Source organism: Triticum aestivum, chromosome 2B (genome assembly GCF_018294505.1).
Source record: "Triticum aestivum cultivar Chinese Spring chromosome 2B, IWGSC CS RefSeq v2.1, whole genome shotgun sequence".
Lineage (NCBI taxonomy): Eukaryota > Viridiplantae > Streptophyta > Magnoliopsida > Poales > Poaceae > Triticum > Triticum aestivum.
The window spans coordinates 109,134,892-109,206,980 of NC_057798.1; the positions used below are offsets into that span (position 1 = coordinate 109,134,892).

Genomic DNA, 72,089 nt, shown 5'->3' on the forward strand with positions numbered 1-72,089 from the left:
AGTGGGAGCACTATAGAATTTCTGATGAGTATATGTTGTTGACATATTGTTGATCAGAAATGATGTAGAGTTTCTGGAAAGCATATAGGGTTATTTGAAAAATGTTTTTCAATGGAAAACCTGGATTAAGCTACTTGAACATTGAACATCAAGATCTATAAGGATAGATAAAAAACGCTTAATAGTAATTTCAAATGAATACATACCGTGACAAGATTTTGAAGGAGTTCAAAATAGATCGGCAAAGAAGGAGTTCTTGGCTGTGTTATAAGGTGTGAGTATTGGGTAAGACTCAAGACCTGACCACGGCAGAAGAGAGAGAAAGGACGAAGGTCGTCCCCTATGCTTTAGACGTAGGCTCTACAGTATGCTATGCTGTGTACCGCACCTAAACTGTGCCTTGCCATGAGTCAGTCAAGGGGTACAAGCGTGATTCAGGAATGGATCACATGACAGCGGTCAAACTTAAACTTAGTAACTAGTGGACTAAGGAATTTTCTCGATTATGGAGGTAGTAAAAGAGTTCGTCGTAAAGTGTTACGTCGATGCAAACTTTGACACTAATCCGGATGACTCTGAGTAATAAACCGGCTTCATATAGTAGAACAGTCATTTGGAATAGCTCCAAATAGCGCGTGGTAGCTGCATCTACAAGCTGACACAGATATTTGTAACACACACACTGATCTGAAAGGTTCAGACCCGCTGACTAATAACCTCTCTCACAAGCGAGATATGATCAAACCCCATGGGTGTTGAATTCATTACAATCACATAGTGATGTGAACTAGATTATTGACTCTAGTGCAAGTGGGAGACTGTTGGAAATATGCCCTAGAGGCAATAATAAAATGGTTATTATTGTATTTCCTTGTTCATGATAATTGTCTATTGTTCATGCTATAATTGTATTAACTGGAAACCGTAATACATGTGTGAATACATAGACCACAACATGTCCCTAGTGAGCCTCTAGTTGACTAGCTCGTTGATCAATGGATGGTTATGGTTTCCTGACCATGGACATTAGATGTCATTGATAACAGGATCACATCATTAGAAGAATGATGTGATGGACAAGACCCAATCCTAAGCATAACACAAGATTGTGTAGTTCGTTTGCTAAGAGCTTTTCTAATGTCAAGTATCATTTCCTTAGACAATGAGATTGCACAACTCCCGAATACCGTAGGAATGCTTTGGGTGTGCCAAACGTCACAACATAACTGGATGGCTATAAAGACGCACTACAGGTATCTCCAAAAGTGTCTGTTGGGTTGGCACGAATCGAGACTGGGATTTGTCACTCCGTGTGACGGAGAGGTATCTCTGGGCCCACTCGGTAATGCATCATCATAATGAGCTCAATGTGACTAAGTAGTTAGTCACGGGATCATGCATTACGGAACGAGTAAAATGACTTGCCGGTAACGAGATTGAACGAGGTATTGGGATACCAACGATCGAATCTCAGGCAAGTAACATACCGATTGACAAAGGGAATTGCATACGGGATTGCTTGAATCCTTGACATCATGGTTCATCCGATGAGATCATCGTGGAACATGTGGGAGCCAACATGGGTATCCAGATCCCGCTGTTGGTTATTGACCAGAGAACGTCTCGGTCATGTCTGCATGGTTCCCGAACTCGTAGGGTCTACACACTTAAGGTTCGGCGATGCTAGAGTTGTTATGGGAAATAGTATGTGGTTACCGAAGGTTGTTCGGAGTCCCGGATAAGATCCCGGACGTCACGAGGAGTTCTGGAATGGTCCGAAGGTAAAGATTTATATATGGGAAGTCCTATTTTGGCCACCGGAAAATGTTCGGGATTTTTCGGTATTGTACCGGGAAGGTTCTAGAAGGTTCTGGAGTGGGCCTGCATGGGGGACTCACATGAACGTGGGTATTGGGGGCAAGGCCCCACACCCCTGGTCAAGGTGCACCAAGATCCCCCTTAAAAGGAACAAGATCATATCCCCAAGAGATAAGATCAAGATCCCTAAAAAGGGGGGATAACAATCGGTGGGGAAGGAAATGATGGGATTTCTTTCCTCCCACCTTTGCCAACGCCCCAATGGACTTGGAGGGCAAGAAACCAGCCCCCTCCACCCCTATATATAGTGGGGAGGCGCATGGGAGCTTAACCCCTTCCCCTGGCGCAACCCTCTCCCTCCCCAACACCTCCTCCTCCTCAGTACTGCTTGGCGAAGCCCTGCCGGAGAACTGCAAGCTCCACCACCACGCCGTCGTGCTGCCGGAGATCTCCCTCAACTTTTCCTCTCCCCTTGCTGGATCAAGGAGGAGACGTCCCCGGGCTGTACGTGTGTTGAACGCGGAGGCGCCGTCCGTTCGGTGTTAGAGCGGATCTTCCGCGATTTGAATCGCCGTGAGTACGACTTCCTCATCCGCGTTCTTGTAATGCTTCCGTATCGTGATTTTGAAGGGTATGAAGATGCACTCCCCTCTCTCTCGTTGCTAGTCTCTCCATAGATTGATCTTGGTGATGCGTAGAAATTTTTAAATTTCTGCTACGTTCCCCAACAAAAACTTTCAACCGAGAGCCATTGTAATTAAAATGAACTTGTTTTTCTTTTGTCTACGGAACTTAAAGAAACTGAGCACACAATAGAGGAGAAGGCATATGCAAGGAATGGCTCTATCTACAAGTGAATCAAGTAGTGAGCTACACGCAGAAATAACAGTGTCATCTAGCATCAATTTTTGGGGCTGGAGTGTATTAACTATGACAGACCACTTCAGAAATAATTCTTCACTCCTATCTATATGACCTACTCAGTTTAAGGAAAAGAGCATTGAGATTGGATCAATATTAGTTCTATGTAAATATAAAAATCTAGCAAAGTCCTTGGTGGTTTGTACATGTTATTAAATGGTACCATGGCATGTGGGTTCAAGGTACACATAATTTATAAATGGTTATAACAAGATTCTAACCTTGACTCTAATTTGTAAATGTTTGTACATGGTAGCACAACAGATTAGGATCAGGCCTCTTATTATTGAAGGTAGGTGTGAGACAGATCTGATTTTCTCCTTATATTACACCATTCCTTGCAGTTTGAGGGAATTGCATGTCTCCAGTAAAGCAAATTAAGCATATACTACTAAGAAACTAAGAGTCCATGGTGGCATTCAGAATAATAAGAAAAATATAATGAAGAACAAAACTTACTAACCCGAAAGCAGCCACATATGGTAAAATTGTTCCATATCGGATGCTCAAAAAAATAAATAATCATCTTATTAGCTATGGAGTTCAACAATTGTAAATATAGTTCATTTTAGTAATGTAATGCCCAAAAAAAAAAGAAACACCAGCACTGTCCAAACCCGTCATTTCATCTTCTCATTTTCAATGTAAAAGCATGGACTGCGCAAACTGTTGTCTAAATCCAGCACTCATTGCATAAGAAAATTAAGAACATGGAGAGATAGGAGAAGATGTAACCAGTGCATGGTCCATCTCAACCCTCAATGAAGAACCATCGAGCATACTTGAACAACCAAGAAACAACCGAAGTCGTGTTCGATGGAAGCTCGAGGTAGGAATCATTTAAGATCTGCACCATATGTCATATTAAATGTGTATATCCACAAGGATATAAGCACCGGCAACAAAAGAGGAATGAATTGAGAGTACCTTGCTTTCAAGATTTTCTGTTTTAACACCATTCGTTGATTGAGCCATGAAACATTGACCAAAACTTGCTCGACTGCGCCTACAAGCACAACACACACATCACACAACACAAGAGGAAACACCAACTTAGCGGTCAACAATCCATCTCACTACAATATACGCATCAAATCCAATCCAATCAGCGCAATGAAAGATTCAAAATCCAGTCACGATGTTATGCCGTCAAACCTCTGAGAACCATTTGTAGAACCTTGTGGTGTTGTGGCTCACCATCCTCACTCCTATAACAGCGGCAACAACACCCATTAACAATTTATAACTATTTTTAGACAAAAGGGGTTGGTAGCCCCAGATTTAGGAGTGTTGGTTTGACTAGCGATCATCTCAAACAAATAAATATTCATGGCTTCCTTACTCAACTTGTGCTAGAGTTCCAAATGGAAGTTGGTGGTCCTTACGTTGCCAGGAAGAACAAGGCGATGATGCTAGCAAGTTAAGTGCAGCTCTAGCACCCTCTGAATGAAAGAACCAACAGAGTGTAGATCACCACAGATTCTGCAGTCAACAACCTTCAGGACAGAGAAAAATTAGTTTCACATATTCTCAGATGGTCATCATCAGACCAACACAGGAGATTATACAGATAAATGCATTACAAAATACTATATAAAGAAGTAAATCGCAATATGCTTGCAAGTAATTTTTCTGTAACAGTCTTGCCCCTATTTGATTTTTATGACTAAAGATATGTAAAATGTACGACAGGAAAAATAGGGAAATCATGTTGATGGATAAATTTATAGAGTATATAACCACAATTACTAAAACCCATCCAAATAGTATTGTGTCAAGTTGATCTGACAAGGTGGTTAAATAGACTAACATGTCTGTGTACCATTTTTCGTTTCTAATTTTAGCACAAGTCAATTCGTCATGATACAATGGACACACACACACACACACACACACACACACACACACTGTATGCTCTACCTAGTTTCAGTCATCCAAAACTGAACCAAAACGTGACGCACACACAGTTTGCTCTAGTTTCAGCCATGGCATCTAAGACAGGAGTTTAACCAAAACGAGATGTGTACAAACTAAAATAGAGTATAACCAAAACGTACAAACTGCACTTGATGTTCAGATCTAGGGGTAAATGGGGGAGAGGAGAAGCTCACCACGTTGGTGTTGGGTGGAAGGTAAAGAGGGATGGTGGCCTGCTCCTCTGGCCACTCTACCTGCAGAGACGAGAGAGACGGGGTCAGTGAGAGAAGAGATGGCAGATGAGAGGAGACAAGATCATTTCAACGAACAGATCAAATACACGAGTGGTCACCTGGATCCAGATCCGCCCTCTTCCTCTGTCCACCGTCTCATCCCCACACCATCTCTCCTTCCTCGATCCAAATCCTAATCCAACACACACACACAAAGAGAAAATGGATTTCATTGTGGGATGCTCCTCCCATGGCCACCCCTCGGCCTGCTGGACATCATCTCAGACCCCGGCCTGGAGCGACTCTGGTTCCGTCGCGATCAGCTCGTCCACGTTGTGCACGCTCAGCGTCGACTGGAGGGGAGGGGTAGTGGCGATGGAGGGGACGCCGCGCCCGAAACCCTAGCAATGGCTGAGGGTCGGCAGCGAGCACGGGAGGCCGGATCTGGAGGGATGGGAGGAAGGAGCAGAGAAAGGGGAGGTCGTCAGTCTGCCACCTGCCGTCGGGACTCGCCGGAATCGGCCGGCGTGAGTGGCGGCGGCGGCGAGGAGTCGCGGGTCAAGAGAGGGCTCACGGGAGAGGAGGCTTGCCTGCGGAGAGAGGAGGCTCCCAATCTCTTTCTCTGTTTCTTCTCAACAAAACAAACTTTTTTTTGTTTGGTAGCTAGTCCGACGTGGACGTCGCGGGAGGGCGCACATTGCACGACTGTTAATGGGTTTTATTTATCTGTTTCTAGATATCCTCCTCCCTAATCACCTATCTAGTCATATAACCAAAAAAAAAGATGAAACTCATGGGCACTAGCACCTATGGTTTATTGATATAGGAGAAAGCATCCCTTGTGAGAAACCAGAAATTCGTCCCCGACGTGGCTCGAACCCTGGTTGCTGGAGACGCCACTGCGCTCCCTTGCCACTAGGCTACAGCCTAGTTCTCATCTAGTCATATAACAATTTGACAAGATCATGCATTCTTTCTTTTGGACTAGAGATGAGTGCATACTCTGGAGCTCAATACCTAGTCACCTTGGGACAATGTCTATTTCCAAGAGAATCAGGTGGTCCGAGTATTAAAACTTGCACATCTGCCAAAAAATTGTCAATTTTTGCACTTAAATTCCTCTACTCACTAGCCTGCCATGGAAAATATGGTTGCTCCACTCATCAGTTATATATTCCTCCGCAGAATAACCATACTACCTCTCATCGTTCATGTTGAAAGAGCTGCAACAACTTCTCCTCGCGATCGATTGTAGAGTCGACTATCATGCAACACCTTAATATGGCGGGATCATTGGGTGGCTCTTGAACCATTGTTTACCCTACCACATTCTCCCACCATACCAACCAAATTCCTTTCTTTCTACAATTATGCAAGATCAGATGGATATAGGTTAACTGACATGGCTGGCATCGGGTGAAAGAGCATCTAGTGCCCCCTAGTGGGTTTTAATGATTAGTGACAAACAATTAAGGGACTAATGTGTTTATTGGTTATAAATAGGTGCATAGTCCTAGAGGATATTGGTTTAACTAAAGGGTGTCGACCCCTAAAAATATTGAAGACATTGAAGACTTGGTTTGTTGTGACAAGACTTAGTGGAGCTTTTTGTTCCTGGTTCTTCTTTAACTTATTCTTGACTATAGGGAAAATCATCCTATTAAGAGGGATTGTATATCATGGATAGACGGTGAAACTTCTTTAAAATCCTTTGAATTCTCTTCGAGATGAAACATCAACGTTTGGTGACCTCTGTTGAATACGTCCAAGTATTCAGCGTGGTTGAGTACTCCTGATCGTAGTTTTCCAAGTGAAACGTGTGTCACTATTCTTAGATTCTTTATTGTGAGTAAGGGAACTCGGTCCTTGAAGTTTCCATAGGTACTAGGTTCATTAAGAGTGAAATAGTTTTCCATGACAATTATGTTTCAATTTGTTAGCATCCGAATTGTGGATCAGCCACAAACCAATTTATAACGGTTCAGATATCATCACATGATCTACCATGAGTAATTCTTTGAGTTTGGAGCAACTTGCTCAAGAAGAACTAGGTCAAGCCTAAGTGACATTGGTGCATGGTGCTCAACCTCTCCAGACAAAGACGACTTGAACTTAAGAAACCACAACAGATGTCTTCTCTGCAATCCTTTACTTATTCAAGTATCACTTGTTCTTGCTATGTTCATGCTAGTTTATACTTGTTCATGTGAGTTCATACTTGTTCCTCTCTTTTGATTTTGTCTTTACTCTTGTTCTTGTCTAGCTCTGCTTCTGTTTCTTTAGTTATATTCTCCGAACTGGTTCTAGTTCTTCTTATATGTCGTTTACTCTATTTTTTTGCTGGAAATTTTACAATGTCCTATTCACCCCCCTCCTCTATAGTCAATAAATCTTGGTCGTTCACTGAAGTTGTTCCACTTCATTCTTTGTTGCAGGATCTTGATATGTTGGGTGGCCAGGACAAGCTCTTCCTCATCGATGAAGTATGGTTCTCAAATTGAGGTGCACACCGCTACTTCACCTACCAGGTCAATAACACCTCGGTTGCGCCAATGTTGTCCTCTAGCCTGGCTGCGGTTGCATGATCATCTCAACACGAAGCTGAACTTCCTATCATAACTTGTTCTAGACTAACCTGACTCGCTATGGTGCCCCCATCCATTTGGATATTGTTTCCACCTCTTCTTTGGCTGCTGCCACGTCCATGAGGTCCGGGATCAGCTCTGCATCCTTGCGGTTGGGCAACCGATTAACAACCTTATCTTCAAATCATGTTCTTGCAACCTCCCCAAGAGGTTTCGGCGCGTTTGACACCCTTTGATTGTCGCAATCCCGTGAATATTTGTTTGTTATTCTTGGAATGCACAAGTGTTCCATGACATCGACCAACTGACAAATGCAACCCTAATTGTGACGCCCGGGTAATTAAGCTACAGTGATCCTCTGCTAGTGATGCCACGTCACCTCGATTATAGTTGCTAATCTCGAGTTAGCTCGAAACCGATTCAAATTCAAATTCAAAATTTGGTAAATAATAAAAGTTTTCAAACCTTAAAATAAAATTGTTCGGGTTGTACTAGATATTACATAGATGATTATGGTGTAGAAGACACAGTTTTATAAAATGTATAAATATTTTAAATAAGTTAAAACAGAAAAGAAAATAAATAAAAGAAAGAAATACAAAGAGAAACAGAAACAAAAAAAAGAAGAAAAGGGGAAGCCCCCCTGGACCAGGCGGCCCAGCTCAACCCGGCCGCAGCCCCTGCCTCCCTGGACCGCCACCGGCCTGGTCGGCCCAGCCGGCCCATCTCCCCACACCGCACCCTCTCCCTGTTCCTCGGTTCCGCGCCGCTACAGGGCACGGTCGCCACCGGACCCCCCCTCGCCGGCGCCGCGGGGGATAAGATCGCCAGCGCCCCCCCCCCCCCCCCGCCTCCTCGATTCCGCCTCCCGCTCGCCCCACGCTCGCTCCCGCCCCCTGCCAGATCTCCCCTCTCCTCACGCTCGATCCCGACCTCGGTCGCTCGAGCTCGTCGCTGCTGCTCGCCGTCGACGCGGCCACCGACCCTCCCTCACCTCGTCGACATGCTCAACAGCCCCGCCGTCGTCCCCTACGCCTCCTGCCACCTCGTGCTGGAACTCGAAGCCCCTGCAGCGACTGCGGCGACCTCGTCTCCCTCCTCTGCTCCGTCGTCGCCATCGTCGGAATCCGCGCCGCCCCGAGCACATCGAGCCTTCCCCGGGCCCTCTCTGCAACGGCCGTGAGCCCCCTGAACCTCCCCCTCCTCCCCTCCTAGCTCACCGCATCCCGTAGCTCGCTCCCCCATCACGCTCACTCTCCCGCCGCCGCGGTCGAGCTCTCCGCCGCGGCCACCGCAAGCGTGGCTCGCGTCCGACCGCGTCGTCGTTCTCAGCACGTCTCCAGGGCCCCAACGCACCTATCCCTGTCCCCGGCTGTGCCTCTCCTCGCCGTAGCCGCCCACGCCCGAGCTCCGGCATCCGCCTCGGTGCTCGCCGCCGTCAGCTTCGAAGGACTCCGGCGACGCCACCGGTCCTAGTAGACGCGGCATCGACTCCCCGTTCGAACGCAACCCCCCGCGTCGATTTTGGTGGCCTGTAGCCAAATCCCGCAGCCTCCCGTGCGCCGCCGCCGCGTGTTGCCTCGCTGGAGTCGCTCCGGCGCCGACGCCGACGTGGCGCAGTGGCCCCCGCCTCTGTGTCGCTGACCAGGGGGTCCCGAGGGCCCTGTTGACTGGGTTGACCCAGTCAACGTGCTGACGTGGCAGCTACTGCCACTGACATGCGGGCCCCATGCCGTAAAACAAATAAAACAAATATATAAACTGCTAATTAATTTAGTTAATTAACTAAAACTTAATTAGACACTGACAGGTGGGCCCAGTAGGTTTACTAACTAATTTTAGATTAGTTTAAACTCTGTTTAACCCACTCTCTATGACAGGTGGGTCCCCCATGTCAGTTTTGACTGGTCAACCGACCAGTTGACCTGCTGACATCACTCTGATGTCATGCCTACGTCATCACACACTGTTTTGGATAAGGTTGGAATTAAATATATAATTAAATTCAGAAAATGTTTTAAAATCTTTAGAAAATCATATCTTTTAATCCGTAAATCGGATGAAAATACTTTCTACATGAAAGTTGCTCAGAACGACGTGACGAACCCGGATACGCAGTCCGTTCGTCCGCCGCACACCCCTAACCTATCGAAACCGCAACTTTCCCCCTCCGGCTCCTCTGCCCGAAAACACGGAACACCGGGAATACTTTCCCGGATGTCTTCCCCCTTCGTCGGTATCACCTACTACCGCGTTAGGGCACATCGAACACCGCGTATTGCCTTGTTATATTTTGTGATGCTTTGTTTGCTCTGTATTCATTATTTCTTCCCCCTCTTCTCTCCGGTAGACTACGAGACCGACGCTGCTGCTGACCCAGTTCGACTACGGAGTTGACGACCCCTCTCTCTTGCCAGAGCAACCAGGCACGCCCCCCCCCCTTGATCACCAGATATCGCCTATTCTTCTCTATACTGCTTGCATTAGAGTAGTGTAGCATGTTACTGTCCTATTCTGATGCATAGCCTGACATTGTTGCTACACTTGTTGATACCTTACCTGCAATCCTAAATGCTTAGTATAGGATGCTAGTTTATCATCTTTGGCCCTACCTTCTTGTCAGTCTGCCTTGCTATACTATTGGGCCGTGATCACTCGGGAGGTGATCACGGGTATATACTATACATACATACATACTATACAGATGGTGACTAAAGTCGGGTCAGCTCGAAGAGTACCCGCGAGTGATTCACGGATTGGGGGCTGAAAGGACCTTTGTCCCGACGGCCCTCTGTGTGGATCTTTGTGGCGGAGCGACAGGGCAGGTTGAGACCGCCTAGGAGAAAGGTGGGCCTGGCCCTGTTCGGCGTTCGCGGATACTTAACACGCTTAACGAGATCTTGGTATTTGATCTGAGTCTGGCTACGAGCCTATACGCACTAACCATCTACGTGGGAGTAGTTATGGGTATCCCGACGTCGTGGTATCAGCCGAAGCACTTCAGACGTCAGCGACGGAGCGGCGCGCGCCGAATTGGACTGGAACGCCACTAGGCTAGGTCTGCTTTCGGCCGCCCTCGCAACGTGCAGGTGTGGTATGGGCGATGGGCCCAGACCCCTGTGCGCTTAGGTTTAGACCGGCGTGCTGGCCTCTCTGTTTTGCCTAGGTGGGGTTGCGACGTGTTGATCTTCCGAGGCCGGGCATGACCCAGGAAAGTGTGTCCGGCCAAATGGGATCGAGCGTGTTGGGCTATGTGGTGCACCCCTGCAGGGAAGTTAATCTATTCGAATAGCCGTGATCTTCGGTAACAGGACGACTTGGAGTTGTACCTTGACCTTATGACAACTAGAACCGGATACTTAATAAAACACACCCTTCCAAGTGCCAGATACAACCGGTGGTCGCTCTACCTCAGGGATATGAGGAGGGGATCGCCGGGTAGGATTATGCTATGAGATGTTACTTGGAGATGCTACTTGGAGGACTTCAATCTACTCTCTTATACTTGATGCAAGACGGAGGCTGCCAGAAGCGTAGTCTTCGACAGGATTAGTTATCCCCCTCTTATTCTGGCATTCTGCAGTTCAGTCCACTGATATGGCCTCCTTACACATATACCCATGCATATGTAGTGTAGTTCCTTGCTTGCGAGTACTTTGGATGAGTACTCACGGTTGCTTTCTACCCCCCTTTTCCCCTTTCCTTTCTTTCTGGTTGTCGCAACCAGATGCTGGAGTCCAGGAGCCAGACGCCACCGTCGACGACGACCCCTACTTCACTGGAGGCGCCTACTACTACGTGCTGCCCGCTGATGACGGCCTGGAGTAGTTTAGGAGGATCCCAGGCAGGAGGCCTGCGCCTCTTTCGATCTGTATCCCAGTTTGTGCTAGCCTTCTTAAGGCAAACTTGTTTAACTTATGTCTGTACTCAGATATTGTTGCTTCCGCTGACTCGTCTATGATCGAGCGCTTGTATTCGAGCCCTCGAGGCCCCTGGCTTGTATTATGATGCTTGTATGACTTATTTTATTTGTAGAGTGGTGTTGTGATATCTTCCCGTGAGTCCCTGATCTTGATCGTACACATTTGCGTGCATGATTAGTGTACGATTGAATCGGGGGCGTCACAAGTTGGTATCAGAGCCGACTGCCTGTAGGAATCCCCCTTCCAACTCCTTGGCCGAAGTCGAGTCTAAACTTTACAAAACTTTTACTAACATGGCTGTGCGGCCCATGGGCCCACGTCGCCATTGGGTGGTAGTAGGATCTTTTACTCCTCGACCTATACTCTGGGACTCTTATTTCTCTTCTATTCGGGTTAAATGATTTTTGCTAAATCTAACATTAGGATCTCGTTATCACTTTCACCCGGAGAGCCCCTTATTAATGATGATCGTCTGCGGCACGTGAAGACCCTGAAGATACTCTCCGTTGTTAACCCGAGAACTTATGTTCATCGCATTTGCAATTCCCCTTCCACCGTCAACCCTTATGGATAACTACTTGCAGTTGTTATTCTTACATTCATCCCCAGTTGGTCTTGTTATTACCAGATACCTCGAAACACTCGTCGTTGTCTCGATAATCCTTGAGCTTATCACCTTGTTGTTCCTTGTCACCTGAATACCCCTATGGATAATTCTCGCACTTATCGAGTATCCGTTCATCCCCCAATTGTTCATGTGTTTCACAATGGTCTTCGAAATACTATTTGATCCTCCAAAAATCCTTAATAGCTTATTGCTCTGCAATACTTGTCTGCTTGCATTATGGATGCTTTTCATTGGCAATATTCGTTAGTATCCTTAGGCATCGTCATTTTGATCCTATTAATTCAGCATGTGTGCGAATGCACACAAACATCTATCAACCCTTCTAAATTATCCTTCCGGCTCAGACATCATTTTTGAACATGAGCTGGTTCTCGACCAAACTATTTGTCGTCAATTGTGCCTCTGGTATATTCAACTTATCCATCCCTACTCCGAGCATTGCTTCTGATCCTTTGTTTTGGAAATCGAAATTCCTTTATTATCTAAGCATCGAATCATTCCGATGTTCTATAATATGATGCCCGTGCATTCTTCTTCCTCTGGTTGAGTACCGATACTCACATCAGCTCCGTTGTGGATCGCCCGATCCATTGTTGGATTTTACCTGACAACGCCCTTCATATTCAATAACCTTGTGAGCCTTTCCTCGGATACATAATGCCTTTGGTAAATTGTATCCTCTGCTTTGTCAACCATGCTCTACCTCCGAGCTTGAGTTATTTACCCCTGAAGTTGATGGTATACGTGCCTAAGATGCCCCGATGGGTTGAACGTATACCTTCCTTAATTTGTGTGAACCCAAGAGTTTTCATGGGTCATAACGTTCCGGTATTCCGCAAGTTAAACTTTCAAACTCTAAACATTCTTAACTTGGAGTAGTAAATGAGAAGTTGTGTATTGGAGAAGTGGGAGTCGACCTTGAACCTTGCGCTCATGCCCATGGACACGATGCTAATCTTATCATGGGTGTTCCTCTTAAAACCCTCTTTGGTATAAGTTCTTATATCTGGGATTCGGCCTTTTGCAATCGTGGTTCCGGCCATGTTCTCCTTTTTAATACCGTTTCTTGGACAAGTTGAAGTACTTGTCTTCTGCAGATCATTGCACCTGTCCAACCTTTACTTTGCTCTACTGTTGAGTATTAAGCTCTGGTATCTCAAGAATATCATGGAACTGCATAACTTATTATGGGTTCTTCATCAACTATTAATTCTCACTGATTCCAATTTTCTCGGGTTCTAGGTTGTCGTCAATCGAGAACACCGATTCCACATTTCGGTTCGATAACCCTAAGTAATTTTCGTTGCTTATGAGTTTAATATTCCTTCCCATCATTCCTAGCCTGTTTGGCTATATCTTTATCGTGATGATTTTAACTGTGCTACCCGACCCTTCTTCTCGGAGCACAATTTTCGACGATGAACTAACCTTACGTCGATCCTCATCGTCATACCATTTCGCCTTAAACAACAAGCTTGAGTTCGAGTTCGTGTCGTAACTGTGGTTCCAATAACCTCTTGCTTCATCATTCCTTTGACTTGATGTCGTCGCTGATTGACTACATCTGCATGAAATCTCTCGACAATTGTGTCGTGATCATCATAAACCTTATGAGCTCTTCCAGGAATTCAATTGAATTCATGATGGGTAATACCATCCTTGCCCCTCGATGATTCCTGTTCTCATCGACCACTTTATTGCCTTCCGTTCAACACAACTTGTTCGTGTTTTGTGTAAACCTTGAGATCACTGCTACCCAGCAGTTGATCTTCCTTACCTCGGAAGTATTACCATCTCTTTTTGTCAAGAATGTGGTGAGAATTTCACCACCTCTTAATAATTCTTGATATCATAATACTTCTTGCATCTTCGTTCATTCCTTGGTCCCCGTATTGTTTTCAACCGGAATACCGACAATGGAGCTATGACGTGTGAATTCAAAACTTCTAACAACCCTATTGCTTTGAAGTGAATGGGCGATAGTTCATTCTAAGTCCTTCGCTAATTGAATCACCATTCTAACATTGGTCGTGCAACTCAACCCGTACTTCGGGCGCACCCTTCAACCAGTGTTTAATTGTGTATGTTTTCCTCGAGCTTACTTCCTTATATCGTTTGATCTGACAAATGTTATCTCCTTGTTCACTTAATTGTGGAAATCCATCTTTTGGAAATCTCAAAGAATTGTCGTTGAGTTCATCATCCACCTCCTTGTCCTCTCCTGGGGATAATGATGAACTCTTGTTAACGGAAATCACTTCATGGTTCATTTCCCGAGAATCTTACAGTGTTATCCCATCAATTTGTGTTACACCTTTCTTCTCAGGCATCCTGAGCCCGAGGTATCCTGACACCAATCATACCTTAACCTTGGTCAGATGTGATGGTTTGAACTTATTCATTGCTCTTTAACCCGATAAGGTGATGTCATCCTAACACACCTGCCCGAAGGGCCTATTGTTATAGTTCTTCCTTTTAGCAGTGTTAGTCATTCTTCCGTGAGGAAATTGGAAGACTTATTCTATAAGTTGTTCCTGATGGATCCTTTGTGTTTCCAAAGTCTGATCTTCACCTGAAGACCATGTCAATGCTATCTCGAAGCATGTCTGCGATACTCTGATTTTCAACAAGAACATCCGAAGCCCAATGCTAAATGTTTCTTGCTCAATTATCCGAACACCGTTGTATGGGTAATGTCATGAAATTTCTCTCCCTTACCTAAAGGGTTTTCTACATTATATCCTGTCATGGATATCATGCTCTGCTTATCCTTGGGAAGGATATACCCCCGAAATATGTGTTTAAACACATTTTTCCTTTCCATTGTTCTGTTTAACCTAATGATCACATTTTCCTTTCCATGGTTCTGTTTGACCCTTCTTGTGACCTATATGACCTGAGCAGTAATATTCTCCTGCTTATGTAAACACCTCATTGTACAATTCTGTCAGTAAGACCCTGTTACTTTTGTTGATAACATTTCGGTATCCACCGATGGACGAGAACTTCGCCTACTGGTCCGCCTCGTTCAACGAGCAGGAAAATGGTTCTCTTCGTCCCTCGCCCTTGGTATCTATGTTGTTGCCGACATATCTGACAGGCTACCCTTTGACACACCTTACTATCATGACCGTGCAAAATGTCGGCCCCTTCCTACTTTCAACCACATGGTGGGCCCATAACCCACAGTTCCACAGGATCGAAACCTGACTCTCCTGCACCCCTGTTACTAAAGCTAATCCTCACGCTTGGCTTCGTATGAAAGATCACGAGCCACCTTCCTAGTGATCTATTCTGGTATCAGACGCACTGCTTATTCCCGTTGCTCTGAACCCCTTTCACGCCTTGTAACAGGCATCGAACGATTGCCTACCCGCTTGGAACTTCTCGTGGTACTTACTTACTTTGCTCTCGATAATTCGTTAAGTTTCAATTCGAGAGTTACTTTCCGCCACCTTCCCCGATCTTATCGACCAGATAGTTAACCTTGCAGAAGTTCGTTCTCCCTGTATGCCCACCCTTTATTCCTTCGTAAGTACGATGGAGTTCCGGAAGAAAGGACGCCGACTTCATCTTGATGACCTAAAGCAGCGAAATGAAGACATCAATGTATTGGACCGGCCTCTTCGAGAAGAGCAAGCCAGGATGAGAAGACCGGCTAGATTCGTTACCAAACTTCCCCCCCTTACACCCCTCTTAAATCTCGGGACGAGATTTCTTGTAGTGGAGGAGAATTGTGACGCCCGGGTAATTAAGCTACAGTGATCCTCTGCTAGTGATGCCACGTCACCTCGATTATAGTTGCTAATCTCGAGTTAGCTCGAAACCGATTCAAATTCAAATTCAAAATTTGGTAAATAATAAAAGTTTTCAAACCTTAAAATAAAATTGTTCGGGTTGTACTAGATATTACATAGATGATTATGGTGTAGAAGACACAGTTTTATAAAATGTATAAATATTTTAAATAAGTTAAAACAGAAAAGAAAATAAATAAAAGAAAGAAAATACAAAAGAGAAACAGAAACAAAAAAAAGAAGAAAAGGGGAAGCCCCCCTGGACCAGGCGGCCCAGCTCAACCCGGCCGCAGCCCCTGCCTCCCTGGACCGCCACCGGCCTGGTCGGCCCAGTCGGCCCATCTCCCCACACCGCACCCTCTCCCTGTTCCTCGGTTCCGCGCCGCTACAGGGCACGGTCGCCACCGGACCCCCCTCGCCGGCGCCGCGGGGGGATAAGATCGCCAGCGCCCCCCCCCCCCCCCCCCCCCGCCTCCTCGATTCCGCCTCCCGCTCGCCCCCACGCTCGCTCCCGCCCCCTGCCAGATCTCCCCTCTCCTCACGCTCGATCCCCGACCTCGGTCGCTCGAGCTCGTCGCTGCTGCTCGCCGTCGACGCGGCCACCGACCCTCCCTCACCTCGTCGACATGCTCAACAGCCCCGCCGTCGTCCCCTACGCCTCCTGCCACCTCGTGCTGGAACTCGAAGCCCCTGCAGCGACTGCGGCGACCTCGTCTCCCTCCTCTGCTCCGTCGTCGCCATCGTCGGAATCCGCGCCGCCCCGAGCACATCGAGCCTTCCCCGGGCCCTCTCTGGAACGGCCGTGAGCCCCCTGAACCTCCCCCTCCTCCCCTCCTAGCTCACCGCATCCCGTAGCTCGCTCCCCCATCACGCTCACTCTCCCGCCGCCGCGGTCGAGCTCTCCGCCGCGGCCACCGCAAGCGTGGCTCGCGTCCGACCGCGTCGTCGTTCTCAGCACGTCTCCAGGGCCCCAACGCACCTATCCCTGTCCCCGGCTGTGCCTCTCCTCGCCGTAGCCGCCCACGCCCGAGCTCCGGCATCCGCCTCGGTGCTCGCCGCCGTCAGCTTCGAAGGACTCCGGCGACGCCACCGGTCCTAGTAGACGCGGCATCGACTCCCCGTTCGAACGCAACCCCCCGCGTCGATTTTGATGGCCTGTAGCCAAATCCCGCAGCCTCCCGTGCGCCGCCGCCGCGTGTTGACGTGGCGCAGTGGCCCCCGCCTCTGTGTCGCTGACCAGGGGGTCCCGAGGGCCCTGTTGACTGGGTTGACCCAGTCAACGTGCTGACGTGGCAGCTACTGCCACTGACATGCGGGCCCCATGCCGTAAAACAAATAAAACAAATATATAAACTGCTAATTAATTTAGTTAATTAACTAAAACTTAATTAGACACTGACATGTGGGCCCAGTAGGTTTACTAACTAATTTTAGATTAGTTTAAACTCTGTTTAACCCACTCTCTATGACAGGTGGGTCCCCCATGTCAGTTTTGACTGGTCAACCGACCAGTTGACCTGCTGACATCACTCTGATGTCATGCCTACGTCATCACACACTGTTTTGGATAAGGTTGGAATTAAATATATAATTAAATTCAGAAAATGTTTTAAAATCTTTAGAAAATCATATCTTTTAATCCGTAAATCGGATGAAAATACTTTCTACATGAAAGTTGCTCAGAACGACGTGACGAACCCGGATACGCAGTCCGTTCGTCCGCCGCACACCCCTAACCTATCGAAACCGCAACTTTCCCCCTCCGGCTCCTCTGCCCGAAAACACGGAACACCGGGAATACTTTCCCGGATGTCTTCCCCCTTCGTCGGTATCACCTACTACCGCGTTAGGGCACATCGAACACCGCGTATTGCCTTGTTATATTTTGTGATGCTTTGTTTGCTCTGTATTCATTATTTCTTCCCCCTCTTCTCTCCGGTAGACTACGAGACCGACGCTGCTGCTGACCAGTTCGACTACGGAGTTGACGACCCCTCTCTCTTGCCAGAGCAACCAGGCACGCCCCCCCCCCCTTGATCACCAGATATCGCCTATTCTTCTCTATACTGCTTGCATTAGAGTAGTGTAGCATGTTACTGTCCTATTCTGATGCATAGCCTGACATTGTTGCTACACTTGTTGATACCTTACCTGCAATCCTAAATGCTTAGTATAGGATGCTAGTTTATCATCTTTGGCCCTACCTTCTTGTCAGTCTGCCTTGCTATACTATTGGGCCGTGATCACTCGGGAGGTGATCACGGGTATATACTATACATACATACATACTATACAGATGGTGACTAAAGTCGGGTCAGCTCGAAGAGTACCCGCGAGTGATTCACGGATTGGGGGCTGAAAGGACCTTTGTCCCGACGGCCCTCTGTGTGGATCTTTGTGGCGGAGCGACAGGGCAGGTTGAGACCGCCTAGGAGAAAGGTGGGCCTGGCCCTGTTCGGCGTTCGCGGATACTTAACACGCTTAACGAGATCTTGGTATTTGATCTGAGTCTGGCTACGAGCCTATACGCACTAACCATCTACGTGGGAGTAGTTATGGGTATCCCGACGTCGTGGTATCAGCCGAAGCACTTCAGACGTCAGCGACGGAGCGGCGCGCGCCGAATTGGACTGGAACGCCACTAGGCTAGGTCTGCTTTCGGCCGCCCTCGCAACGTGCAGGTGTGGTATGGGCGATGGGCCCAGACCCCTGTGCGCTTAGGTTTAGACCGGCGTGCTGGCCTCTCTGTTTTGCCTAGGTGGGGTTGCGACGTGTTGATCTTCCGAGGCCGGGCATGACCCAGGAAAGTGTGTCCGGCCAAATGGGATCGAGCGTGTTGGGCTATGTGGTGCACCCCTGCAGGGAAGTTAATCTATTCGAATAGCCGTGATCTTCGGTAACAGGACGACTTGGAGTTGTACCTTGACCTTATGACAACTAGAACCGGATACTTAATAAAACACACCCTTCCAAGTGCCAGATACAACCGGTGGTCGCTCTACCTCAGGGATATGAGGAGGGGATCGCCGGGTAGGATTATGCTATGAGATGTTACTTGGAGATGCTACTTGGAGGACTTCAATCTACTCTCTTATACTTGATGCAAGACGGAGGCTGCCAGAAGCGTAGTCTTCGACAGGATTAGTTATCCCCCTCTTATTCTGGCATTCTGCAGTTCAGTCCACTGATATGGCCTCCTTACACATATACCCATGCATATGTAGTGTAGTTCCTTGCTTGCGAGTACTTTGGATGAGTACTCACGGTTGCTTTCTACCCCCCTTTTCCCCTTTCCTTTCTTTCTGGTTGTCGCAACCAGATGCTGGAGTCCAGGAGCCAGACGCCACCGTCGACGACGACCCCTACTTCACTGGAGGCGCCTACTACTACGTGCTGCCCGCTGATGACGGCCTGGAGTAGTTTAGGAGGATCCCAGGCAGGAGGCCTGCGCCTCTTTCGATCTGTATCCCAGTTTGTGCTAGCCTTCTTAAGGCAAACTTGTTTAACTTATGTCTGTACTCAGATATTGTTGCTTCCGCTGACTCGTCTATGATCGAGCGCTTGTATTCGAGCCCTCGAGGCCCCTGGCTTGTATTATGATGCTTGTATGACTTATTTTATTTGTAGAGTGGTGTTGTGATATCTTCCCGTGAGTCCCTGATCTTGATCGTACACATTTGCGTGCATGATTAGTGTACGATTGAATCGGGGGCGTCACAAGTTGGTATCAGAGCCGACTGCCTGTAGGAATCCCCCTTCCAACTCCTTGGCCGAAGTCGAGTCTAAACTTACAAAACTTTTACTAACATGGCTGTGCGGCCCATGGGCCCACGTCGCCATTGGGTGGTAGTAGGATCTTTTACTCCTCGACCTATACTCTGGGACTCTTATTTCTCTTCTATTCGGGTTAAATGATTTTTGCTAAATCTAACATTAGGATCTCGTTATCACTTTCACCCGGAGAGCCCCTTATTAATGATGATCGTCTGCGGCACGTGAAGACCCTGAAGATACTCTCCGTTGTTAACCCGAGAACTTATGTTCATCGCATTTGCAATTCCCCTTCCACCGTCAACCCTTATGGATAACTACTTGCAGTTGTTATTCTTACATTCATCCCCAGTTGGTCTTGTTATTACCAGATACCTCGAAACACTCGTCGTTGTCTCGATAATCCTTGAGCTTATCACCTTGTTGTTCCTTGTCACCTGAATACCCCTATGGATAATTCTCGCACTTATCGAGTATCCGCTCATCCCCCAGTTGTTCATGTGTTTCACAATGGTCTTCGAAATACTATTTGATCCTCCAAAAATCCTTAATAGCTTATTGCTCTGCAATACTTGTCTGCTTGCATTATGGATGCTTTCCATTGGCAATATTCGTTAGTATCCTTAGGCATCGTCATTTTGATCCTATTAATTCAGCATGTGTGCGAATGCACACAAACATCTATCAACCCTTCTAAATTATCCTTCCGGCTCAGACATCATTTTTGAACATGAGCTGGTTCTCGACCAAACTATTTGTCGTCAATTGTGCCTCTGGTATATTCAACTTATCCATCCCTACTCCGAGCATTGCTTCTGATCCTTTGTTTTGGAAATCGAAATTCCTTTATTATCTAAGCATCGAATCATTCCGATGTTCTATAATATGATGCCCGTGCATTCTTCTTCCTCTGGTTGAGTACCGATACTCACATCAGCTCCGTTGTGGATCGCCCGATCCATTGTTGGATTTTACCTGACAACGCCCTTCATATTCAATAACCTTGTGAGCCTTTCCTCGGATACATAATGCCTTTGGTAAATTGTATCCTCTGCTTTGTCAACCATGCTCTACCTCCGAGCTTGAGTTATTTACCCCTGAAGTTGATGGTATACGTGCCTAAGATGCCCCGATGGGTTGAACGTATACCTTCCTTAATTTGTGTGAACCCAAGAGTTTTCATGGGTCATAACGTTCCGGTATTCCGCAAGTTAAACTTTCAAACTCTAAACATTCTTAACTTGGAGTAGTAAATGAGAAGTTGTGTATTGGAGAAGTGGGAGTCGACCTTGAACCTTGCGCTCATGCCCATGGACACGATGCTAATCTTATCATGGGTGTTCCTCTTAAAACCCTCTTTGGTATAAGTTCTTATATCTGGGATTCGGCCTTTTGCAATCGTGGTTCCGGCCATGTTCTCCTTTTTAATACCGTTTCTTGGACAAGTTGAAGTACTTGTCTTCTGCAGATCATTGCACCTGTCCAACCTTTACTTTGCTCTACTGTTGAGTATTAAGCTCTGGTATCTCAAGAATATCATGGAACTGCATAACTTATTATGGGTTCTTCATCAACTATTAATTCTCACTGATTCCAATTTTCTCGGGTTCTGGGTTGTCGTCAATCGAGAACACCGATTCCACATTTCGGTTCGATAACCCTAAGTAATTTTCGTTGCTTATGAGTTTAATATTCCTTCCCATCATTCCTAGCCTGTCAGTCAAGGGGTACAAGCGTGATTCAGGAATGGATCACATGACAGCGGTCAAACTTAAACTTAGTAACTAGTGGACTAAGGAATTTTCTCGATTATGAAGGTGGTAAAAGAGTTCGTCGTAAAGTGTTACGTCGATGCAAACTTTGACACTAATCCGGATGACTCTGAGTAATAAACCGGCTTCATATAGTAGAACAGTCATTTGGAATAGCTCCAAATAGCGCGTGGTAGCTGCATCTACAAGATGACACAGAGATTTGTAAAACACACACGGATCTGAAAGGTTCAGACCCGCTGACTAATAACCTCTCTCACAAGCGAGATATGATCAAACCCCATGGGTGTTGAATTCATTACAATCACATAGTGATGTGAACTAGATTATTGACTCTAGTGCAAGTGGGAGACTGTTGGAAATATGCCCTAGAGGCAATAATAAAATGGTTATTATTGTATTTCCTTGTTCATGATAATTGTCTATTGTTCATGCTATAATTGTATTAACTGGAAACCGTAATACATGTGTGAATACATAGACCACAACATGTCCCTAGTGAGCCTCTAGTTGACTAGCTCGTTGATCAATGGATGGTTATGGTTTCCTGACCATGGACATTAGATGTCATTGATAACAGGATCACATCATTAGAAGAATGATGTGATGGACAAGACCCAATCCTAAGCATAACACAAGATTGTGTAGTTCGTTTGCTAAGAGCTTTTCTAATGTCAAGTATCATTTCCTTAGACAATGAGATTGCGCAACTCCCGAATACCGTAGGAATGCTTTGGGTGTGCCAAACGTCACAACATAACTGGATGGCTATAAAGACGCACTACAGGTATCTCCAAAAGTGTCTGTTGGGTTGGCACGAATCGAGACTGGGATTTGTCACTCCGTGTGACGGAGAGGTATCTCTGGGCCCACTCGGTAATGCATCATCATAATGAGCTCAATGTGACTAAGTAGTTAGTCACGGGATCATGCATTACGGAACGAGTAAAATGACTTGCCGGTAACGAGATTGAACGAGGTATTAGGATACCAACGATCGAATCTCAGGCAAGTAACATACCGATTGACAAAGGGAATTGCATACGGGATTGCTTGAATCCTTGACATCATGGTTCATCCGATGAGATCATCGTGGAACATGTGGGAGCCAACATGGGTATCCAGATCCCGCTGTTGGTTATTGACCAGAGAACGTCTCGGTCATGTCTGCATGGTTCCCGAACTCGTAGGGTCTACACACTTAAGGTTCGGCGATGCTAGAGTTGTTATGGGAAATAGTATGTGGTTACCGAAGGTTGTTCGGAGTCCCGGATAAGATCCCGGACGTCACGAGGAGTTCTGGAATGGTCCGGAGGTAAAGATTTATATATGGGAAGTCCTATTTTGGCCACCGGAAAATGTTCGGGATTTTTCGGTATTGTACCGGGAAGGTTCTAGAAGGTTCTGGAGTGGGCCTGCATGGGGGACTCACATGAACGTGGGTATTGGGGGCAAGGCCCCACACCCCTGGTCAAGGTGCACCAAGATCCCCCTTAAAAGGAACAAGATCATATCCCGAAGAGATAAGATCAAGATCCCTAAAAAGGGGGGATAACAATCGGTGGGGAAGGAAATGATGGGATTTCTTTCCTCCCACCTTTGCCAACGCCCCAATGGACTTGGAGGGCAAGAAACCAGCCCCCTCCACCCCTATATATAGTGGGGAGGCGCATGGGAGCTTAACCCCTTCCCCTGGCGCAACCCTCTCCCTCCCCAACACCTCCTCCTCCTCAGTACTGCTTGGCGAAGCCCTGCCGGAGAACTGCAAGCTCCACCACCACGCCGTCGTGCTGCCGGAGATCTCCCTCAACTTTTCCTCTCCCCTTGCTGGATCAAGGAGGAGACGTCCCCGGCTGTACGTGTGTTGAACGCGGAGGCGCCGTCCGTTCGGTGTTAGAGCGGATCTTCCGCGATTTGAATCGCCGTGAGTACGACTTCCTCATCCGCGTTCTTGTAATGCTTCCGCATCGTGATTTTGAAGGGTATGAAGATGCACTCCCCTCTCTCTCGTTGCTAGTCTCTCCATAGATTGATCTTGGTGATGCGTAGAAATTTTTAAATTTCTGCTACGTTCCCCAACAAAAACTTTCAACCGAGAGCCATTGTAATTAAAATGAACTTGTTTTTCTTTTGTCTACGGAACTTAAAGAAACTGAGCACACAATAGAGGAGAAGGCATATGCAAGGAATGGCTCTATCTACAAGTGAATCAAGTAGTGAGCTACACGCAGAAATAACAGTGTCATCTAGCATCAATTTTTGGGGCTGGAGTGTATTAACTATGACAGACCACTTCAGAAATAATTCTTCACTCCTATCTATATGACCTACTCAGTTTAAGGAAAAGAGCGTTGAGATTGGATCAATATTAGTTCTATGTAAATATAAAAATCTAGCAAAGTCCTTGGTGGTTTGTACATGTTATTAAATGGTACCATGGCATGTGGGTTCAAGGTACACATAATTTATAAATGGTTATAACAAGATTCTAACCTTGACTCTAATTTGTAAATGTTTGTACATGGTAGCACAACAGATTAGGATCAGGCCTCTTATTATTGAAGGTAGGTGTGAGACAGATCTGATTTTCTCCTTATATTACACCATTCCTTGCAGTTTGAGGGAATTGCATGTCTCCAGTAAAGCAAATTAAGCATATACTACTAAGAAACTAAGAGTCCATGGTGGCATTCAGAATAATAAGAAAAATATAATGAAGAACAAAAACTTACTAACCCGAAGCAGCCACATATGGTAAAATTGTTCCATATCGGATGCTCAAAAAAATAAATAATCATCTTATTAGCTATGGAGTTCAACAATTGTAAATATAGTTCATTTTAGTAATGTAATGCCCAAAAAAAAAGAAACACCAGCACTGTCCAAACCCGTCATTTCATCTTCTCATTTTCAATGTAAAAGCATGGACTGCGCAAACTGTTGTCTAAATCCAGCACTCATTGCATAAGAAAATTAAGAACATGGAGAGATAGGAGAAGATGTAACCAGTGCATGGTCCATCTCAACCCTCGATGAAGAACCATCGAGCATACTTGAACAACCAAGAAACAACCGAAGTCGTGTTCGATGGAAGCTCGAGGTAGGAATCATTTAAGATCTGCACCATATGTCATATTAAATGTGTATATCCACAAGGATATAAGCACCGGCAACAAAAGAGGAATGAATTGAGAGTACCTTGCTTTCAAGATTTTCTGTTTTAACACCATTCGTTGATTGAGCCATGAAACATTGACCAAAACTTGCTCGACTGCGCCTACAAGCACAACACACACATCACACAACACAAGAGGAAACACCAACTTAGCGGTCAACAATCCATCTCACTACAATATACGCATCAAATCCAATCCAATCAGCGCAATGAAAGATTCAAAATCCAGTCACGATGTTATGCCGTCAAACCTCTGAGAACCATTTGTAGAACCTTGTGGTGTTGTGGCTCACCATCCTCACTCCTATAACAGCGGCAACAACACCCATTAACAATTTATAACTATTTTTAGACAAAAGGGGTTGGTAGCCCCCAGATTTAGGAGTGTTGGTTTGACTAGCGATCATCTCAAACAAATAAATATTCATGGCTTCCTTACTCAACTTGTGCTAGAGTTCCAAATGGAAGTTGGTGGTCCTTACGTTGCCAGGAAGAACAAGGCGATGATGCTAGCAAGTTAAGTGCAGCTCTAGCACCCTCTGAATGAAAGAACCAACAGAGTGTAGATCACCACAGATTCTGCAGTCAACAACCTTCAGGACAGAGAAAAATTAGTTTCACATATTCTCAGATGGTCATCATCAGACCAACACAGGAGATTATACAGATAAATGCATTACAAAATACTATATAAAGAAGTAAATCGCAATATGCTTGCAAGTAATTTTTCTGTAACAGTCTTGCCCCTATTTGATTTTTATGACTAAAGATATGTAAAATGTACGACAGGAAAAATAGGGAAATCATGTTGATGGATAAATTTATAGAGTATATAACCACAATTACTAAAACCCATCCAAATAGTATTGTGTCAAGTTGATCTGAGAAGGTGGTTAAATAGACTAACATGTCTGTGTACCATTTTTCGTTTCTAATTTTAGCACAAGTCAATTCGTCATGATACAATGGACACACACACACACACACACACACACACACACACACACACACTGTATGCTCTACCTAGTTTCAGTCATCCAAAACTGAACCAAAACGTGACGCACACACAGTTTGCTCTAGTTTCAGCCATGGCATCTAAGACAGGAGTTTAACCAAAACGAGATGTGTACAAACTAAAATAGAGTATAACCAAAACGTACAAACTGCACTTGATGTTCAGATCTAGGGGTAAATGGGGGAGAGGAGAAGCTCACCACGTTGGTGTTGGGTGGAAGGTAAAGAGGGATGGTGGCCTGCTCCTCTGGCCACTCTACCTGCAGAGACGAGAGAGACGGGGTCAGTGAGAGAAGAGATGGCGGATGAGAGGAGATAAGATCATTTCAACGAACAGATCAAATACACGAGTGGTCACCTGGATCCAGATCCGCCCTCTTCCTCTGTCCACCGTCTCATCCCCACACCATCTCTCCTTCCTCGATCCAAATCCTAATCCAACACACACACACAAAGAGAAATGGATTTCATTGTGGGATGCTCCTCCCATGGCCACCCTCGGCCTGCTGGACATCATCTCAGACCCCGGCCTGGAGCGACTCTGGTTCCGTCGCGATCAGCTCGTCCACGTTGTGCACGCTCAGCGTCGACTGGAGGGGAGGGGTAGTGGCGATGGAGGGGACGCCGCGCCCGAAACCCTAGCAATGGCTGAGGGTCGGCAGCGAGCACGGGAGGCCGGATCTGGAGGGATGGGAGGAAGGAGCAGAGAAAGGGGAGGTCGTCAGTCTGCCACCTGCCGTCGGGACTCGCCGGAATCGGCCGGCGTGAGTGGCGGCGGCGGCGAGGAGTCGCGGGTCAAGAGAGGGCTCACGGGAGAGGAGGCTTGCCTGCGGAGAGAGGAGGCTCCCAATCTCTTTCTCTGTTTCTTCTCAACAAAACAAACTTTTTTTGTTCGGTAGCTAGTCCGACGTGGACGTCGCGGGAGTGCGCACATTGCACGACTGTTAATGGGTTTTATTTATCTGTTTCTAGATATCCTCCTCCCTAATCACCTATCTAGTCATATAACAATTTGACAAGATCATGCATTCTTTCTTTTGGACTAGAGATGAGTGCATACTCTGGAGCTCAATACCTAGTCACCTTGGGACAATGTCTATTTCCAAGAGAATCAGGTGGTCCGAGTATTAAAACTTGCACATCTGCCAAAAAATTGTCAATCTTTGCACTTAAATTCCTCTACTCACTAGCCTGCCATGGAAAATATGGTTGCTCCACTCATCAGTTATCTATTCCTCCGCAGAATGACCATACTACCTCTCATCATTCATGTTTAAAGAGCTGCAACAACTTCTCCTCGCGATCGATTGTAGAGTCGACTATCATGCAACACCTTAATATGGCGGGATCATTGGGTGGCTCTTGAACCATTGTTTACCCTACCACATTCTCCCACCATACCAACCAAATTCCTTTCTTTCTACAATTATGCAAGATCAGATGGATATAGGTTAACTGACATGGCTGGCATCGGGTGAAAGAGCATCTAGTGCCCCCTAGTGGGTTTTAATGATTAGTGACAAACAATTAAGGGACTAATGTGTTTATTGCTTATAAATAGGTGCATAGTCCTAGAGGATATTGGTTTAACTAAAGGGTGTCGACCCCTAAAAATATTGAAGACATTGAAGACTTGGTTTGTTGTGACAAGACTTAGTGGAGCTTTTTGTTCCTGGTTCTTCTTTAACTTATTCTTGACTATAGGGAAAATCATCCTATTAAGAGGGATTGTATATCATGGATAGACGGTGAAACTTCTTTAAAATCCTTTGAATTCTCTTCGAGATGAAACATCAACGTTTGGTGACCTCTGTTGAATACGTCCAAGTATTCAGCGTGGTTGAGTACTCCTGATCGTAGTTTTCCAAGTGAAACGTGTGTCACTATTCTTAGATTCTTTATTGCGAGTAAGGGAACTCGGTCCTTGAAGTTTCCATAGGTACTAGGTTCATTAAGAGTGAAATAGTTTTCCATGAAAATTATGTTTCAATTTGTTAGCATCCGAATTGTGGATCAGCCACAAACCAATTTATAACGGTTCAGATATCATCACATGATCTACCATGAGTAATTCTTTGAGTTTGGAGCAACTTGCTCAAGAAGAACTAGGTGAAGCCTAAGTGACATTGGTGCATGGTGCTCAACCTCTCCAGACAAAGACGACTTGAACTTAAGAAACCACAACAGATATCTTCTCTGCAATCCTTTACTTATTCAAGTATCACTTGTTCTTGCTATGTTCATGCTAGTTTATACTTGTTCATGTGAGTTCATACTTGTTCCTCTCTTTTGATTTTGTCTTTACTCTTGTTCTTGTCTAGCTCTGCTTCTGTTTCTTTAGTTATATTCTCCGAACTGGTTCTAGTTCTTCTTATATGTCGTTTACTCTATTTTTTTGCTGGAAATTTTACAATGTCCTATTCACCCCCCTCCTCTATAGTCAATAAATCTTGGTCGTTCACTGAAGTTGTTCCACTTCATTCTTTGTTGCAGGATCTTGATATGTTGGGTGGCCAGGACAAGCTCTTCCTCATCGATGAAGTATGGTTCTCAAATTGAGGTGCACACCACTACTTCACCTACCAGGTCAATAACACCTCGGTTGCGCCAATGTTGTCCTCTAGCCTGGCTGCGGTTGCATGATCATCTCAACACGAAGCTGAACTTCCTATCATAACTTGTTCTAGACTAACCTGACTCGCTATGGTGCCCCCATCCATTTGGATATTGTTTCCACCTCTTCTTTGGCTGCTGCCACGTCCATGAGTTCCGGGATCAGCTCTGCATCCTTGCGGTTGGGCAACCGATTAACAACCTTATCTTCAAATCATGTTCTTGCAACCTCCCCAAGAGGTTTCGGCGCGTTTGACACCCTTTGATTGTCGCAATCCCGTGAATATTTGTTTGTTATTCTTGGAATGCACAAGTGTTCCATGACATCGACCAACTGACAAATGCAACCCTAATCAACATCATTAGTGGTCTCATGATATGGTTTGTTTTGTGCAAATTGTCAGGCCTTAGAGTAGCCATCGACTCGAGGTTTAAGTACATCCGGGTACGATTACGCTCACCATTGTTCTCCTTATGCTCCTATTTTGAATGGAATTCAGATGTGGATTCTCTTCCGCGGTGATCGACTCGAAAAAAATGGCGTTATGCATCTTGAGTTCGATCCGTTGACCTCTCAGATGTAGATGCATTGCATCACAAACGTCACCTCCAATAAACATTGTTGTGGATTGATGCTCTAACACTTCGCTTCCACAGCTGCACTTTGGATCACAGATGCATGCTGCTCTTGTCAATTTGTTATGGAATTGAAGATTGAGGTTTAATCACTCACAGGAGAAGGAATCGATTAAGCAAGTACACTGCAATGGACAGCGCGTAAAGTAACAACGCAGTACAGACAAGTAGACTACAGGAGTGACGGAATGTACCAAGCTATCTTTCTTTCTTTTTTGAGAATCACCAAGCTATCTGGAGCGTGTGCATCTCACGACCCTGATGAATATGTCAAATTTTTATTCAAGTTTGACGTACTTATTTAGTTATATATATCCTGATGAATATGGGAAGTTTTCAGAAGGCAACTCCTGCGCCGTCGGCGGCCGTGTGCTTGTATGCGGATTCATGAGCGGCCCTGTCCGACGGCGGCATGTCGCCGAACACCATCCCCGCGAAGCCTCCGCCGAGCAGCCCCGCGCCGAGCCCCATCGCGAGGCTGTCGTTCCTTACGTAATGATTTTTCTGCGCTGGCGACGCAGCGGCCGCGCCACAGCCGGCGGCTGGCTTGGGCGCCGGCGGCATGCGAGCACACGCCTGAGGGTAGCGCGGCACCGCCGCCTCCGGCGCGTAGACGTACGTCGGAGGACAATACTGCCACGGCGGCAGCTCGTACCCCACCACGGCGGCGTTGTCCCAGCACAACCCTTCGCCCTGGGCCAGCGGCACCATCACGGGGCCGAAGCGGTACGCCACGGTGAGCATGCCCCGGTGCTCGGTGCAGTGCACCTTCCGGACCGGGTACGACGCGCACCGCGGCGGGCCGCCCACGCAGGCGCAGGCCAGAAGGTCCGCGACAGGGATGAACACCTCGCCGACGTCGCGGTCATCCAAGCCGAAGAGGCGCTCGGTGCGGAGGAGCACGTGGAGGTAGGCGCCCGCGGCGGCGGCCTTGGCGGCCGTGGGCGGGACGGTGAACAGGAACGTTTCGTCCCACGACGGGTGCCTGGCGCCGTCGCGGTCGGTCTGGCTGCACCGCCGCGTCCCAGGGTCGCCGAAGACGGACGTGATGGCGTACACCTCCATACGGCTGAACACGTTGACATCCTTCAGGTTGTGACCCGACACCAGCGTCAGCTCCAGCACCCTGTGCGCCATTGCTAACCACCCCAGCACTGTTGGAGAATGGGAAACTACGTGGCTAGCAGTTGCGAGCTTTACTGTACGGGCTTGTTGCGGCCATGGCGCGCAGGGGTATGTATAGGGGTCGTGCTGGGCCCACTGCCAGCGACGTACGAGTCGATCGGCTGCTCCAAGTTTGGCGCGCGGGCTACACGCCTGCATGGATGTGCACGCATCCGATGCCAAGGGAAATTTCAACAGAAAGAATGTGCGCAACAGATAGCTTGTACAAATTTCTAAATTTTAAACCCTAAAGATCTCAACATCTTCTAGAACACCTACGGTACTTGAATCAGTGAATTGTATAATTAAGACTGTTATAGTTTGCTTCTGATGAAAGATTGTTCTACTTTTTTCCACTGATGCGACATATAATTTCCCAAACTACTGGAAGAGTGGAAGGTGCATCATCTTTTCCACTAGATGGAATAGAATTCACAATCATAACTGTGGACCAGCTGCATGCCCAATTGCCCATGAAGAAATGACAGAAAGAACTTACAAATAAATATTCTTATTTAGGTAATAACTAGTAGGTAACAAAGTTAATTGATTAACCTTGTGAATTTAAACGCTGGATAAAAACATTAAATTGAAGGACAGAGAAAAAAAAGAGCACCTAACAAAAAAATCATTTCTCAAATTGAACTTACAAATGATAAAGAAACAAAAAAAACTCATACTCCTCATGCCAAAAACAAGGTTCTCATGCCAAAAACAAGGTAATATATTTTTTAGAATTGTTATATAACAATACATTCAAATCGAATGTTGAATAATCAAACTCAAAGACACCGATCGAGCTTTTTTTTAGAATCTAATCTCACAAAGCTTTATTACTTTGTACGTCACGATATTTACAGGGACGAATACAAGATCAGCGGGATATCCTAACTAGACATGACGCCCATACCCTAACGACAAAGAAAACTTTGCGAGATTATGAGCCTCCATATTGGAGGTTCTATACTCATGACTAAAAACACATGAAGAAAAATTACTAGATCTAGCTACTATTTCTTGAACTATAGCACCGAAACTTGCCGAGCTTCCCTCCTTATTTGCATCAATGGCCACCTTGCAATCGGATGCAACAAAAATTTGGTTTATGCATAGATCTTCTGATAGGGCCTGCGCCTCCCTGACAGCTAGAGTTTCAAGTACTTGAGGATCATTGATGTTCCTAATTACAACTGCTGATGCTCCCAAGAAAGCACATGTTCCATCCCTACAGATTGCACCAATAGCACCGAACAAGCCATTGCGAGACACCGCTGCATCAATGTTAGCTTTGACATGATCTTCAGGCAAAGGCAACCGGTGCCTCGGCCTCGATATTCAGGCGTTATTGCATGTGTGCTTGTAGTTTTGTTCTGTATGAACTCGATGTCCTCCATGTAAGAGGCGAGCTGGGAGCCTGGGATCGGCTCGTGGCACCCTTAAGCCCAAAACGCTCGCTTGGCTTGGATCCAATTCAATTTTTTTACTGCATCCACTTAAATTCAGTGAGGCCAAAATAAAAAATTGAAGATAGTTCTTGACCAAAGAACTCAGCCATGACAATTTTTTTTGGATCGGAGGGAGTATAAAAAGAAAACCATAGTAAATAGTGAATCTAAAAAACAGCCAATCTTTCATACTTAAATATCCTGCAAAATGCTTGCAAAGAGGGTTAGGAGGGTATGAATGCACCAATCATCATCATTAAATTCAGCATTATAATTAGGAATGTAACCCATTATTCTTAAATTGTTCCCACACGGTTTATGCACCAACTAATGATGAACGCATTCGGCGCAGATACATATAGTACTCTCTAGGATCTAGACAGTTGCGCGAGTGTCAACACTACAATGCTCCTGGGCAAAGTAGAGATGATTCCCGGGTGGTCAAATGTGAATGTTAATTTGGAACAATAACTAAATTAATTTGGGACAATAACCAAATTAATAAAGTGTGGGATCCATAAAAAATGTACTAGAAAGTTAAAACCTAGTAAGTCTGGACTTCCCACGTACCTTATGAAAATAACAGAAGACGCTAAGGTTGTTGGGCCACTATGGTTAACCCCTACATACATGGAGGCTGAAAGCAGGCTGGGTAAGCGCTAGGCACGCGGCCAGCCTAAAATCTTTCCTAAAAGCCAGACAAACTACCTAATTGTCGCCTAAATTGATGGATTCTAACCTAGATGGATGGATTGTAGGATTTGACAAGTTTTGCCATTTTTTACCTAAATCTGGGTCATTTTTAGGTAGAAGCTAGACATGTGTGGCTTCGGCTCCGTATGCCTGATACTTGGCTAGTGCCTTGGTCAACTTATGGGCTTGGTTGGGCCTTTGCCTTGGTAGGATTCAAAAGGTTTGTTGGCACAACAATATACTAACATCGAGTACACGAATGGGTATGCATTGTTGGAAATATGAGCAATTTACCAAATGATTTTATGAACAGAAATACTAGATAAAGCATGACAAATATAGCAGAGATAAAACAAGTCGTGCTATCTCACAGAGAGAAGGTAAATAGCATTTTCATATATGAACTAGAACCAAATACATCTAGAGCAAACATATGTAGAGCAGATAGTAGAGCAAGAAACTGTGGCAGAACCTCAAACAAAAAGAGCATAAGAACATGAGGAACAACAACAAAAGTGTTGGGGCACGTAGCATGCAATTTCAAAATTTTCCTACGCTCATGCAAGATCTATCTAGGAGATGCATAACAACGAGAGGGAGAGTTTGTCTATGTACCCTCATAGACCATAAGCGGAAGTGTTTCTCAACGCGGTTGATATAGTCGAACTTCTTCGCGCTTCAATCGATCAAGTACCGAATGCACGGCACCTCCATGTTCTGCACACGTTCAGCTCGGTGAAGTCCCTCGCCTTCTTGATCCAGAAAGTTGTCGAGGTAGTAGATGAGTTTCGTCAGCATGAAGGCGTGGTGACGTTGATGGTGAAGTGATCCGCACAGGACTTCGCCTAAGCACTACGAAGATATGACCGTGGGAGTAAACGGTGGAGGGGGGCACCACACACGACTAACAATTGTCTGGGATGTGCTAGGGGGCGCCCCCACATATATATATATAGGTCGGAGGGAGATGGGAGAGGCCAGGAGGCGAACCAAGTAGGACCGAATTCTACTTGGGTTCCTCCTAGGCCGGCCGCCCCCTTCCTTATTTATCGAAGGAGGAAGGAAAGAGAAGGGATGAGAGAAGGAAGGGGGAGGCCGAATCCCCCCTTTTCCTTCTCCCTTGCCCTCTTTCCTTCTCCTCTGGTTCGACCCATATGGGGGGTGCACCAGCCCCTGGTGGCTGGTGCATTTCCCCTCTTGGCCTATTAGGCCCATATCTTTTGTCGGGGGTGCCCGGAACCCCTTCCGGTGACCCGGTATGTACCCGATGGCGGTGTCAAAACCGGCGGATCTCGGGTAGGGGGTCCCGAACTATGTGTCTAAGGTCGATGGTAACAGGATACGGGGGACACGATGTTTACCCAGGTTCGGGACCTCTCTATGGAGGTAATACCCTACTTCCTGCTTGATTGATCTTGATGAATATGAGTATTACAAGAGTTGATCTACCACGAGATCGTAATGGGTAAACCCTAGAAGTCTAGCCTATATGATTATGATTGTAATTGCCTATATGGAATAAACCCTTCGGTTTATATAGGCACCGGAGGGGGCTAGGGTTGTACAATGTCGGTTACAGAGAAAGGAATCTACATATCCGAATCACCAAGCTTGCCATCCACGCAAAGGAGAGTCCCATCCGGACACGGGAAGAAGTCTTCGGTCTTGTATCTTCATAGGCGAACAATCCAACCCATGTTAATAGTCCGGACGTCCGAGGACCCCTTAATCCAGGACTCCCTCAGTAGCCCCTGAACCAAGCTTCAATGAGGAGGTGTTCGGCACACAGATTTTCTTCGGCATTGCAAGGCGGGTTCCTCCTCCAAATACTCCAAAAATCATCTCCGAACAAAAATAGTGTTCGTCTCTGCAAAACAAATTCCACACACAACCGTAGAGAGTATAATATTTTCACGAGTCCAATCCGCAGACAACTTTTCATAGCGTGACATCACGTCGCTGCCCGGTCATTATTCGAACCTTTTTTAGCCTGCCGCTCTATATTTTGAGATGCGGTTTCATTGGCACGTCTTGTCAAAACAGAGATCGTGTCCCCTTATTACGGGATCCTCATCAATACGGGAATGGGTAACCTAACCATGCCATCTGCATGGCGGGTTCACCCTTTTTCACCCACGCCTTCTCTCTCTCTCTCTCTCTCGCTCTCTCTCTCTCTCTCTGTCTGCCCATCCATTCTCGAGCTCCAGCGCCCAAGTTCTCATTTTCTCCGCCCCTAGAAAGAACTCTAGCCATGTCCGGATCCGGAGCGCATGGCAAGTGGATGGCCTCCTCCGTCAAGGAGAAGGACATTGCGAAGCTCTGGGAGGCCGGGTACTTGGCCAAGGAGATCGCCCATCGGCTTCCGGCCAAGGGACAAATTGTACCCACCCCCGAGCCCCATGCAAGGGTGGTGTTCATCTCCCACTTCGTCCACGGGCTGGGATTCCCTCTCCACCCTTTGTCCGCGGACTCATGTTCTACTACGGGCTGGACTTCCACGATCTGGCCCCCAACTCCATCCTTAACATCTCGGCATTTATTGTCATGTGTGAGGCCTTCCTCCACATCCCACCTCACATCGGACTATGGTTAAAGACCTTCAATGTGAAGCCGAAGGTGGTGAGTGGTCAACAAGCTGAGTGCGGAGGTGCCATGGTGGGCAAGATGCCCAACGTCACATGGCCCGAAGGTTCCTTCGTGGAGACGGTCAAAGGGTGGCAATCAAAGTGGTTCTACGTCATAGAGCCACGCGGCACCACCTGGGCCGCGGCTCCCACATTCCGGTCCGGGGTCCCGATGTGGCTCACCTCCTGGCAAGAGAAGGGCATGGACTGGTCTTCAGCGGACAAGCTGACAACGCTTCAAGCGCGCGTACAGAGCATGATAAACAAGAATATCAAGCTCGTAACCATGATCCAGGTTATGCTGATTTGCCGAATCCTTTCGTGCCAATGTCGGACTTGCCATTTGTGTGAGTATAAAGCGGCCAAGCACCAAACCCTGCTGGAGTTCTTTAGCACTACACACGAAGACATCTGGAAGGTGCTCTTCAAGGCCAACGGGACACTGTCGGACACCACCGAGGACCGTGGGCACGATTTGTCCCACCCTGCTAGTCCGGTAAGTGTTTTCATGTTTTCAAGGTGTTTCCTTTACTTGCATAGTCGGGGAAGATGCCTAAGCCTCCCTATTAACTTTTTCAGGCCTGGACAAAGAAGGCGGAGCGGATTTACTGTCCGGCTCCGCTGCCCGAAGACCTTGAAATCCCGCTTCTAACGAAGATGCTGGTTCCGACGCCCTATCAACCGCCGGAAAAGAAGGCCAAGGGGACCAGGAGTGGTCCCCGTCGCAAGGGCACTTCGGACGTGACGTTTGAAGACGCCGAAGCTCACTCTTCCACCGCCAAGGACGACAAGGAAGAGGAGGAGGAGGAAGAAGAAAGCCATCCCCCTCCCCCCCGCGGGGGGAAGAAAGAAGCGGACGACCTCCACGCGTTTGGAGGCCAAAGCGTCCAAGAATGGGAAAGCTTCCCTTCCGGATGACTCCACGGCGGCCACCGACAGCAGCTCGGAATGGCACCCCAGGATCAAGCCCCTGGCCAAATCGTGAGTATTCCAAAACCCGGACACTTTCATGTATCCGGCCTCACTACTTCATAGTTTTTAATGCGTTGAATCATGCATTCGCAGTCCGGCTCGGTCCAACCTTGAGCGATCCTTATCTTCGGATGATTCGCTGGACCCGGAGGCGATGGACAGCGAGACCCTTCCAGTGGCCTCCTCTCCCAAGCACATGGATGAAGCTGAGGCATCGCCTCGAAGGATCTCAGGTGAGGGAGAGACACAGGAGGCCATCCAGGAGGTGCCGGAGGGTGAAACTCCGGTTGCCGAACACATGGGGAAAAAATCCTCATGGATGCTGACGGTGGGGGCCATATCAAATTCGGCCCCCTGCCGAATACCATTCCGGAGACCCATACGGCTCCGGAATCAGGCAAGCAACCTCTTTCAAGAGAAGGAGGTGCGCCTATACCGCCGGTGACCTCTGTCCATCCAGAGACACCAGATACTTTGCTGGAAGCGCTGCGAGGCGCTTCCATCGTCGAGGAACACCATACCCTTATGGGTATGGTGATTGAGAGGATCCAGTCCGCGAAAAGCGGACTGACCGAAGCATGCACTAGCCTTCTAACAGGCTTTGAGGTAAGCAATGCAATTATATAAAGAAAATATCACATTATAGACAGTAGCCCCCGAGACTCTGTTCGGTATTCTGAAAGAAAAGCCGGACAGAGGATCAAATAATATTCGTAGGAGACTAACCTGACATGTCTATGTGAATAATGCAGGCGTCTTTGCTAGCTGTGACCTCTCATGCTGCTGAGGTCTCCGGATTTAAGCAGAGTCTGGAGCGGACCAAGGAGGATCTTGGCCGCGTGAAGAAGCAGCTGAAGGAAAATAAAGGTATGCAATAACCTCATCTAAATATAGAAAGGGTGAATGATTTGTTCTGACTAAAGTGTCATGATATTTATTAGGGGCAACAACCGAAGTGGAGGCCCTCAAGAAGGCGCTGGCCAAGGCCAAGGACAGAGCGACCAAGGAACAAGCTGCACGCGAAAAGCATGAGGCCCAGGTTAGTGAGGTCCAGCAAGAGCTCCAGTACGCCGTCAAGAAGTGTGAGTCCTTGGAGCACAACATTACGGATCAAGAGTCCGAACTTGCCAAGGCCCGCCAGAGCGCACACGATGCCCGAGCTGAAGCCTAGGGCGCCCTCCAGGAAATCCAGGCGGCCAAGAAAATCGGGGCGGGTAAGGCCTTTATTATGTAGAGCAAATATGTGAAGGAAAGATTCCTCTTACTGACCCGGATTTGGAGTTCTCCAGGGGCATTTGCCGATCTGCTGCGCAGCGTGTCAGATGCTGCAGAATTCTACCGAGCCACAGAGGGGAGCTCTACGAAGAAGCTGTTTTGGTCGCAATACCTTGTGCCAGAACATCCGATGCCCTTTAGCGATCAACTGAAATAGCTGGTCGAGCTGCATAGGGCGGCCGAACTAGCCATGAAGGATGTAATAATCCGGCTATGGCCTGCCGAAGCCATTCCCAGCAGCTACTTCGGACTCGTGAAGCGGCTGGTCAGTGCCTGCCCTCGGCTTGATGCCATCAAGTGGTCGGTCTGGATCGAAGGCGTGCGAATGGCCTTCGCCCGCGCCAAGATGCACTGGGCGAAGATGGACGCCACAAAGCTGATGACCGAGGGACCGCCCGCGGGCAAGGAGCACCGCACACCCGAACTATATTTTGACAGTGTCTTGGAGGGACCCTGCTTTGTGGCAGAGCAATGTGCTAAGGATATCATATTTTCATGAATACACTCATGTTATCCTGTCCTGTACTATGAAATAGATCCGTTATGTAATATAATGTCTGTTATTTTTAAAATTTTACCTCCTGTGCGGCCGTTTTTTTGTAAAATCTGAGAGTTAGCCAGTCGTCGGCTTCCGCCCCCACGTAGGAAGTACAAGGGTGTTCAGGATGAATCTAAACACTCTTTATCCAAAGTTTTGGCCCTTTAAGGAGGTGTTTAGCGCAACGAACCAGGAAATCGGACTATGTGGCTTTATCACCCTCACTTAGCCATAGGAGTTTGACAATAAAAATTTAGGCACAGCCCCTAGTGTTCGTAAGTCCGAACTTAGGGTGTTGTAAACACCTGATCGGATAAAAAACCGATTCATCGCATAATGCGGAAAAAATCTCTAAGGATTTGTAAATTCTCGAACAACTGACCGGCTCTCGCTGCATCATGGCAGTCAGTTTTTGGCTTTCTCTACTGAGGTGCTCATCTGGAAGAACCAGGAAACAATCGTAGTAGTTCTCCCTTTATTACCCTAGCCGATATAGCGAAACGTAGGGTGCTACGTCTTGAGCTTGCGTTGGTTTTCCTTGAAGAGGAAAGGGTGATGCAGCACAGTAGCGTAAGTATTTCCCTCAGTTTTTGAGAACCAAGGTATCAATCCAGTAGGAGGCTCCTCACAAGTCCCACGCACCTACACAAACAAAGAACTTGCAACCAACGCAATAAAGGGGTTATCAATCCCTTCATGGCCACTTGCGAAAGTGAGATCTGATAGAGATAATATGATAAGATAAATATATTTTTGGTATTTTATAATATAGATTGGAAAAGTAAAGATGCAAATAAAAGTAGATGGCAAACTTATATGAGAAAAGATAGACCCGGGGGCCATAGGTTTCACTAGTGGCTTCTCTTGAGATAGTATAAGTATTACGATGGGTGAACAAATAACTGTCGAGCAATTGATAGAAAAGCGAATAATTATGAGATTATGTAGGTATGATCATGTATATAGGCATCACGTCCGTGACAAGTAGACCGACTCCTGCCTGCATCTACTATTACTCCACACATCGACCGCTATCCAGCATGCAACTAGAGTATTAAGTTCATAAGAATAGAGTAACGCATTAAGAAAGATGACATGATGTAGAGGGATAAACTCATGCAATATGATATAAACCCCATCTTTTTATCCTCGATGGCAACAATACAATATGTGCCTTGCTGCCCCTGCTGTCACTGGGAAAGGACACCGCAAGATTGAACCCAAAGCTAAGCACTTCTCCCATTGCAAGAAAGATCAATCTAGTAGGCCAAACCAAACTAAAAATTCGAAGAGACTTGCAAAGATAACTTAATCACACATAAAAGAATTCAGAGGAGATTCAAATATTTCTCATAGATAAACTTGATCGTAAACCCACAATTCAACGGATCTCGACAAACACACCACAAAAAGAGTTACATCAAATAGATCTCCAAGAAGAGGAAGGAGAACATGGTATTGAGATTCAAAGAGAGAGAAGAAGCCATCTAGCTAATAACTATGGACCCAAAGGTCTGTGGTAAACTACTCGCAACTCATCGGAGAGGCCTTGGAGTTGATGTAGAGGCCCTCCATGGTGGATTCCCCCTCCGGTGGAGCGTCGGCGACGGCTCCAAGATGGGATCTCGCGGATACAGAGGGTTACGGTCGTGGAAATAGCTTTTCGTGGTCGCCCTTGATGGTTTCGAGGTACGTGGATATATATAGGAGGAAGAAGTACGTCGGTGGACGCCCGAGGGGCCCACGAGATAGGGGGGCGCGCCCAGTAGGGGAAGGCGTGCCCTCCACCCTCGTGGCCGCCTCGGGAGCATCTTGACTTGCACTCCAAGTTCTCTGGATCACGTTCGTTCTAAAAATCACGCTCTCAAAGGTTTCATTCTGTTTGGACTCCGTTTGATATTCCTTTTCTTCGAAACACTGAAATAGGCAAAAAAAACAGCAATACATGCTGGACCTCCAGTTAGTAGGTTAGTCCCAAAAATGATATAAAAGTGTAAAGTAAAGCCCATAAACATCCAAAACAGGTAATATAATAGCATGGAACAATCAAAAATTATAGATACGTTGGAGACGTCAAGCATCCCCAAGCTTAATTCCTGCTTGTCCTCGAGTAGGTAAATGATAAAAACAGAATTTTTGATGTGGAATGCTACCTAGCATAATTCACAATGTAATTTTCTTTATTGTGGCATGAATGTTCAGATCCAAATGGTTCAAAATAAAAGTTCATATTGACATAAGAAATAGTAATACTTCAAGCATACTAATCAAAGTACTCATGTCTTCTCAAAATAACATGGCTAAAGAAAGTTCATCCCTACAAAATCATATAGTTAGGCTATGCTTCATTTTCGTCACACAAAAATGCTCCCATCTTATACACCCTCGATGACAAGCCAAGCAATTGTTTCGTACTTAAATAATCTCAAACTTTTTCAACTTTCACGCAATACATGAGCGTGAGCCATGGATATAACACTATGGGTGGAAAAGAATATAATGATGGGGATTGTGTGGAGAAGACAAAAAAGGAGAAAGTCTCACATTGATGAGGATAATCAACGGGCTATGGAGATGCCCATCAATTGGTGTCAACATGAGGAGTAGGGATTGCCATGCAACGGATGCACTAGAGCTATAAATATGTGAAAGCTCAACAAAAGAAACTAGTGGGCGTGCACCCAACTTGCTTGCTCACGAAGACCTAGGGCATTTGAGGAAGCCCATCGTTGGAATATACAAGCCAAGTTCTATAATGAAAAATTCCCACTAGTATATGAAAGTGACAACATATGAGACTCGCTATATGAAGAACATGGTGCTACTTTGAAGCACAAGTGTGGAAAAGAGATAGTAACATTGCCCCCTTTTTTTCTTTTCTTTTCTTTTCTTTGGGCCTTTCTTTTTTCTTTTTGGCCTTTCTTCTTCTTTTTATTTTTCTTTTCTTTGGCCTTTCCCTTTTTTTCTTTTTGGCCTTTCTTTTTTTTTCTTTAGGGACAATGCTCTAATAATGATGATCATCACACTTCTATATATTTACAACTCATGAATTGCAACTCGAAACTAGAACAAGATATGACTCTATATGCATGCCTCCGGCGGTGTACCGGGATGGGCAATGAATCAAGAGTGACATGTATGAAAATTTATGCATTGTGGCTTTTCCACAAATACGATGTCAACTACATGATCATGCAAGGAAATATGACAATAGTAATGTATGTCATGATGATAAACAGAACGGTGGAAAGTTGCATGGCAATATATCTCGGAATGGCTATGGAAATGCCATAAATAGGTAGGTATGGTGGCTGTTTTGAGGAAGATATAAGGAAGTTTATGTGTGATAGAGCGTATCATATCACGGGGTTTGGATGCACCGACGAAGTTTGCATCAACTGTCAAGGTGAGAAAGGGCAATGCACGGTACCGAAGAGGCTAGCAATGATGGAAAGATAAAAGTGCGTATAATCCATGGACTCAACATTAGTCAAAAGAACTCATATACTTATTGAAAAAAATCTACAAGTCATCAAAAACCAAGCACTATGCGCATGCTCCTAGAGGGATAGATTAGTCGGAAAAGACCACCGCTCGTCCCCGACCGCCACTCATAAGGATGCATAATCTAAGAAATCCTCATGTTTCAAATTTGTTACACAACTTTAACCATACGTGCATGCTATGGGACTTGCTAACTTCAACACAAGCATTCGTTAAATTCATAATCACCCAACTAGCATGACTCTAATATCACTACCTCCATATCCTAAATCAATTATCAAGTATCAAATTGATCATAGCATCCAATTCACTTCATATGATAGTTTTTATTATACCCAACTTGGATGCCTACCATTCTAGGACCAATTTTATAACCATAGCAAATACCATGATGTTCTAAGAGACTCTCAAAATAATATAAGTGAAGCATGATAGATCAATAATTTCTTCAAAATTAAGCCACCGCCGTGCTCTAAAAGATATAAGTGAAGTACTAGAGCAAAAATTATCTAGCTCAAAAGATATAAGTGAAGCACATAGAGTATTCTAATAAATTTCAATCAAGTGGGCTTATCCCAAAAGGTGTGTACAGCAAGGATGATTGTGGTAAACTAAAAAGCAAAGACTAATATCATAGAAGACGCTCCAAGCAAAACACATATCATGTGGCGAATATAAATATAGCTCCAAGTAAAGTTACCAATGAACGAAGACAAAAGAGGGGATGCCTTCCTGGGGCATCCCCAAGCTTAGGCTTTTGGATATTCTTGAATATCTTGGGGTGCCATGGGCATCCCCAAGCTTAGGATTTTGCCACTCCTTATTCCATAGTCCATCAAATCTTTACCCAAAACTTGATAACTTCACAACACAAAACTCAACAGGAAATCTCATAAGCTCCATTAGTGAAAGAAAGAAAAACCACCACATAAGGTACTGTAATGAACTCATTCTTTATTTATATTGGTGTTAAACCTACTGTATTCCAAGTTCTCTATGGTTCATACCCTTACATACTAGCCATAGATGCATCAAAATAAGCAAACAACACATGAAAGGCAGAATCTGTTAAAAATAGAACATTCTGTAGCAATCTATACTTCTGGAACTCCAAAAATCCTACAAAAATAGTACGTATTAGGCAATTTGTCTATTGATCTACAGAAAAAAGAATCAACGCAAAATCACGTTTCTGTCATTTATTGAATTTTTACTCGTGAGCACAAAGTTTCTGTTTTCCAGCAGAATCAAATTAACTCTTACCATAGGTTATCCTATAGGTTCTACTTGGCACAAATACTAATTAAAACAAAAAAACACATCTAAACAGAAAGTAGATGCGATATTTATTGAATAACAGCAAGGAAAAATATCGGGTTATCTCCCAACAAGCGCTTTTCTTTAAAGCCTTTTTAGCTAGGCATTGAGATTTCAATGATGCTCACATGAAAGAATTGAAGTACAAAGAGAGCATCATAAAACACATGACAAACACATCTAATTCTAACATACTTCCTATGCATAGGCATCTTATAGGAAAACAAATTATCATAGCAAGCAAAAACCAGCATATGCAAGGAAGAGGAAAGAAACAATAGCAATCTCAACATGAAGAGAGGTAATTTAGTAACATGAAAATTTCTACAATCATATTTTCCTCTCTCATAATAATTACATGTGGGACTATAAGCAAATTCAACAAAATAGCTATCACATAAAATATTTTCAACATGATCCACATGCATGCAAAGTTGACACTCTTCCAAAATAGTGGGATTATCATTAACTAAAGTCATGACCTCTCCAAACCCACTTTTATCAAAAACTTCATAAGATTGAACATTATCCAAATATGTGGGATCTAAAGTTGACACTCTTCCAAAACCACTTTCAGTATTATTGCAAACATTATTATCAATCTCATATTCATCATGGGGTTTAAATAAAATTTCAAGATTATAAGAAGAATCACCCCAATCATGATCATTGCAACAAGTAGTGGACATAGCGAAACTAGCATCCCCAAGCTTAGGGTTTTGCATATTATTAGCACAATTGACATCAATAGATTTTAGAATAACATCATTGCAATCATGCTTTTTATTCAAAGATCTATCGTGAATCACTTCATAAATTTCTTCATTACAATTTTTGGAATCACGAATTTCAAGCAAAACCTCATAAAGATAATCTAGTGCACTCAAATCACTAGAAATTGGTTCATCATAATTGGATCTCTTAAAAAGATTGGCAAGCGGATGAGGATCCATAGATCTTAGGTTCTCTGTTTAGCAATAAATAAACAACTATTCCAACCAAACGAGCAAACAAGCCAAGTAAGACATCAAAGCAAACGCAAAGACTAACAGAAGAAGGGCGAATAAAACGGCAAGGGTGAAGTGGGTACTTGGTATGTCTTGACTTGAGCGATGGGTACTTGGTATGTCTTGACTTGAGTGAAGACCTCCCCGGCAACGGCGCCAGAAATCCTTCTTGCTACGTCTTGAGCTTGCGTTGGTTTTCCTTAAAAAGGAAAGGGTGATGCAGCACAGTAGCGTAAGTTTTTCCCTCAGTTTTTGAGAACCAAGGTATCAATCCAGTAGGGGGCTCCTCACAAGTTCCACACACCTACACAAACAAAGAACTTGCAACCAACGCAATAAAGGGGTTGTCAATCCCTTCACGGCCACTTGCGAAGGTGAGATCTGATAGAGATAATATGATAAGACAAATATATTTTTGGTATTTTATAATATAGATTGGAAAGTAAAGATGCAAATAAAAGTAGATGGCAAACTTATATGATAAAAGATAGACCCGGGGGCCATAAGTTTCACTAGTGGCTTCTCTCGAGATAGCATAAGTAATACGGTGGGTGAACAAATTACTGTCGAGGAACTGATAGAAAAGCGAATAATTATGAGATTATATAGGTATGATCATGTATATAGGCATCACGTTCGTGACAAGTAGACCGACTCCTGCCTGCATCTACTACTATTACTCCACACATCGACCGCTATCTAGCATGCATCTAGAGTATTAAGTTCATAAGAACAGAGTAACGCATTAAGAAAGATGACATGATGTAGAAACTCATGCAATATGATATAAACCACTTCTCCCATTGCAAGAAAGATCAATCTAGTAGGCCAAACCAAGCTGAAAATTTGAAGAGACTTGCAAAGATAACTTAATCACACATAAAAGAATTCAGAGGAGATTCAAATATTTCTCATAGATAAACTTGATCATAAACCCACAATTCATCAGATCTCGACAAACACACCACAAAAAGAGTTACATCGAATAGATCTCCAAGAAGAGGAATGTGAACATGGTATTGAGATTCAAAGAGAGAGAAGAAGCCATCTAGCTAATAACTATGGACCCGAAGGTCTGTGGTAAACTACTCACAACTCATTGGAGAGGCCTTGGAGTTGATGTAGAGGCCCTCCGTGGTGGATTCCCCCTCCGGCGGAGCGCTGACGATGGCTCCAAGATGGGATCTCGCGGATACAGAAGGTTACGGTGGTGGAAATAGCTTTTCGTGGTCGCCCTTGATGGTTTTGGGGTACATGGATATATATAGGAGGAAGAAGTACGTCGGTGGACACCTGAGGGGCCCACGAGATAGGGGGCGTGCCCAGTAGGGGGGGCACCCTCCACCCTCATGGCCGCCTCGGGAGCTTCTTGACTTGCACTCCAAGTCCTCTGGTTCACGTTCGTTCCAAAAATCACGCTCCCGAAGGTTTCATTCCGTTTGGACTCCGTGTGATATTCCTTTTCTTCGAAACACTGAAATAGGCAAAAAAAACAGCAATACGGGCTGGGCCTCTGGTTAGTAGGTTAGTCCCAAAAATGATATAAAAGTGTAAAGTAAAGCCCATAAACATCCAAAACAGGTAATATAATAGCATGGAACAATCTAAAATTATAGATACGTTGGAGACGTATCATATGGTAGCAAGCATAGGGGCCGGACAACCCAACTATTGACCAAAGACATGATTTGGAGGCGATGCATATGATGCTACAATTCAGGGTGCCGAACTACCATAAAAGTGTTTGGACTTTCTTGCCGTATTATGGAGCGTAATTAAGCCCCTGGCGAATTAAAGCGTATCAGAGTGTACGTGTGCAATTGATAAGAATATTAAGAAAAGGAAAAATCAAGCAATAAGCTGGTGCCGCAAGAATTGAGCCTCAAACTATTTTCCATTGTAATCTGATTAATATGTCAAAGCATATTTGTACAAGTAGTGAGATAAGCAATAGGGCTATTTTACATGCCACCACCAAGGGAGAGCTGCATGCGGGTCCTTAAAACAGGTATAACGATCGTTAGCAGAGACCACCTGTACATTCCCTTGTACGTCAAAGCTTCTTGTCGTATTGGTGTATCCGTCCTTTGATAGGTCTGACGATCAGGCTACCAGGAAATGGCCTCGGGAGAAAAGAAACCTAAAAGTAAAAAGAAAAAATAAAAGTATGCGGGTCCAGGAGCGGTTGAGCCGTATTGTGGACCACAATCTAGCTGTGCCTCAGTCTATGCCCATGGTATTTTAAGTGCATAGTTACGTACGCACGGTACAAATACCGCTGTTTGGTCGGGACTGGGACGGAGGCCGAATTGCTAGAAGAGCTCTTGACGAACTGGACTATCCTGTTGCAGGGTAGTTTGGACTCGTTTGACAGCGTCCGGGAGCTTAGCCACCGAATTAAGGTTCTGCCTGAAGAGGCCACTCTGTGTTTCTGCTGCGAGGGCAGCGGTGTGTTCCTCGGTACAGAGGGAGCATTCTGTATTTCCATTGATCGTTATGACACCGCGTGGTCCGGACATCTTGAGCTTGAGATAAGTGTAGTGTGGCACCGCATTGAATCGAGCAAAAGCGGTTCGTCCGAGTAGTGCATGGTAGCCACTGCAGAAAGGGACGATATCGAATATCAACTATTTGCTTCGGAAATTATACAGGGATCCGAAGATCAGTGGCGGAGCCACGGGGGGGGGGGGGGGTGAGCGGGTGCCAGCCCCCCCTCCCCAACGACCGACCACCCCCATTAACTTATAGCAGGGGCTATGCTATATGCTATGCTATTACGAGGCAGGCTATCTTAATTAGTTTATGACCATTAGTACTAGCCTTACTATCACCTGACCCAAGCCCAACTGGCACACGAGTATGGCCTATCTACCACACTATCCATATGGAAATACAGCCGAGCCCTAGACCTAGACGATTTGATCCCAATATTGGTAGTTTGCCACCGCCAGGCTGCGGCTGCCGACTGCTTCTAGATGGCAATGCATGGTCACTCATCAGCCACAACTTGGAAGAGGCTGCCTCTGGTGCTTGTTGGGACTTCTCTGCATCCAAATCTAGACACTCACCGGCGGGCGCAAGCATGCCATCTTCAAGGGAATGCATCACCTGACACCTGATCATCTCTCAAGGTATATAAATGCCATTAATCTACTCTGATGCGGTAGTGCCTGGTCATTAGTTAGTTGTCGTACTAGTATGTATTTTTTTAAGTTCGTACTAGTATGTCTTTGTGTTAGATGATAGATAGAGATTTAAATTTCTTTTGTTTGTTTTGATATACTTTTATTATATTCAGAAAATAAATACAAATCCTATATAACTTGATGATATTGCCTTTTCCAATCCACTGCTTCAAACTCGAAAAGTTTGTGCCAAAAATTCAGATCTAAATTTTAATTCTATGATCTTGAAGATAATCATAGAGCTAAATTTTAAAGCAGCCGTTGTAAAACATGGGACATGTTGTGTACACAAATTATAATGTCACTTTTTTCATACCCAGATTATAGCAAGTACAAGTATTACAAAAAAGATGTTGGGGTGCCATTTTATTGAGACTTCATACATATATGATCCGATTGTTTTGTGACCATTGTCTCTTTCGCCTCCCTATGTTCAAATCCTGGCTCCGCCCCTGCCGAAGACCACCTCCAGTGTGATTGAGCCCATACAACAGGCCTCCACACCTGGTATGATACCTTTGAAGGTGGTTTTTGTGGGCTTGATCCTTGAGGGATCGATACCCATTTTGCGCACTGTATCCTGATAGAGTAGGTTTAGGCTGTTGTCACTGTCCATGAGGACTTGTGTAAGATGGAATCTGTCAATGATTGGGTCAAGGACCGGTGCGGCTAAACCGCCATGATGGATACTGGTCGGATGGTACCTGCGGTCGAAAGTGATCGGACATGACGACCATGGGTTGAATTTTGGGGCGACTGGCTCCATCGCATAGACGTCCCTGAGCGCGCGCTTGCGCTCCCTCTTGGGTATGTGGGTAGCGTATATCATATTCAGCATTTTAACTTGGGGGGGGGGGTTTCTTTTGTCCTCCTGTGTTTGGTGGCCGGGGCTCCTCGTCATCGTCCTTGCTGTGCGACCCCTTCTCCTTGTTCTCGGCATTTAACTTGCCGACCTGTTTAAAAACCCAACATTCTCTGTTGGTATGATTGGCTGGTTTATCAGGAGTGCCATGAATTTGGCATGGACGGTCGAGAATGCGGTCCAAGCTAGACGGCCTCAGACTGTTTCTTTTATATGGCTTCTTCTGCTGACCAGACTTAGAGCCACTGAATCCGGCATTGACTGCCGTGTCTTCGGTGCTATCACCGTTGTTTCGACGCTTGTGTCTATTGCGTTGGGGCTTGCCGTTGCGATTTCTGGCTTCAGAAGTGCCAGGCTCGCTTGCATTATTATTGCTACGGGCTAGCCAGCTATCTTCACCTGCACAGAAGCGGGTCATAAGCGTCGTAAGGGCTGCCATGGACTTCAGCTTTTCTTGGCCGAGGTGTCGGGCAAGCCATTCATCACGGATGCTGTGTTTAAAGGCCGCGAGGGCTTCAGCATCCGGACATTCGATGATCTGGTTCTTTTTAGTTAAGAACCTAGTCCAGAATTTCCTGGCTGACTCTCTGGGCTGTTCAACTATGCGACTTAAGTCATCGGTATCCGGAGGTCGGGCAGATGTGCCCTGAAAGTTGTCTAGGAAGGCATCTTCCAAGTCTTCCCAGTTGCCAATGGAGTTTTCAGGTAGACTGTTCAACCAGTGCCGAGCTGGTCCCTTGAGTTTTAGTGGGAGATATTTGATGGCGTGAAGATCATCACCGTGGGCCATGGGAATATGGAGAAGAAAATCCTCAATCCATACCGCAGGGTCTCTTGTCCCATCATATGATTCAATGTTCACGGGTTTAAACCCTTCCGGGAATTCATGTTCCATTACTTCATCAATGAAGCATAGGGGGTGTGCGGCGCCTCTATATCGAGCCAAATCATGACGTGACTCGGATGGAGTTCGTCTGCGGTTTTCGGCTCGGATGTGGTTATATTTGTCACGTCCGGTCGGGTGGCCATCATCGCGCATCGAGGCACGCCCCCGCGATCCATAGATCGATCTCGTCTAGCCTGCTCTATTTTCCAAGTCATGCCGCATGTCATATGTGTATCCCTGAGCTATTGTGTGATGTCTACTACACAACCTTCTTCTTGTAGACGCTGTTGGGCCTCCAAGTGCAGAGGTTTGTAGGACAGTAGCAAATTTCCCTCAAGTGGATGACCTAAGGTTTATCAATCCGTGGGAGGCGTAGGATGAAGATGGTCTCTCTCAAACAACCCTACAACCAAATAACAAAGAGTTTCTTGTGTCCCCAACACACCCAATACAATGGTAAATTGTATATGTGCACTAATTCGGTGAAGAGATGGTGATACAAGTGCAATATGGATAGTAGATAAAGGTATTTGTAATCTGAAATTATAAAGACAACAAGCTAACTAATGATAAAAGTGAGCGTAAACGGTATTGCAATGGTAGGAAACAAGGCCTAAGGTTCATACTTTCACTAGTGCAAGTTCTCTCAACAATAATAACATAATTGGATCATATAACTATCCCTCAACATGCAACAAAGAGTCACTCCAAAGAAACTAATAGCGGAGAACAAACAAAGAGATTATGGTAGGGTACGAAACCACCTCAAAGTTATCCTTTTTGATCTATCTATTCAAGAGTCCGTAGTAAAATAACATGAAGCTATTCTTTCCGTTCAATCTATCATAGAGTTCATACTAGAATAACACCTTAAGACACAAATCAACCAAAACCCTAATGTCACCTAGATACTCCATTGTCACCTCAAGTATCCGTGGGCATGATTATACGATATGCATCACACAATCTCAGATTCATCTATTCAACCAACACAAAGTACTTCAAAGAGTGCCCTAAAGTTTCTACCGGAGAGTCAAGACAAAAATGTGTGCCAACCCCTATGCATAGATTCATTGAACCCGCAAGTTGATCACCAAAACATACATCAAGTGGATCACGTGAATATCCCATTGTCACCACAGATAAGCACGGCAAGACATACATCAAATGTTCTCAAATCCTTAAAGACTCAATCCGATAAGATAACTTCAAAGGGAAAACTCAATTCATTACAAGAGAGTAGAGGGGGGGGAGAAACATCATAAGATCCAACTATAATAGCAAAGCTCGCGATACATCAAGATCATGCCATAGAGAGAACACGAGAGAGAGAGAGATCAAACACATAGCTACTGGTACATACCCTCAGCCTCGAGGGTGACTTACTCCCTCCTCATCATGGAGAGCGCTAGGATGATGAAGATGGCCACTGGTGATGGGTTCCCCCTCCTGCAAGGTGCCGGAACGGGCTCCCGAGAGGTATTTGGTGGCTACAGAGGCTTGTGGCGGCAGAACTCCCGATCTATCTTCCGTTCTGATGTTTTCGAGGTATATGGAGATATATATGTGAAAGAAGTCGGTCGGGGGACGCTCGAGGGGACCACGAGACAAGGGGCGTGCCCAATAGGGGGGGGGGGTGCCCCCCACCCTCGTGGATTCCTCGAAGCTTCTCTGACGTAGACTCCAAGTCTCCCGGATCATGTTCGTTCCAAAAATCACGCTCCCAAAGGTTTCATTCCGTTTGGACTCAGTTTGATATTCCTTTTCTTCGAAACACTAAAATAGGCAAGAAAGCAGCAATATGGGCTGGGCCTCCGGTTAATAGGTTAGTCCCACAAGTAATATAAAAGTGTATAATGAAGCCCATAATCATTCAAAACAGATAATATAATAGCATGAATGCTTCATAAATTATAGATACGTTGGAGACGTATCAGCATCCCCAAGCTTAATTCCTGCTCGTCCTCGAGTAGGTAAATGATAAAAGAAAGAATTTATGAAGTGTGAATGCTAGCATGTGCACAAGTTTGATCAATGATAATTTCAATCACCTTTTCTAGCATGTTTATATGTCATAACAGTAGTTCATCTCATAAAACTTCTCACGATCAAGTAACAAGCTATTCACAAGTTAAAGCATAGACCATAAACTTTCTTGAAAACTAGCAAACTTCATTCTCAGTCATCAAACAATTGCAATTCATCTTATTTTCAGGAAGGGTCCATGTCAGAGCTTTGATTTAGCAAACTCCACATACTCAACTATCATATAGTCTTCTACAATTGCTAACACTCACGCAATACTTGTGGTTATGGAGTTTTAATCGGACACTGAGAAAGATAGGGGCTTATAGTGTTGCCTCCCAACGTATTCACCTTTGGGTGATGTCAACAATAATAGTTCATGCTAGCTTACATCCAATTGGATATATGTATATATATATATATATATATATATATATATCAGGATCTTTCCAACACGAGGTGCTTGCCAAAGGACAAAATGAAAAAGGGAAAGGTGAGGATCACCTTGACTCTTGCATAAAGTAAATGACATAAAGTAAAAGATAGGCCCTTCACAGAGGGAAGCAGAGGTTGTCACGCGCTTTTATGGTTGGATGCACAAAATCTTAATGCAAAAGAACGTCACTTTATATTGTCAGTTGTATATGGACCTTTATTATGCAGTCCGTCGCTTTTTATTACTTCCATAACAAGATCGTATAAACCTTATTTTCTTCACACTAATAAGTCATACATATTTAGAGAGCAATTTTTATTGCATGCACCGATGACAACTTACTGGAAGGATCTTACTCAATCCATAGGTAGGTATGGTGGACTCTCATGGCAAAAACTAGGTTTAAGGGATATTTGGAAGCACAAGTAGTATCTCTACTTGGTGCAAGGAATTTTGACTAGCATGAGGGGGCAAGGCAAGCTCAACATGTTTGAATGATCCAGGACAATATACTTTAACTGAGATGTGAGAAAACATAACCCATTACGTTGTCTTCCTTGTCCAACATCAACTCTTTAGCATATCATACTTAATGAGTGCTCACAATTATAAAAGATCCAAGATAGTATATTTATATGTGAAATCTCTCTTCCTTCAATATTCTTTCATGAATTGTTCAAATGACCAATACAATGCTTGCTAACCTTCAATAAATTTACAACCTCTACTTCTTAGATGTGAAGTCATTACTCCCCATGGGATAAGCAAATGAGACATATATAATTTCAGATTTATGACATTCAACTCATTCGACCATTTACTCATAGGATATAAGTGAAGCACACGAGTAAATGACCAACTACTCCAAAAAGATATAAGTGAAGATCAATGAGTAGTTAAATAATTATGTAGCTATATGAAGACTCTCTCTCATTTAATAATTTCAGATCTTGGTATTGTATTCAAACAGCAAGCAAAACAAAATAAAATAGCATTGCAAGGATAGCACGACTCATGTGAAGAAGCAAAAACTTAGGCTCAACCGATACTAACCGATAATTATTGAAGAAGAAAGGTGGGATGCCTACTGGGGCATCCCCAAGCTTAGATGCTTGATACTTCTTGAAATATTATCTTGGGGTGCCTTGCGCATCCCCAAGCTTGAGCTTTTCTGTCTCCTTAATTCCTTTTATATGTTGGTTTCCTAAATCTCGAAAGCTTCATCCACACCAAACTCAACAAGAACTCGTGAGATAGGTTAGTATAAACCAATGCAAAAACCTTATCATCTTCTACTGTAACAAATTACTAACATTACTATTCAACATTGCATACTAAATGTCTCTGCATATTTAATACTCCTATCCTCAAATAGAATCATTAAACTAGCAAACATATTCAAACAATGCAAACATAACAGCAATCTGCCAAAACAGTATAGTATGTAAAGAATGCAAGATTCATCATACTTCCCTAACTCCAAAAATTAGAAGACAAATACTACGCTGTAGAAGATTTATCAGAGCTTATTATGCAAAAAGATTCAACATTATATCCTTCTCTGACTTTTCTAGGGAATTTTTGCAACAGCGGTAAACTTTCTGTTTTCAAACAGCAACATGTATACTAGCAAAATAAGCATGGTAAAGGCTATCCTTGACATTTTTATTGAAAATAGAGATGCAAAACATTATTCTAAATAACAGTAAGCAAATACTAACAAAATAAAATGACGCTCCAAGCAAAACACATATCATGTGGTAAATAAAAATATAGCTCCAAGTAAAGTTACCGATGAACGAAGACGAAAGAGGGGATGCCTTCCGGGGCATCCCCAAGCTTAGGATCTTGGTTGTCCTTGAATATTACCTTGGGGTGCCTTGGGAATCCCCAAGCTTAGGCTCTTGCCACTCCTTATTCCATAGTCCATCGAATCTTTACCCAAAACTTGAAAACTTCACATCACAAAACTCAAAACAAAACTCGTAAGCTCCGTTAGTATAAGAGAATAAATAACCACTTAGGTACTGTTGTGAACTCATTCTAAATTCATGTTGGTGTAACATATACTGTACTACAACTTCTCTATGGTTCATACCCTCCGATACTACTCATAGATTCATGAAAATAAGCAAACAACACATAGAAAACAGAATCTGTCAAAAACAGAACAGTCTGTAGTAATCTGTATCACTCGAATACTTCTGAAACTCCAAAAATTCTGAAATAAGTTGGTGGACCTGAGGAATTTGTCTATTAATCATCTTCAAAATGAATCACCCTAAAATCACTCTCCAGTAAAAAATGGAAGCTAATCTCGTGAGCGCTAAAGTTTCTATTTTTTTACAGCAAGATCATAAAGACTTCACCCAAGTCTTCCCAAAGGTTCTACTTGGCACAAATACTAATTAAAACATGAAACCACATCTAACCAGAGGCCAGGTGAATTATTTATTACTAAACAGAAACAAAAAGCAAGGAACACAAATAAAGTTGGGTTGCATCCCAACAGCGCTATTGTTTAATTCCCCTAGCTTGGCATGATGATTTCAATGATGCCTCACATAAAAGATAAGAATTGAAGCATAAAGATAGCATCATGAAGAATATGACTAGCACATTTAAGTCCAGCCCACTTCCTATGCATAGGTATTTTGTGAGCAAACAACTTATTGGGAACAATAATCAACTAGCATAGGTAGGCAAAACAAGCATAACTTCAAAATTTTAAGCACATAGAGTGGAAACTTGATATTATTGCAATTCCTACAAGCATATGTTCTTCACTCATAAAATTTTTCAGTAGCATCATGAATGAATTCAACAATATAACCAGCACCTAAAGCATTCTTTTCATGATCTACTTGCATAGAAATTTTACTACTCTCCACATAAGCAAAATTCTTCTCATTCGGAATGGTGGGAGTATCATAAGAGACTTGAATACTATAAATTGTTTCCACATTAAAAGAGTAATGTTCAGAAAAGGGGTAATCATAATCATGAAAAGTTTTATAAATATAATCATCACTACTTTTTATGGCATAAGTTTCATCACAATAATCATCATAAGTAGAAACTTTGTTCTCATCATAATCGATTGAAACCTCTTCCAAGATAGTGGAATCATCACTAAATAAAGTTGACACTCTTCCAAATCCACTTTCATATTAATCACAATAACATTCAACATCCTCCAAAATAGTGGGATCATTACTTCCTAAATTTAACACTCTTCCAAACCTACTTTCATCAATATAATCATAAGTAAGAGGCATGTTATCATCATAACAACTTTGCCTAACAAAACTTGGGAGACTAGAAATATCATGTTCATTAAACATAGCATCCCCAAGCTTGGGACAAACATTAATTTCAGCAAATATATTATCAAATATTTCATACTCGTCAAACATAGCTTCCCCAAGCTTGGGCCTTTTCATATCATAAGCATAATCACTCTCATCATTAATAGTATGGATAGCACCAATATTATAGCAATTATCATCATCACAATGAGTAGTAGGAGCAACATCATTTGGGAGGGATACCTTTTTACCTTTGCTGCTCCTTCTCTTCCTTTTCTTATTCACATTATGTGTGGGTTCAACCCTCTTCCTTGAGCTCCTTATTGATGAGATTGGTTGAATAGAAAGTTCCTCCTCGTTACCTGATTCATCATAAGAAATAATAGGATGATATTGGGAAGTCTCTTCCCTTTCATTATATTTTCCTCATCTTACATTTTCTTTCTTTTCTTTATGTAATTGGCAATATAAGGATTTTTAATGCAATTCACCGCACAATACATATAAATTTCCTCTAGATCAAAATCAAAGATTTTCTCAAGGACAAATTCTGGAAGATTCTTAGTTAAACGTTTCATTTCTTCACAACCCAAAAGCAAACTAAGTTCATTATAATGTGCAAGGGAAATCAAATCATCACAATTTTTGGACACGATTCGATCATGAAATAATTTGCATCGGAGATGTAAATGACCATGTTCATTGCAAAGTTCACAAGTACGACAAAGGAAATGTGAATTTTCAGCATTCTTATCTAGCCTTTCTTGCAACAATTTAGTTTCTAAATGCTTGTGCCTCTTGCAATATCTATCTTCTCTATTTGGTGTGTACTTGCAAACCCAATTCACTCCACAAAAATTGACATGCTTATAGGAGACATTTTCATCATAACTAGTGCAATCATCATTAGTACTATGGATATTCAAGGAGTTCACACTAAAAACATTGCAATCATGCTCATCATTCGAAGATTTCATGCAAAAAAAATTAGATTTCTTCTTCTACCACTTGAGCACAATTTTCCTTTCCATCATTCTCATGAAAGATATTAAAGAGATGAAGCGTATGAGACAAACTCAATTCCATTTTTTTATAATTTTCTTTTATAAACTAAACTAGTGATAAAACAAGAAACAAAAAGATTCGATTGCAAGATCTAAAGATATACCTTCAAGCACTCATCTCCCCAGCAATAGTGCCAGAAAAGAGCTTGATGTCTACTACACAACCTTCTTCTTGTAGACGTTGTTGGGCCTCCAAGTGTAGAGGTTTGTAGGACAGTAGCAAATTTCCCTCAAGTGGATGACCTAAGGTTTATCAATCCGTGGGAGGCGTAGGATGAAGATGGTCTCTCTCAAACAACCCTACAACCAAATAACAAAGAGTCTCTTGTGTCCCCAACACACCCAATACAATGGTAAATTGTATAGGTGCACTAGTTCGGCGAAGAGATGGTGATACAAGTGCAATATGGATAGTAGATAAATGTATTTGTAATCTGAAATTATAAAAATAGCAAGGTAACTAATGATAAAAGTGAGCGTAAACGGTATTGCAATGGTAGGAAACAAGGCCTAAGGTTCATACTTTCACTAGTGGAAGTTCTCTCAACAATAATAACATAATTGGATCATATAACTATCCCTCAACATGCAACAAAGAGTCACTCCAAAGAAACTAATAGCGGAGAACAAACAAAGAGATTATGGTAGGGTACGAAACCACCTCAAAGTTATCCTTTTTGATCTATCTATTCAAGAGTCCGTAGTAAAATAACATGAAGCTATTCTTTCCGTTCAATCTATCATAGAGTTCATACTAGAATAACACCTTAAGACACAAATCAACCAAAACCCTAATGTCACCTAGATACTCCATTGTCACCTCAAGTATCCGTGGGCATGATTATACGATATGCATCACACAATCTCAGATTCATCTATTCAACCAACACAAAGTACTTCAAAGAGTGCCCTAAAGTTTCTACCGGAGAGTCAAGACAAAAACGTGTGCCAACCCCTATGCATAGGTTCATTGAACACGCAAGTTGATGACCAAAACATACATCAAGTGGATCACGTGAATATCCCATTGTCACCACAGATAAGCACGGCAAGACATACATCAAATGTTCTCAAATCCTTAAAGACTCAATCCGATAAGATAACTTCAAAGGGAAAACTCAATTCATTACAAGAGAGTAGAGGGGGGAGAAACATCATAAGATCCAACTATAATAGCAAAGCTCGTGATGGGTTCCCCCTCCGACAGGGTGCCGGAACGGGCTCCCGAGAGTTTTTTGGTGGCTACAGAGGCCTGCGGCGGCGGAACTCCCGATCTATCTCCCGTTCTGATGTTTTCGGGGTATATGGAGATATATAGGTGAGAGAAGTCGGTCGGGGGACGCTCGAGGGGCCCACGAGACAGGGGGCGCGCCCAGTAGGGGGGATGCACCCCCACCCTCGTGGCTTCCTCGAAGCTTCTCTGACATGGACTCCAAGTCTCTCGGATCATGTTCGTTCCAAAAATCACGCTCCCGAAGGTTTCATTCCGTTTGGACTCCGTTTGATATTCCTTTTCTTCGAAACACTGAAATAGGCAAGAAAACAACAATATGGGTTGGGCCTCCGGTTAATAGGTTAGTCCCAAAAGTAATATAAAAGTTTATAATAAAGCCCATAATCATTCAAAACAGATAATATAATAGCATGAATGCTTCATAAATTATAAATACGTTGGAGACGTATCATTGTGTTTCTGTTTTTACGGCGAGGAGGTGCGGGCTGGTGTTCGGCTTGAGTGGCCGCTTTGTCCCGGCCACGCGGTGGTCGGTCAGCCGCATTATCTGTTGTTGCGACAGGATCCAGCGCCTCGATCGTCGAATTAGGGCAACAATTTGCACTTTGGGTAACTTTTGGTTGGGCGCTCGAGGCCGTATTCCTCGGCTGCCAGGAAATCAGTCCATCTATCATTGAGCAGATCTTGATCAGCTTGAAGCTGCTGCTGCATCTTTTTCAGGCTCCTTGCACTGGCTAATAGCCGGCGCTTAAAGTGCTCCTACTCGAGAGGTTCCTCAGGCACAATAAATTCTTCGTCGCCGAGGCTCACCTCATCCTCGAAGAGCGGAAGGTAGTTACTGTCCTCTGAGTCTTTGTTCATGGCCTGTTCATCAAGGCTAACTCACCCATCTTCCCGTTCGTCATGTTCGGAGGTTGGACCCACGGGGTCTTCATTGTCTTTGGCATCGCCCGGAGTATTATTTTCTCCTGTGCTAGTATTGCTGTTTTTTTCCATGGCATGGTTTAGAGCAGCATCACTGACGCCAGCGTTTCAGCTGTATCTCAGGATGCTTATCCTCAACTGGATTTTCATTGTCGCCGTTGTTCTCTTTGGGCGTGTCCACCATGTATATGTCATACGAGGAGGTGGCCGTCCAGCTCCCTATAGGCGCTGGCTCCTGCTCCTATCCAAAATAATCGTCCATATCGTCGATGTCTTTGGAGTCGTAGTCGAGCATGTCGGTTAAGTCTTCGACAGTGGCTATGCAGTGGGTGGTGGGTGGGAAGTGAAATTCTCCATCATCAGCTTCCCATTCAAGCTGGATATAGTTCGGTTGAGAGTCTCCTGATAAGGAGAGGGCTTTTAACGAGCTTAGCACATCGCCTAAAGGCGAGTGCCGGAAGATGTCCGCGGAGCTGAACTTGACGATCGGTGCCCGATCAGTTTCGATGGGCGCAGATGTATGCAATTTGGAACCTATGGCCAGAGACGAATCCGAGGTTCCGATGACACATGCTTTGCTTGAGGTCGGATCTGTGTTCGACTCCAACGTCGCCGAGTCTGCAACTTCCTTGGCGGGGTTAAGCTTCCCGTCCTCGGACGGCGTGATCTACTCTGGATCTAGAGCCAGAGCAGTTATAGGCGCAATCTCCTAAGCATGGTCCGATGATAGATTTAAGTCATGTTCATCATTGTGGCAGGGAGCGTCTATCACGGGCTCGAATCTGTCAAAGATCAAGTCTCCGCGGACATCGGCCACGTAATTCAAGCTTCCAAACCAGACCTGATGGCCAGGGCCATAGTTGTCGATCTGCTCTAGATGGCCAAGCGGGTTAGCTCGCAGTGCGAAGCCGCCGAATATGAAGATTTGACCGGGGAGAAAAACCACCCCCTGGACTGCATTGTTGTAGATGATTGATGGAGCCATCAAAACCTTTTTGTGACGACGCAGTGGAACTCTCAATGAAAGCACCAATGTCGGTGTCAAAACCGGCGGATCTCGGGTAGGGGGTCCCGAACTGTGTGTCTAAGGTCGATGGTAATAGGAGATGGGGGACACGATGTTTACCCAGGTTCGGACCTCTCTATGGAGGTAATACCCTACTTCCTGCTTGATTGATCTTGATGAATATGAGTATTACAAGAGTTGATCTACCACGAGATCGTAATGGCTAAACCCTAGAAGTCTAGCCTATATTATTATGATTGTAATTGCCTCTACGGACTAAACCCTCCGGTTTATATAGGCACCGGAGAGGGCTAGGTTTGTACAAAGTCACTTACAGAGAAAGGAATCTACGTATCCGAATCACCAAGCTTGCCATCCACGCAAAGGAGAGTCCCATCCGGACACGGGAAGAAGTCTTCGGTCTTGTATCTTCATAGCCCAACAGTCCGGCCCATGTTAATAGTCCAGACGTACGAGGACCCCTTAATCCAGGACTCCCTCACCCGGTACCCTCCGGAACACTTCTCGTGTCCGAATACAATCGTCCAATATATATCAATCTTTACCTCTCGACCATTTCGAGACTCGTCGTCATGTCTATGATCTCATCCGGGACTCCAAACAACATTTGGTCACCAAATCACATAACTCATATATATATATATATATATATATATATATATATATATTACAATATCATCATCGAACGTTAAGCGTGTGGATCCTACGGGTTCGAGAACTATGTAGACATGACCGAGACACCTCTCTGGTCAATAACCAATAGGGGAACCTGGATGCCCATATTGGTTCCTACATATTCTACGAAGATCTTTATTGGTCGAACCGTTATGACAACATACATAATTCCCTTTATCCATTGGTATGTTACTTGCCCGAGATTCGATCGTCGGTATCTTCATACCTAGTTCAATCTCGTTACCGGCATGGCTCTTTACTCATTTCATAATACATCATCCTGCAACTAACTTATTAGTCACTTTGCTTTCAAGTCTTCTTATGATGTGTATTACTAAGAGGGCCCAGAGATACTCTCCGATACTCGGAGTGACAAATCCTAATCTCGATCTATGCTAACTCAACAAACACCTTCGGAGATACCTGTAGAGCATCTTTATAATCACCCAGTTATGTTGTGACGTTTGATAGCACACGAGGCATTCCTCCGGTATCCGGGAGTTGCATAATCTCATAGTCGAAGGAATCTGTATTTTACATGAAGAAAACAATAGCAATAAAACTGAACGATCAATATGCTAAGCTAACAGATGAGTCTTGTCTATCACATCATTCTCCTGATGATGTGATCCCATTATCAAATGACAACTCATGTCCATGGTTAGAAAACCTTAACCATCTTTGATCAATGAGCTAGTCAAGTAGAGGCTCACTAGGGACACAATGTTTGTCTATGTATTTACACATGTATTTAGGTTTCTAATCAATACAATTTTAGCATGAATAATAAATATTTATCATGAATAAGGAAATATATAATAACAACATTATTATTGCCTCTAGGGCATATTTCCTTCAGTCTCCCACTTGCACTAGAGTCAATAATCTAGATTACATTGTAATGATTCTAACACTCATGGAGTTTTGGTGTTGATCATGTTTTGCTTGTGGAAAAGGCTTAGTCAACGGGTCTGCCATATTCAGATCGGTATGTATTTTGCAAATCTCTGTCTCCCTACTTGACTTGATCACAGATGGAGTTGAAGCGTCTCTTGATGTGTTTGGTTCTTTTGTGAAATCTAGATTCCTTCGCTAAGGCAATTGCTCCAGCATTGTCACAAAATATTTTCATTGGACCCGATGCACTAGGTATTACACCTAGATCGGATATGAACTCCTTCATCCAGACTCCTTCATTTGCTGATTCCGAAGCAGCTATGTACTCCACTTCACACGTAGATCCCGCCATGACACTCTGCTTGGAACCACACCAACTGATAGCTGCACCATTCAAAATAAATATGTATCCGATCTGTGACTTAGAGTCATCTGGATTAGTGTCAAAACTAGCATCGACGTAACCATTTACGACGAGCTCTTTGCCACCTCCATAAACGAGAAACATATCCTTGGTCCTTTTCAGGTACTTCAGGATGTTCTTGACCACTGTCCAGTGATCCACTCTTGGATTACTTGGTACCTCCCTGCCAGACTTATGGCAAGACACACATGAGGTCTAGTACACAACATAGAATACATGATAGAACCTATGGCTGAGGCTGAAAGTGCAACTAATCCCTGGGTGGTTTTGGTAATTCTTAACAACATATTGCTCATTGAACTAATACTCTTTTGAGATGATCATTTCAGAAAGTTTAGTGATTGGCATGGCATGGACTAGAGATGTGGACCCCTTAAAATTCTAAGGACACATATTGGCAAAATCTCAAGAATCTACATTTTCATTTTAGTGATCCAAGATAACATTGAGTCCATAGGAAAAGCCAATACTATTAAAAGGGGATGAGGTGTTGCTTAATGGCTTACTTGCTCAAAATTCTTAGTGATATGCTCCAAAAACCCTCAACCACTTTCTGATATCCACATATGTCCTAAACCTAAAGTCCAACTCGACCCCACCGATTAGATCTATCCGGCGCCACCGAGTTCATTTGACATAGCCACTGCCACAAACCCTAATCGCTTCGGTCTCACTGATAGGGATCTCTGTCTCACGGAGATGGGATTGAAAACTCTCTGTTTCCCTTCATAACATTTTGGGCTCACCGAAATGAGCTATCTGTCCCACCGAGTTCGCAATGCAAACTCTATGTTTCCTTTTCGTAACGTTTCGCTCACACCGAAATGAGCGATCGGTCCCACCGAGTTTGCCTGACCAACTCTCTATTTGCCTATTACTGAAATCGGTCCCACCAAGTTCATGTGATCGGCCTCATCGAGATCAAGTTATGCCCGAACCCTAGCACATCGGTCCCACCTATTTGTTGTTCTCTGTCACATTGAAAAGGCTAACATTCACATTTTGAACTGAATCGGTCTGACCGAGTTTCACTATTCGGTCTCACCGAGTTTGGGAATCTGTGTGTAACGACTAGATTTCGCGTGCAGGATATATATACCCCTCCAACCATTCTCCATTTGTGGGGAGAGCCATCAGAACGTGCCTACACTACCACTACTCATTTCGGAGAGAGAACCACCTACTCATGTGTTGAGACCAAGACATTCTAATCCAACCACAAGAATCTTGATCTCTAGCCTTCCCCAAGTTGCTTTCCACTCAAATCATCTTTCCACCATAGCCAAATCTGTGTGAGAGGGTTGAGTGTTGGGGAGACTATCATTTGAAGCACAAGAGCAAGGAGTTCATCATCAACACACCATCTATTACCTTTTGGAGAGTAGTGTTTCCTAGATTAGTTAGGTGTCACTTGGGAGCCCCCGTCAAGATTGTGGAGTTGAACCAAGGAGTTTGTAAGGGCAAGGAGATTACCTACTTCGTGAAGATCTACCCAAGTGAGGCAAGTCCTTCGTGGGTGATGGCCATGGTGGGATAGACAAGGTTGCTTCTTCATGGACCCTTCGTGGGTGGAGCCCTCCGTGGGCTCGCACAACCGTTACCCTTCGTGGGTTGAAGTCTCCATCAACGTGGATGTACGATAGCACCACCTATTGAAACCACGTCAAAAGTCTCCGTGTCTACATTGCGTTTTCTCCCTCCAAACTCCTCCCCTTTACCTTTGTGGCACCCCGATCCGCATGGAGTAGGGGGCCTTCGCACGTCAGCCCAGGTTAACACCCGACACACGATAGGTCCATGATACAACATTCCAGGTACAAGAATATTCATCAAATACATGTGTGTATGATTACATCATTGATGAATGCAATTACCTGGCATAGCCCTAAGGCTATTTAAATGGCAGCAGAAGTCTATTTAAATGGCGGCGGAAGTCTTGGTTTGGCAGCATATCACTCTAGCTGGGCTCTAGAACTCACAGGACTGGCAAGATTACGGCCTAGCACAATGGAACAAGCGAACAATTCGATCATGACCTACAAAACTGGCATGACACGCTAGGTCAGTACATTGAATGTACTTGCAAGACAACCAAATACATAGCATCCAAACAAACACATGACAAAGCAAGAACCAAGCATCTGCAACAACCTATCTCATAGCAGAAACTAAGCATGGCATGATATCAACTCGAGACATGGATCAAAATAAGCATAAACAACATCATGGCATCTACTAGCATGGCAACAACATGGCATATCAAACTTACTTCTAACATGGCAACAGTAAAACATAACATAGCATAACATCTCGATCATAACATGGAGTAATCTAAACATGGCATAAGCTCAATCAAAACATGGCATGGCATCATGAAACTATGCTGAAAATAAACTACCAGTCATATCAAATGCAGACATAACATGTTAAATCTATGCAACCATCTCCTGTTCTACCATGGTTCTTAAATGCAAATAGAAACATGTTACTCATGCAATGCAACCAAACTTGTGCACTGAGTCCCTCAGACTCTCTTACCAACGGGTTGCCTCGCAACCGAGCGGTGATCATTCACGGATCACAAACATAACCATACTCGGTTCAACGGGTTACCTTGTAACCAAATGGTGATCACTCACGGATCACAAACAGAACCATACTCGATTCAACGGGTTACCTTGTAACCAAACGGTGATCACTCACGGATCACAAATGGAACCACTCTTGGTTCAACACTCACCGAGACCTTGTCTTGTGATCATACCAAAACATCACCGTCATTACTCACGATTGTCTCATTGTCCAAGTCATCACATTATTTATTACACATTATTTATCAACTTAGTTATTTCATCCTCCATTTCGACCAAGACCTGATAGTGTGACCTACTACAAACTGTGCGGCTATTGATAGACTTAATTACACTCTGCAGAGGTAGCACACTGTACCCACACCACAGAATCGATGGCCTCACACTCCAATTCGGGTGGACCAACAGCATTCCGACAAAACCGTCCTACTACCATGACACTCTCCGGCCACTCTGACTAACTCCCCATTGGGCTAAGTCATGGGTGGCCCCGTGTCTACCCCAGGCACCAACGACCACCATCGTGGCAAAACATAAACGGTCCCAAACGGGGACATGTGCACATAACCAAACTCGGGCTCACAAGGCTTATGTCCGCCTACCTGATCTGGGTAGAGCATGCCCATAACCTTCCCTCGTTGGAGGCACCAGCGAGAGGCATGACAATAGACACAGTCAGGGCCCGCCCATAACAGGCAAATGTAGCTACACTAGAAAAAGCTTGATTTGGTGGCACTATGACCCGATCCCATCGATGACGGAGGATGTTTGTTATTAAGTCATATTATTAACTTCTCCATCATCAATCATCATGTAAGCATTTTTAACATGAAGCAACCACTAGCATGCAACATACAAATGCGGTAACAAAACATCAATCTTTTCAAGTGAACTGTGATATCATGTGAAACATGGCAATATCAAGTACTAGCATCTCATCAGTGCAGCAGAATCATCATAACAACGATACTACTAACATAAAACTAAACTAGACGGAGGCATGATAATATCAACAACAATGTCCAGCTAGCATGTCAACATATTCTACGAGAGCACAAGCATGCATGGCACAATAACAAAAATATATAGCACGAGTGAAATAACTGCAGACGGAACCGGCAAGAACCTACTGCAACTAAACACACACAAGGTTCAAGCAAAGTCAACATGCATGTTTGGGGCTTATGATAAGAGGTTGGCTTGCCTGGGGGTCAAAAAATACTCCGGGAAGAAGTGTGAAATAATTGCGGAAAGATTTGCCGGAAACAGTTCTCTCTCGGAGGGGGCTGTTTACGGGCAAGGGAAAAATGGTCATTTTCAAAATGTGCAAACATTGTGAGGATGATTCCATCAGAAATAACTTGACCAAAAGAGAAAGTGAGCACTGGAATCACCTCAATCGGAGTTACGGGTAAAAAGATACAGACGTTTAAAGATCAGGGACTAGTCTGTAAAAATACTCCTACAAACAGGTCCCTGGTAGTTTAAACAGAACTTGTCTTTTCTGAGAATACGCTTTCCAGAGAGGAAAGCGTATTTCCGGCCGAAGAAGAGGAAAAATACCCTTTCTGTGATTGAAAGCGCACTTTTGGGAATATGCTTTCACGCGGGGAAAGCGACTTCACAGCGGGGGCGCCGCCACTTATCCACACTGGCACGGGGCCAGGCCCTTCTATCGCTGATAGGTGGGGTCGCGCGAGGTGGGGCCCGGCTGTCCTGGCTTCTTCTTCCTCACGCGCGGGCGCGCGTCTGGCCGAGGGAGGCATCCGCCCCGACGGCACTAGCCGGTGACTCCGGCCACCACTCGCGATGGCCGACCTACCCAGATGCTCAGGAGGGAGAGGCACATCTCGGGGTGGTGTCAGCTGCCGTCGAGGAGCACCAGAGAGAGAGCAGCAGGGCCCGTGGCGGAGAGGGGGTGTTTGGGCTTGGGTGGACATGGCGCTACGGTGGGGAAGGGGAGAGGCTGAGGCCACGGGGAGGCTCGCCAGAGCATGGGGAATGCAGTGGTGGTGGTGGAACAGAGAGGAGGGCTCGGGAGAGCTGGAATCGATGGAGGCCCAAGGCGGCGGCCATGGCGATGGTGGGGGTCAGGGAGGGGCTCCGGGGAGAAATGAGTGCTCGGGGAGGGGTTGTGGAGGCGTAGAGAGGTGAGGAGAGGCTGCTGGAGTGCTCTAGGGGGACGCGGGTTCCTTAAATAGCCAGGGCGAGGTGTGGCCGAGCCGAGTGCCATCGGGCAAGTCTGTCCAACACTCTGGTGGCCACAGCGGTCATAGGGACGCACGAGAAGGCGACGAGGGGGGGGGGTGCGGACGAGCTTCAGAGAGTCATAGAGATGAGCAACGCTCAAAGACGAGAGGAGGAAGAGGACACTGGCGAGGAAGAAGACGAGCTCACAGGCGCACACTGTTCGGTCGTTGGCACGACTCGCTAGAGAAGAAAATGGAGGGGGAGCGGGGTCCAGTCGGAAGAGGACGCCGACGGGGAACTATTGGACATCAAGGAGGGGGGCAGCACTGGTCGGAGCAGCGCTGCCGATGAGAATAGTGGAAAGACCACCGTTTTGGTTGGTTGCCCTCGTGGTCACCATAGACAAGGTGCGCTCTGGAGTTTTTACTGAGGCCAACTCATGTCTACCGCATAGTCCGTCGAAGATAGAGTGTTACTACGGTAAAGAAATGGGCAGAGACAAATGGAGCTGAGTAAACTAGGCTTCACAAGTTCACTGTTGCCAACTTGGCCACATTCTAGAGATAAAACCAGAGAGGTTAAAAGGTAAACTTGATGTCTGGGAGGCTTAGAGCAGCAAGGACTAAGGTCCTGGGAATTATGATGTCATTAGGACAAGTATTTAGCATAGTTGTAGTGCAACTACTAAATCTGGCCCAAAAAAAGAGAGGAAGAAACACTCACTAGGAGTGTTGGATTTAGCTCCCACTTGGCAAATCCTCATGATTTGGTCATATGCAGATGCTGCAAAAAGATAATACCAAATGGACTTGCCAAATTGGTACTTGTTTCACAAGCATTACTTTTGACCAGAAACTTTGGAAAATTGCACAAGGAGCTAGGATGAATGGATTGAGCTCATCTTTGGTATACATGGGTGATTTATCAAGGTTAATCACCCTGCCAAATTGCAGCTCAAAAGGAAATAGGAATAAAGCACTTCCTTTGCAAAATTTCAGAGAAGGCAGAAACTTCCATTGGATCATGTCCCCAATTTTTGAACTGTGGACCATGAGATGAGGATGGAACTAGTGATTATATAGCAGGGACAAGCTCCACAATTTATGTGGGAATTTTCTCTGCTATAAAAATAGTAGGTTCTTTAGAAAATGGCAGAAATACAATATTGGCATAAAATAGGAAAGGCAATTTTCATTATTTAATTATGGCCAATATCTTCGCGAGAGCTTGGATTAGGCATAATTATCAACTCCACCAATTCACATGAATTTAGGAGATGGGTAGCTATGCCTTTGGATTTTATTTCTCAGAAAGGCAAGAAAAGAAATAAATCACAATTCAAAAATATTGCATGGGACTTGGCAATATTTTTGCATATCCAAGGTTTAGAAGGATAGAAGGGTCTCTAGGGACAGATGGGATGATCAAAAAATCAAGGAAAATGATGGCTCCTTTGTAATCACAAAGGCCACATTCAAATTCCAAAAATTTGGAATTAGGGTTTGAGAGGGTTTGAGATGATGCAAGTGAGGTCTTGCCCACTAAAAAAGACATGAGCAAGTTTTGAAAGGTTGGAAATGACAAGAAGTCTCAGAGTCATCCAGCAAACACAGGAGAAAGATTTTTAAAATGAGTGCCAGGAAGGAATAACAACACAAAAATTGATAACCCAATTTTGGGGCTATTACAACCTTCATATGCAAGGATTTACATTCCGCGGCTATACTCTTAGAATTGCATGTGTAGGTTGATTGCTTGACTAGTGCTAAGTTGCTAAAATATGCCAAGACTTAACATTGGGAAAAGGCTAGACTTTTATTTGGTCAAGTAGTTTAATCACCCCCCCCCTCTAGACATACTTTCGATCCTACAAGTGGTATAAGAGCTTTGGTCTCCATTTTCCTTGATTTCCATAGCTTTGGTGATCATAGCCTTGGTTTCACAACCTAGGAGAGTATGGCGTCTAGTGAAGTAAATTACCACCGTGGAGGTCCTTACTTTGATAGCACTAATTTTGCTAGTTGGAAACATAAGATGAAAATGCATATTCTTTTACATAACCCCGCCATTTAGGACATTATGTGTGTTGGCTTGCAAGGTGAATTCTTCGATGGAGAGAACCAAATCGTGAAGCTACCGCGGAAGAATTGAAGATGTTGCAATACAATGCTCAAGCTTGCGATATCCTCTTCAATGGATTATGCACCAAAGAATTCAACAGAATCAGCCGTCTTGAGAATGCAAAGGAAATTTGGGATACTTTGATTGATATGCACAAAGATACCGACCCCATCAAGAAATCCAAGTTGGATGTGCTTCAAAGTCAACTTGACAAGTTCAAAATGAAGGATGGTGAAGGTGTCGCGGAAATGTACTCTAGGCTTGCTCTCATCACAAATGAGATTGCCGGCTTAGGAAGTGAAGAGATGACCAACAAATTCATCATCAAGGAGGTCCTAAGAGCCTTGGATGGAAAATATGATACCGTGTGCACTTTGGTCCAAATGATGCCAAATTACAAAGATCTCAAGCCAACTGAAGTCATTGGAAGAATTGTTGCTCATGAGATGTCACTCAAGGATAAAGAAGAGCTTCACAACAAGTCTAGTGGTGCTTATAAAGCCTCAAGTGATGCTCCTACATCATCACGTGAGAAACAAGCCTTCAACGAAGAATTGAGCTTAATGGTGAATAATTTCAATAGGTTCTACAAGAGTAGAATCAAGGAAAGGAGTTCCAAGTCAAGGTCCTACAATGATAAAAGATCTTCTAGTCGTGAATGAAATTGCTACAATTTTGGAAGACCCGGACACTACTCCAATGAGTGTACGGCTCCCTACAAAAGAAGAGAAGACTCACCTAAAAGGAGAAGCAAAAGGGAAGAATCACCTCCAAGAGAGTGAAGGAGTAGAGATGATCGTTATGAACGAAGAACCTCTCGTAGAAGCAAGGATTCAGATAGGAAGGACAAGTAACCAAGGAGATACACAAAACAAAGACATCAAGCTCATGTTGGTGAATGGGTATCCGGTTCCAACTCCGACCACCACTCCGAGAGAAGTTATCACTCCAAATCCGAATATACTCAAGATGAAGGTGTTGCCGGTCTAGCACTTGTGTCAACCAACTCCCATGACATATTTGAGTCACCAAATGAAGGAATTGGAAGATTCTTCATGGCTAAACGCCCTAAGGTATCACACCGCGAGTATGTTGATTTCAATAGTGATGAAGATGATTTGCTAGGTGATGATGATTTACTTGTTGACAACTCTAGTGATGAATACTATGATGAAAATGTTATTAATCATGCTAATCAAGATGAAACGATTGACAATGATAAGAAGGAGATTGAGCGTCTAACTAAAGAACTAAACACTCTTATTTAGCTCATGAAACTACTTAATCATCGAGAACTTTTAAAAACTCATGAGAAGCTACGCTTTGAGAAGCTCAATCTAGAGCAAGAACATGGGTTCTTAAAAGCCATCAATGATGATCTTCGGAAGAAAAGTTCTTCTTACCTTACTCTTGTCTACCTACATGCCACAAGTAAAATCTAGCAACAAGAGTTGAAAAGATTCTTCTTCTAGTGGTAACAATAATTATGTTAAATCCAATATTGTTGCTTCTAGTAGTTCTCTTGATTCAATTAATGATTCTCTTAGCCAAGTTACACTTGAGCAATAAAATAGCTTATTGAAGGGAATTATAGAGAAAGGTGTTTACAAGAGCCTTGCCAGAAGTAAGCAATTTGAAGAAATTGTACGGAAGCAAGGAAGGTACCGGAAGAATCAAGGTGTTGGTTTTGAATGAAAGTTCAATGCCAACGGAGTTGAGTGGGATGAAGATCAATACCCCAAGACAAAGTTTGTTCTTCAGCAAGTGAAGTATGATCCTACTTCCTTCAAGGGGACATAAGCTCAAGATGATCTTCCACCACAAGACCACAAGCTAAAAGGCAATGACAAGCTTCAAGAAGAAATTGGTGCATTTGAAGAAGCTCCAAAGTCCTTGGTCAAGTGGGTTTCCAAGTCTACATCAAGTTCTACTTCATCAAGTACATCTACAACCCCAAGGATTCCCATCAAGATGATGTGGATCCCGAAGAAGAAGAATTAGAGAGTTCTTGAGGGTGACTCCGCCAACATTTTTCATTCATATTAATTTTGGCAAGGACAAGTGCAAACAAATTCCACATCTTGCACTAATTCAAGGAGTCACAAACCCTCTTGTTGGTAAGACAAGGGACAAGGTAATCTAATGCTCTCATGGACATCATCTATTGTGAACTTCACTCTATGTCTATGGATATCCTTGTTTGTTCCTTGTGGGACTAACCCATGTAGGTATTGAAAGTGCAACTCACTCAAATGGATTGCTCCAAATGATCTACATCAACAATGAGCATCCACATCTTCCACACCTACATGAAGTCATCATCGACAAAACCCAAGGTTAGTTCATCCCTCTTAGGGGGATATAACATCTAGGGGGAGCTTTATTCTAAGTATTGGGCTAAAGAAACTCTAATGGTGTGAACACAATAATGCTTTATGTAAAAGTGGTAACCCCACTTGTGCTTAAACAATGATTATGACCTATGATCAAATGTTCTCATTTGAATCCTAAGTCAATATACTCATATATAGATGACCTAGTCATCGCCAATTACTTGATAGATGCTAGAGTGATTGTGCATGCTTTGCCACATATTTCATTTGCCATTTTATAGTGTGAGCATGTTGATTGCATATTTTTCTCATTTGAGGACATCCATTTGTTGCTTTGATTGTTTGGCTCATTTTTGTTTTGCCAAATGGATGGACAAGAATGCCCAAGAACTCCCTCTAGCTATCTATGATTTTCTTGTCTCAAACTCTATTCATGCTACATCACAAAGTTTGCTCAAGTCAGATTCAAACCCTCTGGGTGAGGAGCACTCGGAGTCCCGATTCGTCATAGACCTAAACTTCCAAAACTTCTCTATGCATTTCGGTTTGACCGATTCATTTCTTTCGGTAAAACCGAGTCCATTGAGTTGATCTAGGTTTTAAATCTTGATGCAACCAATATGAACAATTCGGTCACACTAAGTTCTAGTAACCGCTTGCGATTCTGCATCTCGGTGCCACCGAGTCGTTCCACTCGGTCACACCGACAGAGGCAGGATATAAATACCCACGGGTCAATTTTTCGAAATTCCTCTGAAAACTTTTCACCCGCGCGTATCCTGCTCTACCGAACCAGGTCTCCGGATCGTCTCCTTGTTGCCAGCGACCCCCTGCCACTGGTCTCCGGTGGCGTCAATGGAAATCTCCACTGCCATTGCCGCCGTAGCAAACTCATCACCAAATTAGGGTATGAGTTCGACCCTCTGTGTTTTCTCACTCCGATTCTTAGCACAGAGACAATGCCATGATTCTTGACATGTTTGAGATTATCCTATCCAGCCAAAAATTCTTTCAGTTTAGATTTGATTCGAAAATTTAGGGTTATGTTTCCGCCGAACTCATCTCAGATTGACCGAGTTGTAGAAATCGGTCTCACCGATTTGGTTAGGCCATTGCACTTGTAATTTTTGGTCTGATCGAAACTTACAAATCTGTGTGTCCGAGTTCAGAACTTTGTGAAACCCTAGCAATATCGGTGTCACCAAACTGTGCCTCGGTCTAACCGAGATCACTAGTTTAGACACATAATGTTGCTTCGGTGTCAATGAGTTTACAAATCAGTAGCTCCTAAATGCTTTCTGTAAAAAACTAAAACTAAGTTTTTGACTCAAATTGGCTATCTCATTCAGGCTACCTTGAGGATTGAGAAGGGATTGGCCACCCTGACTCAGAATCAAGAGAGTCTTGAAATAATTTTTGAGACAAAACTTCATGACTTGGATGTCAAAGTGACAGAGATTCAGACTTCTGTGGAGAAGATCCAAGAAGAGCTTGAGGACAAGAGTGACAAGACCACCACAAATGTCTATCAAAGGGTGCCCAGAAGATAGAGGTCTGCAGCAGTGCTAGTGACATACACTAGAGCTATAACTTCAGCTCCTACAGCCACAACTTCAGTTGCCCTTCCGGTTGCAACTCCTCCAGCGCCTACAACCTCTTCAGAAGCATTTGTTGCAGGACTCCTCTCCACTCCACCTCCAGAATACCAAGCTTAGAGAGCCGCATATCACTATGCATTTTTAAGCTTTTTGGTAACTTGTTGCCAAAGGGGGAGAAAGTGTATAGATCATAGGCTTTGAGAGAGAGGGAGCTTTGCTTATTTTTAAATCTTTTTCTACTTATTTGCTTGCTTGCTTTGATGATACTTTATGATTATGTGTGTGAGATACTTGTATGGTCATGTGTTTGATCATATCATACTTTAATGTTTGTGCTTGGATGATAATATTCTCTATCTCTTATGTATGATCATTCACTTTGCCTTAGTGATGAGTGCATATTTCATATTCTATCATTTTGAGCGCTCCACCAAGATGTATGCGACATGGAAGAGTAACCCATGATCCTAATCGATTGTGCATCTGCATTCAAAAGAAAATTTTAAATAATGCACAAATTTAGGGGGAGCTCTTGCTTATCACATACTTCTCAAAGCGACGATGTATTTCATTCTTATTATCATTTATCGAAGCTTTGATCTATATGTTGTCATCAATTACCAAAAAGGGGGAGATTGAAAGTGCAACTAATCCCTGGGTGGTCATTGAACTAATACTCTTTCAAGATGATCATTTTAGAAAGTTCAATGATTGGCATGGCATGGACTAGAGATGTGGACCCCTCAAAATGCTAAGGACACATATTGGCAAAAGCTCAAGACTCTACATTTTCATTTTAGTGATCCAAGATCACATTGAGTCCATAGGAAAAGCCAATAGTATTAAAAGGGGACGAGGTGTTGCTTAATGGCTTAGTTGCTCAAAATGCTTAGTGATATGCTCCAAAAACCCTCAACCTATTTCTCATATCCATATATGTCCTAAACCTAAAGTCAAACTCAGCCCC

The 72,089-nt window shown here is 44.4% G+C and overlaps 2 long non-coding RNA genes across 2 annotated transcripts; both read right to left on the reverse strand.

Annotated features, from left to right (window-relative positions):
- Positions 1-2,482: 2,482 nt before the first annotated feature.
- Positions 2,483-7,936, reverse strand: LOC123043769 (uncharacterized). The gene is made up of 6 exons (XR_006419542.1): positions 5,009-7,936; positions 4,851-4,910; positions 4,125-4,235; positions 3,877-3,947; positions 3,667-3,745; positions 2,483-3,586 (listed from the first exon to the last, which is right to left on the reverse strand). It is a non-coding gene; the product is annotated as an uncharacterized lncRNA (long non-coding RNA).
- Positions 7,937-24,148: 16,212 nt separating this feature from the next.
- LOC123040689 (uncharacterized) lies at positions 24,149-26,022 on the reverse strand. Its single transcript, XR_006418225.1, has 6 exons — positions 25,913-26,022; positions 25,755-25,814; positions 25,023-25,133; positions 24,774-24,844; positions 24,564-24,642; positions 24,149-24,483 (listed from the first exon to the last, which is right to left on the reverse strand). It is a non-coding gene; the product is annotated as an uncharacterized lncRNA (long non-coding RNA).
- Positions 26,023-72,089: the final 46,067 nt, after the last annotated feature.